The 64472-nt window shown below is 34.5% G+C and overlaps 5 protein-coding genes across 12 annotated transcripts; 4 read left to right on the top strand and 1 right to left on the bottom strand.

Annotated features, from left to right (window-relative positions):
* The first annotated feature begins 728 nt into the window (after nucleotides 1-728).
* Nucleotides 729-2879, top strand: LOC25482229 (putative F-box protein PP2-B12). Its single transcript, XM_013610770.3, has 3 exons — nucleotides 729-1045; nucleotides 1127-1260; nucleotides 2152-2879. Exons 1-3 carry the CDS (start codon nucleotides 776-778, stop codon nucleotides 2651-2653), a joined length of 906 nt encoding a protein of 301 aa, XP_013466224.1. The 5' UTR covers nucleotides 729-775; the 3' UTR covers nucleotides 2654-2879.
* A 6914-nt stretch (nucleotides 2880-9793) lies between these two features.
* On the top strand, nucleotides 9794-24269 carry LOC25482228 (Fanconi anemia group J protein homolog). Of its 3 annotated transcripts, XM_039833468.1 has the most exons (29): nucleotides 9794-10313; nucleotides 10411-10465; nucleotides 10601-10676; nucleotides 11028-11092; nucleotides 11177-11221; nucleotides 11312-11412; nucleotides 11509-11650; nucleotides 11883-11944; nucleotides 12022-12095; nucleotides 12187-12257; nucleotides 13796-13883; nucleotides 13957-14029; nucleotides 14132-14227; nucleotides 14890-14998; nucleotides 16109-16202; nucleotides 16291-16374; nucleotides 16450-16495; nucleotides 16565-16606; nucleotides 16834-17030; nucleotides 18272-18316; nucleotides 18592-18620; nucleotides 18712-18833; nucleotides 18929-18976; nucleotides 19613-19737; nucleotides 19844-20139; nucleotides 22428-23295; nucleotides 23466-23537; nucleotides 23868-23987; nucleotides 24069-24269. In XM_039833468.1, the coding sequence occupies exons 1-29, from the start codon at nucleotides 9989-9991 to the stop codon at nucleotides 24102-24104; spliced, it is 3606 nt and encodes a 1201-aa protein (XP_039689402.1). In that variant the 5' UTR covers nucleotides 9794-9988; the 3' UTR covers nucleotides 24105-24269. The 3 variants fall into 3 exon arrangements, with proteins under 3 accessions (XP_039689402.1, XP_039689401.1, XP_013466223.1); XM_039833467.1 differs by having other exon boundaries at nucleotides 16450-16606; nucleotides 23868-24016; nucleotides 24097-24269; XM_013610769.3 differs by having other exon boundaries at nucleotides 9795-10313; nucleotides 16450-16606.
* Nucleotides 24270-24345: 76 nt separating this feature from the next.
* LOC25482225 (4-coumarate--CoA ligase-like 5) lies at nucleotides 24346-32324 on the bottom strand. Of its 3 annotated transcripts, XM_013610766.3 has the most exons (7): nucleotides 32054-32324; nucleotides 31807-31973; nucleotides 31422-31712; nucleotides 29895-30038; nucleotides 29599-29787; nucleotides 26339-26458; nucleotides 25031-25832 (listed from the first exon to the last, which is right to left on the bottom strand). In XM_013610766.3, the coding sequence occupies exons 1-7, from the start codon at nucleotides 32151-32153 to the stop codon at nucleotides 25407-25409; spliced, it is 1437 nt and encodes a 478-aa protein (XP_013466220.2). In that variant the 5' UTR covers nucleotides 32154-32324; the 3' UTR covers nucleotides 25031-25406. The 3 variants fall into 3 exon arrangements, with proteins under 3 accessions (XP_024631226.2, XP_013466220.2, XP_024631225.2); XM_024775458.2 differs by lacking the exons at nucleotides 25031-25832; nucleotides 29599-29787; nucleotides 29895-30038; ... (1 more) ...; nucleotides 31807-31973; nucleotides 32054-32324 and adding exons at nucleotides 24346-24706; nucleotides 27410-28587; XM_024775457.2 differs by lacking the exons at nucleotides 29599-29787; nucleotides 29895-30038; nucleotides 31422-31712; nucleotides 31807-31973; nucleotides 32054-32324 and adding an exon at nucleotides 27410-28587 and having other exon boundaries at nucleotides 25056-25832.
* Nucleotides 32325-40757: 8433 nt separating this feature from the next.
* LOC25482216 (4-coumarate--CoA ligase-like 5) lies at nucleotides 40758-43958 on the top strand. Its single transcript, XM_013610757.3, has 5 exons — nucleotides 40758-42153; nucleotides 42886-43031; nucleotides 43213-43280; nucleotides 43405-43507; nucleotides 43617-43958. Exons 1-5 carry the CDS (start codon nucleotides 40902-40904, stop codon nucleotides 43728-43730), a joined length of 1683 nt encoding a protein of 560 aa, XP_013466211.1. The 5' UTR covers nucleotides 40758-40901; the 3' UTR covers nucleotides 43731-43958.
* A 6008-nt stretch (nucleotides 43959-49966) lies between these two features.
* LOC25482215 (ubiquitin-like domain-containing protein CIP73) lies at nucleotides 49967-60846 on the top strand. 4 transcript variants are annotated; one of them, XM_024775455.2, is made up of 18 exons: nucleotides 49967-50139; nucleotides 50282-50438; nucleotides 50524-50641; nucleotides 50810-50917; nucleotides 51018-51139; nucleotides 51294-51374; nucleotides 51973-52107; nucleotides 52198-52267; nucleotides 52341-52492; nucleotides 53235-53399; nucleotides 53481-53552; nucleotides 56312-56432; nucleotides 56527-56820; nucleotides 56998-57137; nucleotides 57225-57452; nucleotides 58946-59710; nucleotides 60169-60324; nucleotides 60442-60846. In XM_024775455.2, exons 2-18 carry the CDS (start codon nucleotides 50301-50303, stop codon nucleotides 60511-60513), a joined length of 2937 nt encoding a protein of 978 aa, XP_024631223.1. In that variant the 5' UTR covers nucleotides 49967-50139; nucleotides 50282-50300; the 3' UTR covers nucleotides 60514-60846. The 4 variants fall into 4 exon arrangements, with proteins under 4 accessions (XP_024631223.1, XP_024631221.1, XP_024631222.1 ...); XM_024775453.2 differs by having other exon boundaries at nucleotides 56500-56820; XM_024775454.2 differs by having other exon boundaries at nucleotides 50273-50438; nucleotides 56500-56820.
* The last annotated feature ends 3626 nt before the right edge of the window (nucleotides 60847-64472 follow it).

The raw sequence follows: 64472 nt of genomic DNA, 5'->3' as shown, positions 1-64472 counted from the left end.
GTTGGTGAGGTATATTAATGGAAAAATGGAAGGATGAGGCTAGCAAGAGGGAGGAAGAGGGAAAAAATGATCTAGTGTAGGTGGTGTATGGTAGGATTTACGAGTGTGATGAATCCAATGGCTCTCAACTATTGCTCAAAATGATCCATCGGTGAATCACTTTTTTTTTTTTTTTTGTTAGGGAAGGATTTCATTTCTCAGAGATAAGTTTTTAACTTTAATTTAGTTAATTTAACTTTGGTAAAATTACACTTTTAGTCCCTTAACTTAATTTCAAGTAACAGTTTGGTCCTTTATCTTTTTTTTATTGCAATTTGGTCCTTTTTTTATCCATTATTATATGAATTTTTAAGCTTAAAATTCATGATTTTATTTTCTTATGGTCCTTCAGTCTTCAAATCTATGATCATCGGCTATGTTTTCATAAGAATATTAGATTTGAAGCTTGAAAATGTATATGAAAATGAACAAAAAGAACCAAATTGAAATGAAAAAAGATAAAGACCAAACTGTTATCTGAAATCAAATTAAGGGACTAAAAGTGTAATTTTGCGTTTAACTCTTGGTAAATGATCTTTTTAAGAACTTCCTGGTCAATTTTTTTTGTTTTTGGGGAAGAACTTCCTGGTCAATGTTGATAACTAAATTGTCTTTTTGATTTTTTTACTAAAAATATTCTTTTATAAAACTTTTAACCATGTAAAAAACTAAAAAATAAAAGAGAATCAAATTCCAGCTCTATACTTTTTGTTGATAAGTGAAAAGCAAAAGAAGAATGGGAGCCTTTGAAGAATTGGCGGAAGGATGCATTGCCGCCGTACTCTGTCGTACGACTCCTGTTGACGTCGGCAGGCTCTCTCTTGTCTCCAAGACTTTCCGTTCTGCCGCCGACTCCGATGAAATCTGGGATCGTTTTCTCCGTTCTGATCCCCTACTCATAGCCGATATCATCTCACAGTTTCCTTCCCTTGCCAACGCTCCCACCAAAAGAGCATTCTATCTAGCCCTCTCTAATCATCCTATCCTCACTCGTGATGGTCGAATGGTATATTATTGTATTCTTCTTTCTTCCAATTTCTCTCCATTGAAATGTTTATTATTAATGCTCTTCGATTTATTTATGCAGAGCGTTCAATTGGACAGAAAGAGTGGAAAAAAGTGTTACATGCTTGCTGCTAGATCTCTCTCTTTTGGTTGGGCTGGCGTTGCTTGGGAAGATTTTGAGCAAAATCGTAACTGGACTTCTATGCCGGATTCCAGGTTTCCTCTTAACTTTTCTATTATGTGTAGTAGTATGAAGTTTAAGTAAAAATTTGACATTCAACCATGATTTGAACTCACTAGATGAATCCAGCATCATCATTTGACCAGTTCTTTCATTCAACTTCAAACTGATTGATTTCTTTAAATTCATTGCTATATACTTATACCTATTCCGTTATTTTATCTACCGGATCCATTCATCATTCAGCACAGCAGGTGGCCATGAATTCACAATTTACTAACATTCATTTTTTTTTTAATTTTTTTTACTTACGTTTCAAATAAAGTATCACAATGTACTCAGGAATCCAGAGTTGGGCATTTGGCAATGGAAAAAAGCTTTGAATTTTCATTTTTGTTTGTTTGTTAGTCATCACTCATCACTAACTACCCCCCCTTTTTTTATTCAAGTGCCTACAGCCTAAGGCTACTATGTTTATGCACTTCTTCTACCCCTCTGTGCTTTCTAACAAGTTTTGTTTTGATTCAAAAATTGGGCAAATAGGTTCATTTCATTCCGTTACACAAACCTTTTTGGTCTCTCCTAGAATCTTTGATGAAAAGGACCAGTACTGACCTTTATTGTGTGTGTGTTTGGGGATACAGAAGTGCCTCTTGTTCTTCTTAGACCCACAGTTTATAATATTTGCATCTCACCTGAAGCATTGCATATGTATTGGCAATGTTATTGCCAAAATTAAATGAACCATGTTTAGTTAAATGAGTAAGCACGTGTTCAAGATTAAAAAAAAACTATTTTTTATTGATATTTTAAATTATTTCAAATAATATTTAACATCCTTTACATTTCTGTATTCTTACCAATTGGCTTTAACTGGTTTCCTGTATTCTTATCTTGGGTAATTTTTGTGCACAAATTTTGGACAGGTTCCCTGAAGTTGTTGAGATTCTTAATGTGTGTCGGCTTAAAATTCGTGGAAAGATAAACACCCGTGCCTTGTCCCCGAATACTACATATGCAACTTATCTTGTGTTCAAGATGATTGATGGCTTTGGTTTTGGGGTGAAGAACTATCCTGTGGAATTATCGTTTGGTGTAGCAGGTGGTCACACTAGAACCAAAATTGTCATTTTGGTGGATCCAAACGTGAAATGTAGGCGGATCAACAAAATATTAGGTAGTCAGGACAACAAAGCATTTAGATTGCAACAACCTAGAATGAGAAGTGATGGGTGGTTGGAGACTGAGATGGGAGAGTTCTTCAATTCAGGCTTAGAAGATGAAGAAGTCCAAATGAGTATTACTGGGATAAAGGATGGTTATACTTGGAAGAGAGGTTTCTTTGTTGAAGGAATAGAAGTTAGGCCCAAGGAAGATAATAATCAATATAAACTAAACTATGGAGGGGTCTTGTGTCTTGGATGGTAGAATAGTGCCTAAACTAGAACAAGCAAATGAAGTTTGACAAATCTTTGCCATCAAGATGTTTGATGGCCATATACAAATATGTTGAGAATAAATACCCACATCTCTTGAATTTGACAGCTCTTTATTGTTTTAGTTGTTGCTCTTGGGTACCAATTTTGTTTTGAAATGATTCATTCTCTTATCAACACAGTTCCCTATCCCATTTAAGAACAAATTACCAACGCAACTATAACTGAGTTTTTAGCTCCTTATGTTTTGCCTATGCTTTTCATAGTAGTAGAGTGAGATACGTTCTCTGATAGCAACATATCTGCATTATATTGCCGATCTTAAAAGGTAGATAAGCAATTAAAATTAAATTTTAATGCATATGAATAGCCGATGCATTTTTAATTTTCTTATAACAAATATTTCTATTTAATTTTTTGTAAAATCCAATATTATATTAGAAATCTTGGCTTTTTCGAAAGTTGTCATCACTAAAAAGTCTTTTCTTGAAGAAATCTTGGCTTCTTCGAATGAATTTGAATTACAGCATATGAATTTATTATCAGTGTGAATTTTCTTGAATTGAAACACCATTTCTTCGAATGATTCAATCTTGGTACAATCATCGTACAATCAGTGTGACAAATGCTAATTATTATAATGAATACAAAAAAGAAAATGCTTGTTTGATTATAAGCTAATTATTATAATGAATACAAAAGCTGATCCATTTTTACTTAAAAGATAAATAAAAGTTGTATTAACTATAAGCTTTGGAACTCAAATTAAAGCAATCTTGTTAAGTTCAGAACCAAAAGGACTGATTGCAATGAAGTAGTGCATCTTTATGAGTTCATTGTCGTTCTTGGTTTTTTTTAACAGGTTGTCGTTGTTCTTTGCGTAATCAAATTATATGCCTATATAGCTTGATGAGTCCCAAGAATCAAATCCTCCTCTTCTTTAAGTTGCAAACAAAGTGAACAAAAACTTTAATAGGGAAGCAATCATATTTGATTTTCGAAGTATTAGAGATGAAAGGAACACTAAACCAAGACATGCATAATAAAAGCATGCATCTTACTGAAGGAAATAGACAACACACTATAATTAAATTAGCAGTCCTGAAATACGTGATGTTTGGAAAAGTATGCCATTTTTTTAGCAAATACAATTCTGAAATACATGAGATCTTGTCTTTCTTTAAAGGTTCAAAACAAACATAAAGATAAAATTCACAAAAAAGAGCAAAAAATAAAATGAAAACACTGAAGATAAAGAGAATTTAGGTATTAGCAGAATGTAATCAACTTTGATACCTGCAGTGCACACGAAGCTCAGTGGATACAATCAGCCATCATCCATGAGCATCAAACTATCCTTCAACAAAACTTGCAGTTTATACACAATAACACAAACACATGTTGCTCATGAAGTCCAAAGAAATGTATTGAACCGAAAAGAATTAACACAAATCAGAATAGTTGGTAGTGATATAAAAAAACAAAAGCCTTTTTTTGTGATGCGCATAAGCTCTGCAAGCTTGATTTAACAAAAGTTCACTGTAAATCAAATAAAACACCTTCCTACTTTGCATATTTATTACATCCTCCCAAAATCCATATAACATAACCACAAACACGGATTCATCAATAAGATTCGATCATTTAAACAAAGGACCATATAAAGAACTAAACAATAGTAACTAATATCCAACTATAAAACCTTGAAATTCAATACCACATGTCATATGTAAAATTAATTTCACAGACAAGCCAAAATCAGGGAAGCTCAAAGCCATATAAGTATGCTAAAAAATGGGGATGAGATCTTGAATACTCCAGATTCTATTGAAGCTCATGTTTTGCATTACTTCACTAACATATTTGCTACTACTGACACTTATGAAGAAAATGACCTTCCTGATAAGCTCATCCCTCATTTGGTGACCTTAGAGGACAATAAGATGCTAACTGCTATACCTACATCTGATGAAGTTAAAAGAGCTGTGTTTGATTTGAATGGGGACTCTGCTCCTGGACCAGATGGATTTCCTGGTCATTTTTATCACTGTTTTTGGCATATTATTGGTATGGATGTGGTGAAATCAACACAACATTTTTTTCTTCACAATTACATCATGAACAATCCGAACTCCAATATTCTGATTCTTATTCCAAAGGTTCCAGGTGCTGATAAATTAGACAATTATAGACCTATTGCTCTGGCCAATTTTCAATTTAAGATCATTACTAAAATTCTGAGTGATAGATTGGGAATCATAGCATCAAAAATCATTTCCATTCATCAGAAGGGTTTCATTCCTGGAAGAAGCATTCAAGACTGCATTATGATTGCTTCTGAGGCAGTTAACATGTTGCATAGGAAAACTTTTGGAGGCAACATGGCTATAAAGATTGACATAAGGAAGGCTTTTGATACTATAAATTGGAAGTTTCTGCTTCATGTTTTACAATGTTTTGGCTTTGATAAGATCTTCTGTGATTGGATTCTAACTATTCTTCATTCTGCCAAGATATCTATCAACATCAATGGGAAAGCTGTTGGTTTTTTCAATTGTGCTAGAGGAGTGAGACAGGGAGACCCCCTCTCTCCTCTTCTTTTTTGTTTAGCTGAAGAGGTTCTTAGTAGAGGCATTGAGGACTTGGTGCTCAGGGGAAAGCTGACTCAGATAAAAGCTACTAGATCTCTTAACATCCCTAGCCACTGCCTGTATGCTGATGATGTTCTCATCTTCTGCAAGGGTACTATGGCTAATGTGAAGAACTTAATGCACTTGTTTGAATGTTATGGTAAATATTCAGGCCAAGTTGTTAATGCTCAAAAAAGCAAATTTTATTCTGATTCTATACCTTTGTCCAGAATTGAGACTATATGCTCTTTAACTGGTTTTGGTAAGGGATGCATACCTTTCACTTACTTAGGCATCCCTCTGTTTAAAGGAAAACCTAAATCTATACATCTGAAACATATTGTTGATAAGATTAAGCTTAAGCTTAATGCTTGGAAAGGAAGGTTACTAACTTTCATGGGGAGAGTGCAACTGGTTAATGCAGTTGTATGTAGTATGCTCACATATTCTTTTCATGTGTATAAATGGTCTGCTAGCTTACTCTTTACAGTTGCCAAAGCTATGAGGAATTTCATTTGGAGTGGAAATATTGATCAGAAAAAGATATGCACTGTCTCTTGGTCCCAGCTGTGTAAACCCAAGAATGAGGGAGGGTTAGCTGTCAAGGACCCTATCAAGCTCAATCAGGCTTCACTTCTCTTTTTGACCTGGCAACTTATTACCTCTGATGAACCATGGGCTTCTATTTGCAAAACTAGATTTCTCAAGCTTGGTAGGCCTAAGACACATTACATTACCTCTTCAGTTTGGCCTGGTATGAAAAATAATATCTCTAATTCTTGATCAGTCTCAATGGTCTGTGGGCAATGGTTGTAACATTAATTTCTGGACTGATAATTGGGGTGATAGACCTATTGCTGATCTTTGGAACATTCCTCATTCTATTCTTACTTCCCTTCAAATGAGAGTCTCTGACTGCATTGTTAATAATCAGTGGTGCTTGCCTACATTCCTCTCTTATAGGGATGCTGATTTGGCTACTTCTATTAACACTATTCCTCTTCCTGTGGATAATCTCTCTGATAAACTTGTTCGGAAAGCTGCTCCTGATGATGCCCTCTCTCATAAATTGGCTTTCTCCTTCTTAAATGGTAATAGTCAAAAGGTTTCATGGGCTAAACTTCTTTGGAATGCTTATATCCCTCCTTCTAGAGCTGCTATTTCATGGCGGTTGCTTCATAATAAGCTTCCTACGGATGAAAATCTCCAGAAGAGGGGAAGCTACATTGTCTCTATATGTTGTTTCTGCATGAGCCATATTGAAACCTCTCAACATATTTTCTTCCAATGCCCTATTACATCTTAGTTATGGGACTGGTTATGTAAAGGCACTGACATTAGCTTGAATTGTTCTAGTTGCCTAAATCTTCTGAATGAAAATATTGGTAGGGGTAGCAAGTTGGTGCACCAAATTATGAATTCTGCCATTCTTCATACCATTTGGGTAATTTGGATAGAAAGAAACCAGAGATATTTTCACAGCAAAAATCAGGCTATGACATCTTTGTTTAGCAATGTGCTTGCTGAAGTCAAGCTCAGTTATAGTTTAAGTCTGGTTGCTGGTGATTCTAATATGCAAGACTACAAAATTTCTTCACTCTTTAGCATTCCTTACAAGGTTCAAAGACATAGGCCGGTGACTGAAGTTACTTGGATTCCTCCTACAGGTGGTACTGTCAAGTTCAATTGTGATGGATCTTCTGTTGGGGCACACCCTTGTGGTGCCATTGGCATAGTGCTTAGAGACTACCAGTTTATGTTTTTGGGGGCCTTATCTAGTAACATTGGACATGCTACTTCTATAGAGGCTGAATTTTGTGCCTTAATGCTAGCCATTGAAAAGGCCATGGAAATGGGTTTGAGCAACATCTGCCTGGAAACAGATTCCATTAAAGTTTTTCAAGCCTTTCACAAGATGGTGGGTGTCCCTTGGAAAATGAGAATAAGATGGCACAACTGTCTCAGGTTTTGTCAAAACATTGCTTGTGTTTGTGTGCATATTCTTAGGGAAGGCAACATGGTTGCAGATGCGTTGGCCAAGCATGGACAAGGGCTCTCTTTGTTTTCCTCAAAGTGGTGGCCAGCACCTCCTCCTTTTATTCAATCCCTTCTTGCTAGAGACAAATATGGGCTTTCTCAGTCTAGATTGTTATTGCATTGATGTTGTCCCTAACCTCTTTGTTTTTGGGCAGGTTTTTAGCTTTTTAGTTTGTTTGTTTGTTGTTTCTTTTGAGTTGAGGTTTCAACTTTTTGTATGAGGTTCAGGCTTCACCTGGCAAACTTTTATTGATTTTAGCTTTATCAAAAAAAAAAAAAATTAATTAATTGAGTCTCAAATTTAAGTCTAATTTCTTTATCAGAGAGAATCACAATCAAAAATCATATTTGACACATTTTAAGCTCCAACAAACAAATCAGATAAAGAATCGCACACAAAAGCAATAGTTGTTACAATTAAAAACTGAAAAAAAAATCAAAAAACTCAAATTACAGTCCTCGATTTAAACTCAAATTAGAGTAGAAAAATTGAAGAAATAAATTCTCTCATATTGAAAAAATTAGCAGAAGAGTGGTGCACTGTTTTCATAATAATCACAACAACTTAAATCTTCTTCAACCTGTAGTGAAAAAGAAAAAACAATAATCACGGTCATTGGCTAAGAAATGTACATTTCAACCAAACATAAATTGTCACCAATCCTACAGGGGTTTAAGAAATGATAGATTGAATATATATGCAGAAAACTACAAAACCGAATTTTTGGGGGAATCAGAAAACTACAAAACAGAATGACAATATAATGATCAGAACGCATTTGTAATATGAGAATGATGCTTGATTATATTTTGCTTTCTTTAGTCTTTAGATATACATAGATGAATAATTTGGAGGCTTATTACTTATCATGTTTTTTGGTTCCTGTAGGAATTTTGGAAGTTGTTTTGATGTATTTTACTTTTTCACATGCCCTGAGTTTTTCATGTCTCGATAGAGAGAAAATCTACGATAATAAAGTATGTTGTTTTTACCCTGGCATATCACAACCAAAACCTGGCATAATGTGGTCAACTAAAGATATATTTGATGAGATGCTCTACATGTTTTCTTTAATCTTATTGTTTTTGACATGTTTTCTTATACAAAAAAGGGGAAGTCAAGTCATGATAGTTTGGTCATTTTGCCTTTGATTTAGCCTGTTTTCGAGTTGGAGTTGCTCTGTCTCAGTAGTGTGTTGTAGTTTTTGCAGTGTTGATATATGCATACTGTTTCAGGATTTTGGTTGCTGTATTGTATCTTCAGTGGGGAGTTGATGTATCAATCAAGAGAGATGTGGCTTGCAGGCTATCCATATCACTGTTTTTCAGCTTGCCGAATTCATTTAGACTGTTGCTGTATTTTGTGAGAGGTGCCTTATAACTGTGCAACTCATGCTTCTCTGTGGCAGAAGTTGCCTCTGTATAGTTTGCTGAGTTTAAGTGATCAAGTTTCTTTCAATTGAGGCAAACAATGTGTCTTGATGAATTTTTTAGTGGTTTGCTGTTATAACACTCTTTTTCCCACATTGTAATGGTGTAAGTCCTTGACCAACTTATTGGTGTTGAATACTTATGTAAACTATAGTTATAGTTATGCTGAAATATTCTAATACATTAATTTTACAAACTATATAAAGAACAACCATCAATTCTCCTAAGAAAGTCATATTGTTTTAAGACAAGAGCACTCCCACGTGTTTTTTTATAGTGAAGTGATGTCATCTTGGATTAGTGGCTTTCACACTCTTATATGGGTTCTATTGTTGTGTGATGTATCAAATTATTTATTTTTTAACAGCAAGTGAAGTATCAATTTATTTCCAAGTTTTCAAAAACTACAGGTTTGCATATTAGGTATGTTCCTAATCAATTGGCACACTTTTAGTAAAATTGAAAGAGAATAAAGAGTAAAATACAATTGTATTCCATTGAAGTGTGTTTATGTCACATTACTAATTCAATCTTAAAAATCATAAATCACTGATATTGAACAATGCATTAATAAGCTTCCTAGACACACTTTTGCGACAAGCTATTGTTTTTATTTTTATTTTATGAAACAACAAAATAAGCTATTGGATGTATAGACAATGAATTGAATTGGATCACAATGGAAACAATCAAACATGTGGAGGACAATAATATGATTAAGTTGTGATCAAGTTGTCTAAAAAATATCAAGTAGTGATCAAGTTCTTATTACCCCATCCAGCAAAAACTTATAACTTAGACTACTTTTGTAAGATAAAATCTTATATTAGTGAAAAGTTGTGATAAATTTATTTTGTTTCATGTCATTATATTCGATTGTCTTATTGCGAATATAATATAAATATCATACATGTTAGTCGTAACTAGCAATTTAAAAATAATTTGTTCAAAAACAGTCTTCATCTATATTAGTGAAAAGTCTAGTATCTCCTTATTTTATTGATGAATATCCCCCATCAAGGCATTCCAACTCACTTGAGTGTATTAGTTATCGCAAAAAAGAAAAGAAAAAAAATAAACGACGAAGTGTAAGTGAGAAGCTTCAAGAGTTGGCGCCTTGATAAAATGAAATTAAGAAGGAAAACAGAATTCCCGCCTAAAGAAAGGAAAATACAGAAGAGCACTAATACCACCTGTGATCCGTAGTAGTGAAAACTGTGAAATTAAAAATGTATTCCTCTTCCTCCGCCGAGAAAAAACCTAACCCTAAAAATGTATACCACATCGGAGGTCTTCCCGTCGAATTTCCATACCAACCCTACGGTTCTCAATTCGCGTTTATGGGTCGAGTTATCTCAACCCTTAATCGAGCTCAGAATGAAGGTCACTCTCACGCGTTACTGGAGTCCCCCACCGGTTCCGGTAAATCCCTTTCTCTTCTCTGCTCCTCTCTCGCTTGGCAGCAACACTATAAACCCACCCCTCCGCAAACCGCCGCCGATCCTCTCGCTAACGGTGGTGGATTTCTTCTCGACGAGGTTCTACTTCCTTTAGGTATGTATCGCCCTTCAAATTCCAATTCATTTCATTTTATTTTATTATTATTATTATTTGGATAATCTTTCTTAATCAATCACACTTTCATCATCAGAACCTACCAATAAGAAGCTCAAGAAAAAGACAGTTCCAACTATTTATTATGCCTCGTACGTTTTTTTTCTTCATTTCTTACCATTGCTCAATTTATAAATTGTTACCTTAGATTGTTCCAGAATTTCAATGCCTTTCTCTATATCCTAAAATTTAACTACATTTTTTGTTTTGATTTTCTCATGTACTAGGAGAACACACTCACAAATTACTCAATTGGTTCGTGAATTGCGCAAAACTTCATACAGGGTGCCCATGGCTTTACTGGTAGGTCGAAGGAACCCATTGCATTATGATCCTTTTGAATCTGTCATTTTTTCTCAATGAAATTTATACACATATGTCTTTTTGAACAATGTGAACTTATTTAATATATTAATCTGTCAATTTAATTTGTTTGTCAATCATATTACAACTAAATTATATAGCATTGTTGGCGAGATAGTGAGATACCAACTAATATGATAAGGATTCTAATTTAGTCGAGGTTTTATGTGAAATTTACCATGCCATTTTACCTGTCATATTTGCATATACTGAGAGATATATTACGTTAAGCACCATAATCTTAAAATCATATGGATCTAGCTGAGTATTTCCCCCCTCTTATTTTGTTAGGCATCACGGAAGCATTACTGCACCAATAAAAATATACGTGGCAGAGAGAACATAGACGAAGAATGGTTGCTTTTACCTCACCTTTTTTATTTTATTTATGAGAATTTATTTATATTATGCATACTGATATATTTCATAAATGTTCTCAGCAAACAACTTTTGAAAGATAAAGTAATAGGATGTCCAGAGTTCAAGTAAGTGTATTCTTATCCACACATGCTTTTAATACATATTTATACCAGTCTTCTTGAAGTAACTGGAATCAGAAACTTCCCGCTAAGCAGAAGTGTACAGAAAGTCAAAGCTCACCCTTCCCTTCAGAAAGGAGGATGCAATGAGGTGCATGACATAGAAGATCTCGTTAAAGTTGGACAATCGGTGAAAGGTTAGGTTTTTTACTGCTGTAATTTTTGCCTTTTATTTATTTAAATTTTACACTAATCCATGTTAATTACAAGCATTGTATTATACCCTCTTTCAGGTTGCTCTTATTATGCTGCCCGTTCTATGTCAAATGATGCACAATTAGTATTTTGTCCATATAACTACATCATTAATCCAGTCATTCGGGGAGCAATGGAGGTGGATATTCAAGGAGCCATCGTGATATTCGATGAAGCTCAGTAAGTTGTGCATCTTTTCTACTTGTTTGCAAGTTAACAAGACAGTTAGGATTTGGGTTAAATTGTGCTGGCTTTATTATTTCTTTTACAATTATTTATGGGTTCCAGATGTTTTTTTTTTTTTCTCACATCAGTTTTATGCAAGCCAAGCTAGAGCTGAGTTAAACTTCGGCAGTAGCTTATATCTGTTTCTTCCCTATATAACTGACCTTTACATGTTTGCACTTTGCAGCAATATAGAGGACATTAGTCGTGATGCTGGTAGTGTGGATATTGAAGAGGATACATTGGACAGTATGTTCTGAATCTTTATAGCTTCTGTTTTTATCATTTTAATGACAATGTTAACTAATTGGTCATACTTTCAAAAGAACTACAAATGGAGCTCGAGCAACTCTGTCATTCAGATATTGCAATTTACCTACCCCTGTATGAAATGACACAGGTAATTAGTTTAGATATTGGGTTTGAAATGCTTGACTGTATGAGTTTATCCTCAGTGAATGTATATTTTACTGAGTACTGCATCTGTTCAGGGCCTTACTAGCTGGATGGAACACAAGAAAACTACTCTGGAAAAACGTGACTTTCAGCACTATGTGTCATGGTAAGTTTATCAGTCTGTATGCCTCTAATTATATTTTGTAAAGATTATTATTCATTTGGTAACTTTAAATATGACACTCTAAAGATCCCAAGTATTATAGAAGTTGGTGTGCTATGACTTGATATAAACACAATGTAAAGTGCGATTTTGGAGAAGAGATAATAAGTTTTTCCTCTTATCAAAATGGCATCATACAGTGCTGGAATATAAAGGCAGTCTATCATGATGTGATTAGGGATTACAACCAATCAGATACAGCTTGGTGTGAGTTCGGGCGAGCGTTTAATAAATATGCTTTTAGTGAACATGATATTATGTAGTTGGTTTTATTGAAATTGAAGTGAATTGGTTTATGTTTGAATATTTCTACGCTAAAAGAAAGTTTGATATTTGATATAAAACATAAACTTAACACAAATGCTACCTTTTTATCATTTACACTCAAACCATGGCATAGACTATAGAGAAAATCAATTTTCATTCAAAGTAATTAAACATTTAGTCTTTTACCAAAATCGCAAATGATAGGAGAGAAAGTCACACCACACCATGAATCCAAACTCACTAAAAAACAGAGGATAATAAATAGTGACAATAAATTAGAAGCTGATTCAGATTTAAATCGCATAAACTATTGTCCGAATTCAAACTATTCTTCTTAACTATCTGAACAAACTTTGACATGGATGGGATAACATTATGATATAACTATAAGTTTTTTTAAACTTTAAATAATCAGATCCAGCTGAGGTATTGGGAAAAGGAGATTACGCTGTCATGTTCTTCCACGATACAATTTTATTAGAAACATTGTTGCTCCTTCTATCCTGGCATGGTACTGTTTTCTTTCTGATTAGCTTGGGTTGTTACCGTTAATTGTAATTATAATATCTTACATTTTATACCAGTTTCACTCCTAATAAGGAACAAGAAGTTAAATATGCTTGGGAAATTACATTATTTTTTTGGTCACTATTTTGACGTCCCTTTATGTTCTATCGTAAACTATATTTTGATCAAATTCATTAACCTCTAAATCTTTCCTAATAGTTTCTGTTATAGTTTTTCTAGGTCTTCCTCTACCTCTTTTGAATTATGATTTACTGAAAATTTCGACAGAGTATCCCTCTGTTTTCAATACTCCCAATATCAGAATCATGTTTACAAACTAAAGCTTACTAAAAGTGTGATAATGCTCTAACTTTGGATCTGCTAGCAGCCTGCTACTTAGTTGAATGTAAGATGGAAAATAGAAAGGGGGTGTTGTTGAAACAGAGAAGAAGAAAATGAAAATGGAAAAGTGAAGAAATGAGGGAGAAGGGTCATGGGTTTTGTTTGCTTTAGTTTAGTTTTTTTTTTTTTGAAATGGTGCATTTCATTAACTATGTGAGAACTAAAGGATTGCTTATAACTAAGTTAATCTTTTTGCCTTATTTGAATTGGTATTTGAAAAAATATATAACCTATGTATCATCTAGAGCCTCGTAATGTAAAAGCTATATCCGTGATTTATTAACATAAGCCGTTTTTATCTACAGTTGGACTGGTGATAAAGCTTTACAAGAGCTTGAAGAAGCAAATATTTCAAAGCAGTGCTTCCCTATCTTGCTAGAATGTGCTACTAAGGTATCTCATTTGTTTTACATGTTGGATTATTCTTATTTTTGCATGCTGTTTGACAACTTGATCATTTATCAAGGCAATCAAAGTTTATACTGACTTGGAAGAAGATGAACCACATTTAAGTGGCATGTCAGTGATAACATTGGAAGGTTCGGGATTATGTTTTTTTAACACACACATTTCGTTTTTCAGCTATTTACCTACCTCAGAGTATCTGCTATTACCAATGATCTTTATCAATCTCATTTCAGGCTTATTCTCATCACTATCTTATTTCTTCTCAAAAAATGGATCTCATATGTTGGATTACCAGCTTGCTCTTCAGCGAACTGTTAGAAAACATGATAGTAAGTAGTTGCAGTCCAACAATCAATAATGTCAAGCAAAACCCCAAATGTCAATGTTGTTATCCACATGTAGCTAAATGGGAAATGGTTTGAAAGCCTTTTGATTCTATGAATGGAAATTTTGGATGTAAAATTCAAATATGAGAATATAAATGATCAAATATTAAACATTTATGTAGAGAAATTTGAAAGTTTTTTTTTTTTTTAATATTAAATATAAAGAATCAAATTATTTCCAATGTATTTATATTCTACATCAACTAGTGATATCGGTCATTTGGCAAAAGTAACTTATAAGGTTGGGGTAATTCTCACCAGTTGAGCTAGGGTTGAGTTAAACCTAACAGGCTAAGAAGTTCTAGAATGCTATATGGGTTCTTGTATTGATATTGAAGCTGTTGTTCATAATGTACTTACTCTTTATTCCGTCATCAGAACTTAATCTGTTAATAAAGGAAAAAGTAGACTTGAACTTAGATATATAAAATGGTGTAGTTAGTTTGTGAAGACAAATGATGGCTTCTATTTGCATGATTGGGAAACTAGTAGCAGGATAAATTGATTAATGACATTGTAAAAGTTTCAAATGGTAGTAAATCTCTGCTGTCTCTGCCTGAAAATTTCTGCATCAATATGAGTACTGTTCTTTGATTCTATGTCAGGAAGAGCTTCTGGGAACTGGACACACACTTTAAGTCTGTGGTGCTTGAATCCAGCTGCTGTATTTAGAGAGGTTGCCGATCTTTCGTTATCAGTCATATTGACTTCTGGGTAAGCGTCGTGAATCTGCATTCAGGGGCCAAGTGTCTGCACGTCGAGGACATTAATTATAATTTTTTTGCTTTTGTTCCAACCATGTATTCTTGAGAGGCACATACATGCCTGTTAAACAGCCTGATTTTATAAAATAGCCTGATGGGTCAGATTGATAACGGGCCAATTATGTTCAGGCCAAATAAGTCCAGTTTCATGTAAGCATGTAATTATATTCATATAGCCTGCCCTGGGTTTATGTGGACCTGGCTTGCTGGGAAATGGCCCAAACCTTTTTTTATATAGATATCAATGGAGTTAACCTTCTCAAATGTTATGTTAAAATCCCCCAAACTAACATGATACTGCATTGGTTTAAACATCTCTTTAATCCATGCCATGTGCACATTTTCTGGTTTAGTCCTTAAAAAATTACGGTCTGTTTTAATTCATGAAATATAGGAAATCTGCTTTTAGTCCTTGTTTTTAGACCCTGTAATACTTGTCCATGCTGGAGCCAGTCCCTATACTGTGTTTTTAGTCCCTGTAATACTTGTCCATGCTGGAGCCAGTCCCTATACGGTCTCTATTAATAAATACGGTACACGTGTAACAAGGATGCAATTATGTTGTGGATAAATATTACATGGACTAAAAATAACTTTTCCATAGGGATTCGAACCAGTAAGATATTTTTTTACAGGCAGTAAGGCACCAAAGCTGGAATTGAGGCGTATTACATAGACTAACAAGTTATTTAAACCTATCTTTCCTTATAACCCCAGGGGTTCTGAGCATGCATAATAAAGTTGGTGCTTTTGCCCAAATGCTATGTCTGAGTAGCAGAAATAACCCGATTTCTAATGGCATGTTCTGTGTAAAACATTTGTTGAAATTCGGTTCCAGTGAGGCAACGCTGCATTAAGCATTTGTGGTTAAAGTTTCACCAAATAAGTGATCAATATGATATATCAATATCATATATTGCTGATTGTTATTTGTTTTCTTAACTGCTGCAACACTTGGCATGAGGGTCAAAACTTGTATAGAAGTGAGTTCAGTTAATAGCATCTCTGTTTCGTAGCAATATTCTAGTATCATCGACTTATCGATTTGGGGTATTTTTAGGACACTGTCACCAATGATGTCGTTTTCTTCTGAACTTGGAGTTAAGTTTGAAACTAATCTTGAAGCTCCACATGTGATTGATACTGATTCACAGGTCTGTGCTACTTCTCTCTTATCCTTAAAGTTGATTATCTGCTGTCATGTAAGTGCCTGTTTTCTAAATAATAACCTTTTGAGTACAGGTGTGGCCTGCTATAATCTCCACTGGTCCTGGTAATTATCCTTTGAATGCAAGTTACAAAACTGCTGATGTATATGCATTCCAGGTATCCATCCTCAGTAACTATTTTTCACTATTCTATCCTCTTTGAATACATCTGTGATTATAAGTTTTGGTATAGGATGCAGTTGGAAGATCTTTAGAGGAAATCTTCAAGATTGTTTCAGGTGGTTGTCTTGTGTTCTTTCCAAGTTATAAATTGATGGAAAAATTATGCACCCGATGGTCTGAAACAGGTCAATGGTCTCGACTCAAGGCAGAAAAGCCCCTTTTTGTTGGTGAGTAATCCTTATCTTCTTCCTAATACTCAATGAAAATAGATTGAAGATTGTAGTTTCTGTTTATTTATTTGCCTTTTCTTTTGGCGATCCTTTTTTTCTTAAAAATGCAAACCTTAAATTAAGAAGATTTAATTTGTTTTGTTGTTAATATCTAAAAGGTTCTTGTCGTCACATTGTTTTGGGTTGAATTAAGAAACTGTATTATGTTTGTACTTGGTATGCAGAATCAAAGGGGGGAAGCCAAGATGATTTTGAACTTACATTGAAGGGTTATTATGACTCAATTCATCATGACAAAAAACCTGCTTCTGGAAGGAAAAGAAGGATTAAGAAAACTGATCTAAATCACTTCCATGCAGTTGATTCCATACAGGATACTAAGAAAGGAGGAGCAGCTTTACTTGGTGTTTGTCGAGGAAAGGTGCATCACAATTTTACCCATCCCTTAGATGTTGCTTAAAAATTATGTACTTGCAATTTGATTTTTGCTACATTTTAGAAAGTTAGAAGTGCTGCAGTAGTACACGAGGGAAACAGTATTTTCATTTTGATCTACTCCATTCCAAAAAATGGAGCATGAAACTATTCCATTATATTCTTATCTAAGATTAATTTCAAAACATAACACTATTTTATCTTATAGCTTTTTATATTATCTCTTAGGATTGGGTTTTATACTTTTAATTACTATCATGTTTTGTTTTCCTTTTTTGATAAGAATTAGAAGTCTAGTATTATTCTAAATTGAATTCAAGGCTTAATCTTGTGCATCATAAAATCAAATAATAAACATAATCATATTTCAATCAAAACTTTATTTTTTCTCTTTTCTCCTTTATCTAAAACCCTATAAAGTAAACAAAAATCAACTGCAAAAGTCTTAACCAGCAAGTCTATCCAGCTCCTTCTTTGTGCTTCATTTAATTAAAATAAACTACGATTAAAACACAGTTATTGAAAAAAAGAACATACTGATGTGAATATTTTAAATGGTATAAGATAAATAAATATCTGCTTACCCAGCTTGTAAGATAAAAAGTTGACATATATTGGTCTGTTTAAGTTTATTATTTTACAATTTTAATTTTATATAATTTTCTATTTTTAGTTTTATTATAAATATTTAAATTTTATTAGATTTTTTTTATTGTTTTTTTTTTGTATCGTATATAATAGTAAATTAAGCGTGTTTAAAGATTACATATCGTTTTTAAAATTATGTTTATTATTATTTTTAATTTAAATATTTTTTATTATATTTTAAATTGATATTTTTATTAGGGTTAATGTTGAAACAAGCTCCTAGCCGATCCTATTGGTTTCTAATCCAACCCTCCTATCAAGATAGAAATTTGTCTAGTTTATCTAGGTGGACAAGATATGATAAAGAGACAGGATCGAGTTATTCTTGTATGCTAATGACTCAACAATTGCTAGATTAAAGCAAAATATGACTTATAATATCTTGTCTCTTTTATCATGACTATTAAATTGACCCTATATTTTCTATATTGCCTCAAGCGTTTACGAAACTGACTCCACTGTGTAGTTGAGACACAGTTTCAGCATTTTATACCATGTTTTCTCTTATTCAACATATACCTTCACCACAAATGTGCAAATGAGCTCATTATATGATTGTATTTTATATAATGCTTGCAGGTTTCTGAAGGAATTGATTTCTCTGATGATAATGCCAGAGCAGTTGTATCCTTCTTTCTACTTATAAATTTACTTATTGTTCACTTTAAGGAGGGGGAGATATCCTGGTCTTATTTGGCCACGGTGTATCTTGAGTTGATTAAAATAATGTATATTTTCAGATTATTAAAAGAAAAATAAAGGTTTACTATTACGATTATTAAAATGGTAAAATTGTAGCTAGCCTACAATGGCTTTGGTTACAGATTATGCACACTAGTTTTAATAATCAATGTAATTTTTAACTAAAAATAAAAGTTGTACGTTCTTGACAATCCTAGATCATTGTTGGTATCCCATTTCCAAACATGTAAGAATACTTTCTTTTCTATTGTAAATATTCTTGATAAGGCACCTACAGGGGGAATACATTTCTCTGACTGCCTGATTTATTGTAACAGGTATGATATTCAAGTTGCACTAAAGAAGAAGTATAACGACACATTCAAATCATCTAAACAACTGTTAGGAGGAAATGAGTGGTACTGCCACCAAGCATTCCGAGCTTTAAATCAAGCAGCAGGTAAAACTTGGTTCTGATTTATTTATCATATTCTAACCAAAGCAGATTTTTTTTCTTCTTTCTTAGCTATGTTGGTTACCTTCTACATTTTGCAGGGCGGTGTATACGACATAGACTTGATTATGGAGCAATCATCCTATTGGGTAATCATGCTGAACTGCCAATTATTTCAGTTCTTTTCCACCTTTTATCTTGGAGAAAGTCTTGGTTGGGCACATACCCAACACTTCAATTTTAGGCACACACACAAAACCAAAATAAAAATTAAAGAAAAATAAAATTATAATATATCAATTGATTTGACTAAATACTTTTTATTTAATTTTGTTAGTTTTATGTGAGTATGTGCCCAAAATTGAAGTGTTGGGTATGTGCCCCAACCAAGACTTTCTCTTTATCTTGTTTCTGTCTTTTTTAGATTTAGAATTTAGAAACTTGTTTTAAATTTGGAAAGGAAGGAAGGTTGAATTAGCCAAGTTTTCTAGAGTAAGGAATACTACCTTGGTGATTTTTAAATTTTGATCTTTGTATTATCTTGTTCAAAACTGATTCTTCTAAGTTATTTTGGATATTTGTAGACACCATAACTTGGTGAATAACTAGAGAGCAGGCAGTTCTGTCTCAAACCATCTTTTTGGTTTAGAAATTAGAATCAAGATGTTCTGTTTCCTTGTCTTTTCCCCTTTTTGCTGTGTGGTCTATTGTTGAACTATGGTTTATTTGATATTGTTTTTGGACCATTTTTACCATAATAAGTGTAAATGTTATTGTTGAATTAGATGAACGCTTTCGTGAAGAAAGGAATAAAGCATTTATTTCGAAGTGGTTAAGAAAACCCTTGAGAGTGTATGACAGTTTTGAATTGTCACTGGAGAAACTAAAATCATTCTTTGAGAATGCCAAGGTACATGACATGACGTGTTGGCTTAGTTTTACCTTTGATATAGTCATCCATGTTACTTTTTTGGGCTTGGTGCGAAAGAATTATTGATGCGTTTAACTTGATGTAGGAGCGGTATGGCTTGGATACAGTGCATGCAACAACGAATTTGAACTTAAATGACGATGATGGTGTTCAAAACAAGGATGGAAATATGTGGTTTCCAAAGAAGAAAAATCAGAAACTGAACAAGTCTAGAAATGGAGCTGAGAAAGAGACGTCGGTTATTGAGGATAAAATCTCTATTCCCACACCGAGTCTGAGCTCTCACAATCTTGGCGAAAGTCAGCCATCAGCTCCAAGGAATAGTAACACATACAGTTTCAAAGACCATATTAACCTCCAATGTTGTAATCTGACGGAAAGGTATTCTTGTTTTCCCCCTTGTTTTTGAACATTTTATTTTTAATTGGATGGTGTTTTTTTGGCAACTAAACTTAATGTTGAACATATCTAGCTTGCGGAGTCAGTGTTGACCAGAATCTTTATTTAGTTATACCACCAAGTTTGTGCTCTTTGGCCATCATATATAAAAAATTACAGGCATGTCATAGGTCTACTGTGAATAGGAGGCCCATTAACAATGGGTGCAACAAAAGAAATAGAAAGAAGGAAGAGACAAATGGGCCCAAGGTTCCAGGTCTCCGGGTGTGATAGAGACCCGAATGAGGGCTGATAAAGAAAAAGTATAAGGTAATAAAGGTTGGGTAGGCTGCTTAGTCGGCAAGTTTGTTATGCGTGAGTAGTATAAATAGTGAGGTGAGTGAATTCTGTTGGTTATGCAAGAATATTAGAGTGACCATTATGGTTAGGTAGAGTTTTCTCTATCTCTGAGGAGCATGGCTCTGGGGTTGATTGGGATCATTTCCTTCTACAATTTATCTTTTATTTTGCTATTGTAAGAGCTTTTGCTCAGCTTCCATTCAATAAACATACAATTGGGCATTCTGAGTTTTGGGTGGGATTGAGAGTGAGGAAGAGGTTTTTAAAGGGGATTTTATGACCAGCACAAGTGCTATTTGGATTGGCTTATTTGATCTTATCTACTGTTATAATCAATTGTGACTCTTTGGAAGAAATTATGAAAACAACTTATGACCTGTTCGTAAGCTTTTTACACTTTATGATTCTTGGAAAGGATAGGAAAGAATTGGTAGTAGGAGAACGAAGGGGTAGATGAGATCATGAGACTGAAGGTTGAGAAGGGAAACCACTATAATTGTACATGGGTAGTGTGGCAAGGATGACCTCACGAAAATCCTTAAGTTATGGGGTTCCGATTTTGGGGAAGGGTGATTGAATTGGTTGACTTATGCATCCCATGATTTTATATCTGAACATTTGGTGAAGTCATTCTGTTTCAGTTAGTTAGGTGGCTCGGTATTTATATATAGAGATCCAATACCTTCTCTTGTAAGATAAGGGTTAATAGATCTTTACCCCCCTGTAATATAGGTCATTTCCGGTTTTCCCCCTGTAAATTTTTTTTTTTTTATTTACCCCCCCTGTAATTACAGGGGGTAAAGACCTATTAACCCGTAAGATAATAAACAGATATTCAACATTCATGATTCATTCATCTTCTGTCTAAATCAAACAAGTTGGAATATTGGAGCTTATTATGTGAAATTGAGGATGTTAACATTGTGTCCTCTAAAAGAGGTGGATCTGGTGGAAGGATTAGAGGAGTTGCTCAGGATTTGCTTAGTACAAATACAGAGCTGCCACCTAAGAGGTGTTACCATTGACTCAATTGTTGAAGAATAATATTATGTGGGGAGAGGAGGCCATGACAACATTGCAGCTTTGAAGGAATCAGTGGTGGAATTACTCCCGTTGGAAATACCAATTTTCAAGGTACCCTTTGAAATTGAAACCAATGCTTCAGGGTTAGGCTAAAATCTGTGTATGAAAGGGAACTTATTCCACAGTCTTGCATTGCAAAATTGGAGGTTATTCTTAAAGGGGAATCATTTCATTTTTCGTGCAAACCAAAGAAAGTTGAAATAACTTGTAGAACAGAGTGCTGAAGAGGAACCGCCAAAGTGGGTGTCCAAGCTCTTGTGGTATGATTTTGAGGTACAATTTAAGAAAGGGAACGATAACCATGTTGCTGATTTGTTGTCAAGGGTGATGGACGTCTAGACAATTTTGATTATTTCCAATTAGCAATTTAGGTTGATAAGTCCCTTAGAAAAGTAATACTTTATATAACTGTGTCTCCCAATACCCATCTGGGCCATTCCTTATCAATGTGTAATGTGTTGATTATGGAACGAGAGGAGGTTGGTATGCATTAGTTGTACAATCCTGAATTAGTTGCTAATCAGGGTTGTAATTAACACTCACATTAACTTGTATTTATTGTAAATACAGCCTTGTGCAGTCTGGTTAGATACACAGAAATTACAGAAACTACAATACCAATTGATCTTGCTTGGATTAACTATTTTGTTAAAATGTAATCTTAAAAGTAGAAATTTAAGTAGGATTTTACCTTATGCTTGTATGTCTTTCTCTCATGTTCTGGGTGGGAGATATTTGCGGTTTTCAATTAGGGGATGAACAACCGACCTTAGTATCTTAATTCTCAGCTGCATTTGGACAAAAGGTTGTTATTTTTTATCTACTAAAATGCTTTAGATCTCTTTTAGGTTCACTGAGGCATCATCTGTGACATTTACACATGATGAAACCCCCACCGTCAAGGAAAGCCCATCTTCACATATTGCCAGTGGTGCTGGCAGCGCATATTACTCTAAGGATGACAATTCTGATTGCACCATAATTGAGGATCACTCGTCAAGTTTTCCAGTGTCTTCAACTACTGGAAGTAAAATATCAAACACAGTCACTCCCGAAAAGAGTGTAACTGCAAATAATATTCCAGAATCATCTTTGAATTCGAGTGTTAATTCTCACAATCAGAAAAGGAGAAAGCCCACGGTCGTACCATATATAGACCTCATTGAAGAAGAAAACCATGAAGCATCTTCTGTCAGCACTCCGAAATGGTACACAAAAAGCTCAGTGGAAGTTAGAGAGGCAACCCATGAAACTGAATGTAGTTTGGGAAGAATTTCAAACTTGCAATCTCCTCAGTTACCAACAAGCAATTTACCTGGTTCATGTTCATTAACCATCCCTCTACTAGACAAAAGGTTACTGCTATTTTGTTCACTCTGCAAAAACCCATTGGGACGACATGAGAACCATCTATCTCTTACATGCTCTTTGATTTCATCATCAATTGTTCACTTGAGATTCCTTTTGAAAAAAAGACTTGCAACATACACCGCTGATGCAGAAAAGAGTGTACCAGTTATTGTTACTGATTCTTCATTTGTTGATCAACGTGTTTGCAATAGAGTACCTAAAAGTACACAGGAAGAAGGTATATGGTGTCCAGAAGATGGGTGTGTTTTCAGCACAATTTTTTGTCCCTTCTGCAGTAATACCAACAATTTGCTCGGAGTTCAGATCATGGCAACCAATTCTTCAAATGCTAAGTTACTTGACAAGGTGAATTTTACAACTAATATCAGACAACCTTATTTCACTAGTGCTTAAATCTAAAGTCTGATTGTACTTTTTTTATCCTTATCTGCTGTTTCAACTGGTCCAGTTCCAACTATCAATTCTTCTATTTGCTGTTTTTTTAATTGTTGCATTCACTAACATATTCACCACAGATATTGTTTTTCTTTGATTCTTTGGAAGTGAAATACCAAGAAGAAGCAGGAAAAAGTGCTTCAGAGGAAGTGGTAAGATTAAATCATACTGTTAGCTACTCTTTTGCATGAAGCTAATATTTAACTGCTGTTGAGTGACAATAGAATAACCAATACTTTTTCTAGTGTAATGCCAAAAGCAATAATTTTATGGCTATAATTTGAATTGAAGATATGGAACACTAAAACTACACCAAATGGTCTTTTGCTTTCGTTTTATTTCCTATTTGGTATATTGACCTTGAATTATTTTATTGAATTAAGAAAGTGATTATTGCTATATTCAATACATAAGTTTCATCTTTACTTTTGAAATTATTGTGAAATATAAATAGTTAGATAATCGCTTTTTAATTGCTTTAGGATTTTTCACCAATTACCGACTCTGGCATGGATGGAGTTGCAGCCTTAAATTCCTTTGAGAAATATTCTTATGTTCCCCAACCAGGGAAATCAGAAGTCTGGAAGTCTAGAAAATCAAAGGTCAAAATTTAAACAATTTTCTGTTAATGGTTGGTTATTCCTTTCTCTTATACTATTTGTTTTATTTTTCAAATGATGCAGCCAAAACTAAGAGGGTCGCCTTATGCAGAATGTTGAAACTGGTATGATTGGAAATTCTATAGTGCAGTTTGGCAATAATTGAGGTAGGGATGGCGTTCTCTCGAAAATTGAATCAAAGAATGACTTTGTCGTCAGTGCATCTGGTGTAAATATTTTTGTTATCATTACAAGATCTTAATTTATTTTCATTTTGTTAATTTACTTACAGAATTATTTTTATTTTTATTTTTTCAAGCTAAATTTATTGAGAACGAAGGAAAAAAAAACCGGGGAAATCTAACCCAGGGAAAGAAAAAACAATCAAATAAAAAAAGGCTTCTCAAACTGATCAAATTTTCTAACCTGGTATTATATAAGTAAGGTTTTATTTTTTTCAGCAATGATAACTACACAGAAATGTAGACACAATACAGACATCATGGGTAATTAAAACATTTCAGATTTAAAATCAGGGATATTTTTGTAAAAACAACACACTTCATCTTCTTCCACTCTTCATTTTCTTCCACTATCCTTTGCTTCATCACCACAACCGCCCTCTCCCGATCTGGAGACGTCACGCCGTCGACGATCTCCTCTCTTCTCCCTTACACCGTCGCAGATCTGTTTCTTATGAAGAGGATAAACGATCATGTAATCTGTAATTTCAAAAAGAAAAAGTAAACACTCTTCCCCTCCTAAACTCTCAATTCAAACACACCATAAAAGAAATTAGTGAAAGTGCTGAAATATTATCATAAATTATTTAATAAGAGACATTAATCGCAATGTACTTGAGCTAGAAAGTAAATATCAAAATTACAACTTTAGGTCAAAACTAATCAATTGTAAAATTGGATCAGTTCGAGTTAGGTATTATAGATCTAAATCAATTAAATTTGGTTGGCTATAGTTTGTTTGTTAATATTTGAGTTGGTATTATTTAGGTTATAATATTTCATTTTAAAATTATTAAAAAATAATTTAAAGATTAAAGCTTAGGAAACATAAAATTGATCGAAAACACATTAATTGGAATCAAACATGCTGTTGAAAAAAATAAAATTGGAACCAAACATTGAATTTAGTAAACTACAAACTAAACTCATTGATTATTTTCTCAGCTAATGACTTGTAGTTGGTCGATTATCCGGTTGACCCAAACTTCTGCAATTGGATCAAACTTGGAGCTCCAAAAACTTCCAAAATGATCAAAACTTGTCCTGGGATTATTTTTGTAAAGTATACCTCTTGCGCAGAGCTGGAGAAATGAAGAACCCCCAACCATTTTGTGGAGGCTTCCTTGAGAGAAAAAAACTAACTGTTAACGGCAATGGCATAGGACTCACGGCTCGCAGGTCATAATTGCTCTCCTATTATGGAACCAGACGCTAGCCTCTTTTGGAATCGCGACTCGAGTCTTTTAGCCCATAGGCTCTGGTCAGCTGACTCACATATTGGAAACCCAATCATGGCACACCATCTTAAATTCCACAACCCTATTGCAACTTTATCTTCAGAATCTTCAAATAATTTAAATATGTGTGACTCAGAAGCTAAATCTTCATCAAGGATGAATTCATCCACAAAATTTTTCCTCTCTTGAAGTATGTTGCCATCTACAGACATCATACGCAAACTTAAAACCTGCAATGCTTCTACTGCTGTATTGTGAAAACTGGAATTTACATATGCAGAGAAGACGTAGCCACATGTTGTTGGATCAGGCTGAACTTTTTCTTGGTGCATAAACTCCACAATAAACTCAATTACATCAATTCTTCCCTAAGTCATGGAAGAAATTAATTGAAAAACTTGTTAGGATACACATTCTAAATTTCCTTTATAAATAGAAGAAAGTAAGCGCAGGTAGGCTTTATAACATGGTAGGATCTCCCCACCCCCCACCACCCCCCCCCCCCCCCCCCCCCCCCCCCCCGCCGCCAAAAATAAATAAATAAACAAACAAGCCAAACATGAAATAGTTAATTTAGCATATCAATTGCAATTTCTTACGAAAAAATACCAGATTAGACATGATTTTTGTATAAAATGGCCAGGCATTGTTAGTTAACTCTTGGATGGATGAGTAGAGCATGCCACTTTGAGTTATCCAACAACCACCCTTTAAACACAATAGATTTAGGCCAACCTATATCAAACTTTAATGGATGTATTGCAGAATTACACAGTTTTTAACTATATACACAAATTTGAAAGAGTTTCCTTTCTTTCACCTTTTATCCCCCTCCTAAGCACAAAAGTGCAAGTATGAAAAAAAGATGAAATACCTTGTAACATGCTTGTCGAAGAAACGTGTTAAACAGCAGTACATCAAGTTGGATGCCATCCAACTTGATTCTCTCCAGAACATTCAGTGCTTCATTAAAATTCTCATCTTCCAACAAAATCTGATGTAAACAACTTCAGTATCAAATTGGATACAAAAAAGCTCAAACAAATAATTTTAGTAACAGTAACATTGATTTTGTGGCACACACACACACATAATGCACAATGGACATTTTGCAACATTCAGAACATGAATTAGTTATGACCCAACTTTCAGGATGGCCCGAAGTCAGCAGCAAGAACACAGCTTTTAAAGCCAATGCTTTATAGTTTAGGAACCAATTTACTTGAGAAAATAGCAAGCTAATGAGTACACTCTTCCTTTGCCTAACCATAATGGTTCTCACAATATTCTTGCATGCCCATTACAATTTACCCACCTCACTACTTGTACTACTAAGCATAACAAACTTGCCAACTAAGCCTCCTAACCCACTCTTTATTTACCATATAACCTCAGCATACTCTATTACATAATAGCCCCTTTTTCCCTTACCCCTCATACTTAGGTCTCTATCAAGTTAATTACAAGCAGTTATGTCAGGATGACAGGTAGTCAAATAAGGCAAAGACATCAAAGAGAGAAAAGTTAGAACTGAGGTCTTAGTTAGAAAGAGGAAGCTCCACGGAAGAGGATTCTTGTTGTCTCTCTGTTCTCCTGAATAACACAAACCATTTTTTTTCTCACATTTGTTCTTTCCCTTTTCTGTCTTCCTCGCTGTTTTATTCCGCTGGTCTGGGTAACTAACTACGTATATAAGCAAAGTGATATGGGATGTAGCATGAAGGAAAGAAGACAATTAATTTTTAGATTATTAATCAGAATCATTTTATCTTTTTAAATTTTGATTGACGGGCAACGGCTGAGCAGTCTCAGTGTCAACAATCATAGCCTCCGTGGAAGCAGACACAAGCCCCGCCGTACCATACTTACGACTCTCTTCCAAAGACTCAGTAGAAGCTCCAATTCCAGAGGATTCAGTTAAACCATAACCTTGAAAGATACTTACATTAGGGTACTTTTCAATAAACCCTTCCGTTACTTCTTTACTCAAAGGAGCACCACCAGAAACCACCGTATGAAGCGAACTCAAATCATACTTTCTCTTAATAGCATCTGCGTTGTTCAGTATAGCAACCAATATCGGGGGCACAAGAGGTAAGAAGGTTGCTCTGAATTTTTCAATCCATGAAAGCATGTCGTGCATCTCGAATTTAGAGAGAACAACTATGGTTGAACCCATAGCAAGAAGCCCCATAGCAAACACCGCAAGACCGTATATATGAAACATCGGAACAGTACATATGAAAGTTTCTCTTGTCTCTTGTTCTTTACCGAACCTAGCCATTACAACTTGAACCATCGCTATTAGATTCTTGTGGGAAGATACTACTCCTTTGCTTGGTCCTGTTGTTCCTGATGAGTAGAGTAATGTGGCTGTGTCATTCTGGTTGACGCGCTCAGTCACTCTACTCAACTCAGGTTCTTTCTTCATCATTTCATCCAGTGTTGTTGTTGTTGTTGAAGATGATGATGAGTTGTTGTTGTTGTTGTTGGTGTCCATGAGAATGATTGGAAGTGAAGGTGATGCTTGGGTGATTTTGGAAAGGAGTTGTTGAGTAGTGAAAGCAAGAACAGGTTTGGAATCAGCAATCTGTTTAGCAATTTCACCAGATGTATTGAGAGGATTGGTGGTGGTGATGATAGCGCCGAGGGACATGACGGAGAGACAGACAACAGGGAAATAGATGGAGTTGGGAGAGAGGAGAAGGATGACGTCACCTTTACGGATACCCATGTTGGAGAGTGAGGAGGTGACGGAGTCGACGGATCGCCAGAGTTGTTGGTAAGTGAATTGGTGGCCGGTGGAGGCGTCAATGAAGGCGATATGGCCGTGATGAGCGCGGGAGGAGATGAAAGTGGTGGCATCTAAAGAGTGGTTAGGTGGAAGTGGAAGGGGCTTTCTCTTGCTGTAGAAGATTGAATTGCTGCTGCAAAACCCACTTCTTGGATCGATCACTCTTCTGCTATCCCTATTCTCACCGTTTACCTCCATCTTAATCTTAATCTTGTTTTGTGTAGTATCAAACTGATATGCTAGTGTAGCTAAATGTGTTATTTGTACCGTCCAATATCATCATTTATTCACTCACATGTGAACTTTTTCTCTTTTGACTCCAATCCCTATTCTCACCTTTTTAAATTTTGATTGTCGGGATTGGTTTCTCTTTTTAATTTGAAGTTATTCTTTCTTTTTCTTGATAAGATTATATAAAATAAGGGTCATGCTAGCTTGTGTCCTAAAGGCACGTGTTAAGGAACCCAAAAGTAGAAATTTTCACTTAAGTTTTGTGCATTCAATTTATTACAAATTTAAAAATTAAATTCAATGTACGGATTCCAATAAAATATTACTATATTTGATTCATTAGTAGTAGTAGTAGTTTTGATAAGATTTGGTCTAAATATTACTCAAGTTTTGGGCACAAGTTAACATTTCCCATAAAATAATCCTTATCAGTTATCAGTGGTAGTTTTGATTTATTTATCTTGATAAGATTTGGTATGATATAATACTTATCTGTAGTAGTTTTGATTTTAATCAATCAGGATTCATTTCTATCTGTAAGCTGTTTAAAAAGCCTACCTTGGATTGGATGGAACAATCAAGATTTATTTCTCAGAAAAAGTTGAGAGTTTGAAAAGAGACTGTCAAGGACACGCATCTGCTTCTTGCCTTCACCATTGGTCAAAAGATAGATTCTACCGTGCCTGGACCTATGACTCGATCCAAGGGTTCATAACACAAAGATTTAGTGGATTTTATATGTTCAAACTCCCTTCAGCTTAGATGTCTGAAGTAACAAGATAAAATGCTTTAAATATCGGATGCTATGAGCATGAAGAGGGAACATGTCATCATATTTTATCTATTATTATTAAAACCTCTAACTCTGCACAAATTGAGTAAATAATATGCAAGTAATGTACCATCAGAAATATGAAATACTAAATGCATGCATTTGTCACTTCAGGTAGGCTACTAGATTAGTGGAAGGGGATTAAGAAGTTCAAAAGCTACTATAGAATCTTAAACCTGCACAATAGACTCTCTTAATATAAATCAAGTGAACTGCAAAAACTTTGACAAAAAGATAATAATTTTGAGTGCACTATAAGTGCTTAAACAGGAAGAACCTTAATGAGAGCAGTATATGTACAAACCACCGGACAAAACCCTTCCCGTATCATCATTGCAATCAACAAAGAAGCAGATCTATAACTTCTTATAACACTACAACAGTCAATCATTGTATTGTATGTAGTGGAATCAGGGTGGCAGCCACACAACTTCATCTTCTTGAAAACTTCAATTGCCATGTTGCTCTGCATATTAAGTGGAAAACATCATATTCCAGAAACATGCATAGTAACATACCCATTTCACAAAGTTGGTGTCAAAAAAGAGAAGTAATGATGTATGAGCCACTTACTTCTTGGGCTTCAACAAGATAATGCAACACGATGTTGTACATATCTGTTCCCAATGAAGGGTTGCTATATATGAAAAGATTCTCTGCGACATGTAAATATTGGATCATCTCTCTTATCATCCCTTCTTCTCCAAGGGATTTCAACTGAAAAGAACCAACACAGCCCAGTGAGCTTTGCGAGCACTCAAACATTATATAATAGCATTTTAGTTGGTTCTCATTAATAAACACCAACAATGATGACAACAACAACATTCTTTTCATACAAGGTAAGGTTAGAAACCTTGATCAATTCATTCACGTGATTGTGCTCTACCAAAAAAACAAGTTTCCAAAACGGACATTTGAATTGATCTCTTTTTTCATGGTTTCTCATCTAAGTGTTTTCTTTTCCTCTATTTATGTTTATAAAGCCATCCTCCATCTGATGAACTCTTCTTATCCAGGCCCTCTATCGGTCTTCTCCTCAACATCCATACCATCTTTGGCAAGACTCATTTTCCTTGTCAGGTATTAGTCCAACTTTCTCTCAAACACATCCATTCCATTATGTTATTTTGCTTTTATATCACTCATCCACGGCAAATTCTACTTTCTATAGCAGTTAGTGTATGTTCTTGCTAGCTATTTTCTGTCCACCATCAAGTACTACAAAGCACTGCTGGTCTTGTAGCTATTCAGTAAAACTTTCCTTTGACCTTGAGAGACACGGTTAGTACTCGAGACCCAACTTAGAGGGTGTACACCGTGCACACAAGAAAAAATTATGGACCCACAACCTACGCAGGCCAAACTGTATTAATTAGGCCAGGGGAGTTTGTCTGTTAATTGTTGATTTGAAGAACTGGCGCAGAGCAATGGTACTCATACTGTAAAGTTTGATATACTCATGCCAAATTATATGGACTGCAGGCAAGTTTTTCTGCAAAACTGCAAGCTGAGAAACAGGGTAAGACATATGATACTAGTTGCATAAAAAGCATTAAAAATAAAAAGACAACACATTCAAACATAGAAACACGTTATCACAAAATAGCTAACGCAATAAATCACGGTGTTGTTAGTTGATTCCAGGGCATTTAAGAACCATAAAAGTTGGCAATACAAAGTTTCATTTTCTGATTCCTTGTCTTAAATCCACTATCAGTGGACAAATGGATTGTTGGCATAAGAACAAAAACAAGAAAGTAACAATAACGAACCAACAAGATCCTTTTTTCTGGATTTCTTTCTTTCTCTCTATTTAAGACCAAGGAGAAAGGCAGAAAAACTGATAGACGGTTCGGTCAAATAATATAACAAAGTGATGATTTCCCATCCTATGAATAACAATAATAATAAGAACATGCATCTTGGTCCAAGTGATTAGCAATTTTCACATTGAATCACAAATTCGATAAACATGAAAGTTCTTTCAGACATAATAAGGACCCATTGGTTTTAGAAAACCTTTTGTTGTTTTCAAAATTTAGCTACGAAATTTGTGTTGTTGAGAGTAATATATGTTTTAATATGCACATTGCACACCTGGAGAAGCGCAGTATAGGTTACTTCATTCTTCCCTATCATCTTCTTTTCCATCAAGTCCAAACATTTTGTTGCTTGAATTAAATTGTGGGTTTTAGTGCAGGACCTTAAAATACCATTGTAGATAGGGAGAAGTGGATAGAATTGCGGAGTTTCGGAAAGAAAATCCATGATGCTGAAAGCCTCTTTCTTGTAAACCCCTTTACTCAGAGCTCGCATGATAAGAGAGGAGCATTTGTTATTTATGGTAATTTGTTTAAACTCCATTAATCTGAAAACGTCCATAACAAACTGCAGCAGGAATTGAAATGTTGAAATAAATAAAATAGAGAGAGCAGGAGGTAGATAATGAATGAGTGAGCATTAGATTAGAATAGATACATACCAGTGGATCAGGAGATTGTAAACAGTAATTAAAGATAGGAAGAAAATGATTGGCGGATAATGAGTGGGGGGTTGTATTAGCAAAATGGAGCAGTAAGTGGGAAGCCTTTATTCTGTCACCGGAGCGGAGTGCCTTCACAATTTGCATTTGCATTTGCATAGAAGATCCTGGCGCAGAAGCAATAAACATAAGTTGAAGTGAATGAATGAATGATAAATAGTGAAGGAATGAAGGAGTATTAAATTACCTTCTGTGGTTGTGGTTGTGATTGTGAGATTTCTTTGACATTTGCAAGTTGAAATTGAATAGCGGAGAGCAAGAGTAGCTCTGTGTCCGTGTCTATGCATATTTCCACAGTACAGTGACGACAACAACAACAACAACAACAACGCTCTATTGCAAAACTTAACTTACTCAATAAATCGTTAATTGTTTTCTGCAAACCTGCTCACCCCGTCCGTCGTCAGGGCAGACCGGCATTCTTCCTCTACCGGTGTACTTTATTCCGTCGCACTCATACCGTTCGATTAATCCAACCGATCGAAATACGCATTGCATTAGATATTAGAGATAATAATAAGGCAATTATTTAAGGCATTATTTAATCTTTTATATTATAAATTTTTTTAATGAAATCTGAGTTTTTTAGTTTGCATGATAAAAATTTAGATTTGTTTATGAGTTTGATGATTTTTAATTTTAGTTTTTGATTACTTTTTTCATAAAAATAGGAGAATTTTGTTGACATTTTTATAACATAAATTCAGACAAAAAAATATAAATGAAGAAATTGTTGTCTAAAATTAAATTAAGAGAAGAATTGTGTAATTTTGCCTAATAAAAATCCAACTAGTTTTCGTCTTCAAAAAGATAATCCAACTAGTTTTTTTTAGATAACGGCAAACTACAATTGAAACTCATTTCACACATACAAGTGCGCAAGAGTCAGGTTCTTTAACAGATGTTCTAAGTACACTCTTTAAAATTTTCTAAGAAATAAATAAGTTTACAAAAACAAATGGAATATGATAGAATAAATAATCAACGACTTGACCCAAAAAAATAAATAACAGTTAGTCAACAAGTTGTAACATCCCAATATTTTATATCCTTTAGTAAGTTCTTGATTTATTTTATTCTATATTAATTATTTGATATTTTTTTATGCATCATAATATTTGTCTAACGAACTGTATCGTCCCATTTGTTTGACTCTAAATAAATAACGATTGACCATATTTAATCCCTCATTGATGTGCCATATGTTTTGGGTCTTGGAACAATGTTATGTCGATTTAATTTTTATTAAATTATATGTTATACAATTATATCTCCTCTTTTACATCACCTTCCTTCTATATACATACATCCTTGCCTTCTCAAAATTGTGCCCACGTCAACTCCTATTTAGAGGGTATTAGGACTAATACTAAAATTGATTTGGTTCACATTTATGTCTATTATTCTTTCCTAATCACAAATTAAACTAGTCAAAGAACCAAATCAATCCGTTTTAATTTGTCATGCGTTTTGTCTCTTGATACAACAAGCACTAATTTAATTTACATTGATTCTCCTTACTCTCATTTCCCAAGGAGATATCTTGCTACCATAAATTTACTGCCGAGAACAAGTCTTAGATGCCTCACCTTTGTCTACCATAAAGCCACATATTTTTTTGTACACATAATCATCTGCCTCACGCCCTCATCATTAACATATCCTTGTTATGTTAAATTTCTCTTACAATTTCATTCACGCCACCAACGTCCCTAGCAACTCTTAAGGCTATGATAGTTTATCCTTACGAAAGAAAGCATCTAAGGTAAGGGTTTTTTCCCCCACACCATCATTTTAGGCCGGATAAATGTTGTGAAATAGTAGTAGAATTCTTATCCATTAAAAAGACTTAGTTTTTCTATGTTTTATTCTATTCAATGATTTTATATAATTTTGATTGAATATTGTGTTGATGGTTATGAGAATTTGTTTATTAGATTTGACATGTTGATAACTATATATGATTCTAAAAATGATTTGTGGTTCATAAAATATTAGAGGTTGGTTGGTTGCATTTCATGGTTTTATTTTTGGATATTTTGTTGGTGACAATGAGTCGCATAACATTTCATGAAGTCTTTGGGCTACGGTCTTGCAGAGACCATTCAATGGTCTAGTTTTATTGGGCTACGGCCTTGCAGAGACCATTTAGTGGTCTAGTTTTATTGGGCTAATGTCATTGGGTGGCGGGCCTTGCAGGAACCATTGAGTGTTTCATTTTTAGTCGTGACTGTGTGCGTTAACACGACAATATCCGGATCATTTGAGTCCTGCATATCATGCACTTCATGCATAAACATTTACAAAAGAGTTTTGGTACTTTATTCTTTTGATACTTTCTAATCCTTTTTAGTGATGATTACTTTTATTATTATTTTATGACATTTTTCTGTGTTTAGGTGATCCCATGTGGAATCGAAAATTGACCCTTACATTAATAAAATGGTGTAGGTATCAAAGATTGAAATATGAAGTTGATGTGTGATTGAAGCGTTGCGCGGGGACCAAAATGGGTTTTATATTGGTATTTATTATTCAAAATATTTTTAGGTGTATTATAAAGTTGATTTGTATTCCATAAAGAAATAAATGAATATCCGTACCTTTAAATTTTATTTTATTTTCAAGAACATTGTTTAAGTTGTTTTATTAAAAAGCAATTTAGTAAATGCATACTTTTTTTTTTTTGAAAATAATTTTCTTTTTAAAAGAGTAATATTTTTTTTTTAGTAATGTCATGGATTAAAATCCGGGACGTTACACAAGTCATAACTCAACTTAAACAAATGTCAAAAAATAAATATCGCGTCTGGCGTTCACAACCTGACTAAACCATTAGTGAATGTGAGTTTTCGATAATTACGATCCATTCGTTTATTTACAAACAAAAAAAATATCGAAATCAACGAATGGATCGTAATTATCGAATCATGTCAACATGATATGCACCTAGTTCGACACATATATGCATGTGGTACCTGAAGTAGATAAAATAGTCACAAGGAATGGGGATTTGAATTGTGACCCTTTAAAAATTATCATGAAACTTAAAAGTGATTCTCAAGTAGTTTACTTGGAATTGTTAAGTTAATATTCTGACTTCAGAATGTTCTGAAGTTCATACACAAAAACAGTTTAATAAACACACAGAGATTTATAGAGGTTCCCCCAATGTGGGTTAGTCCACTCCTCACAAGATTGTGAGAGTTTCCACTACGATGCTTGAGATAACATCTCAAATCCTGCACCTTACAATCTTTGTTCACCTGAACAATTACAACTCTGTATTCTCTAAGCATCAGCAGACTTGCACCTTGTTGCTAAGTTAACTACTTAGACGTTTACAACCTTTTCTCAAACTAACACTTTAGTACCCCTAAAGCTAGATGAGATTTTGTTTACAATTTGTAAGAGGTTTGAATGTTTGAAAATCAAACAGAAGAGGAGGAAGAAGAAGTTATCTTTAAGAGAGATAACAAGAAGAGAATTGATTTACACTACAAAGAAGGTAAAAAGAGCCTTCAATGATGATCAATTCAAATTGCAAGAGCTTCAAACAATTTCAGTTGTTTTCTTGTATGCTTTGTAATGGTCCAAGTTTTGCTAAGGCCATGATCTCTATTTACATAGTCTTTGGGCTCATATAGTTGTTGTAGGGTGTCCAATAGTGTTATGTCATGTGTCCTGGGTCCCACAAGCTTTTACTTGAAATTTTGGGCAAACATTATGATCACTGATGAACTTCAGAATGTTGTTGTGTTCATGATGATCTTCATTTGGGTTCATCATGATCTTCATCTGGGTTCATCATGTATGAATGAACACATGAATTTCTGGGCGTGTCATATGCTTTTCATATGAGTTTCTGGGCAATAACCAAAATATGGGTTTTTCCACATACATCATAAAGTTACTTTCCCAGATCTGCCTTGGGACCGGTGCAAGAAAGATATATTGGGATTCTGCATCTTCATGCCCATGCTTTGAGGGATTGTGTGGTCCTTGTACTGTAGCAACTCACATGCGTGTCTATCTCTTGTTGAACAAGACATATTTGTTTTGCTTTTGCTTTTTGCCTTTCACCTACTGTACTGTTCATAAAGTAAGCATGTGTTGAGCTGAACATTCTGACCATCAGAATGTTCCATCTGTTTCACTTAGGATGATTTGTAAGACTACCATTTGATGTAATCAAATCCTAATACTTAAACAACAATGAAGAGCAGTGATATTAACATCTAGGATGATATTCCCTTGTGGAATATTCCTAGTACATCAATGTTCATGGTCTTAAATTAACATTGAATATCCTTTTTTTACATAATCCTTATATATGCCTTTATTGCTTGATTGATCCATGCAAATGTACTTTCCTGGACATATATCCATGTCACATATGCCTTGCATGACCTTGATCAAAGTTCTTGAGATTATTGGCTTGTATAAGAACAACCTTCTGATCTCTGCTTGAACATTCTAATCTTCGAGCAACATTTTGATCTAACTTTCTGACCTCAGTGTTAGATCATGAATTCAAATGTCCTTTGATTTCTTGATTCCTGATATGATTTAAACCTTGCTCCTGTCTTAGTGAAACACTCAAGAGCACAAGTTAAATACCAAGGAATTAATCAAAGTCCATTAATTCTTTAATCATATTCGTTTATTATCCTTAAAATTAATTAGGGATTTTGCCTCAACAGTACCAAATCACCTCAAGGTCGTCACCTTCGATGCAACAAAAACATCGTATGTAAGATTTCACATCCGTCTTACATAATCACCGAAGTAAAAGAGCACCTCTCTTTTACAGCTGCAATACTCAACAATCAACACGACTATGATGCATGGACATACAAGCAAAGACTCAGCAATGCAAAATCACCTCATAATTTTCACGACAATATAAATGATAACTTCCAAATATATTGATCATCTCCACAACAATTGCATTATCAAATATTTACGTCCACACAACATTCAAGTCATAATTCAAATAAGAGTCATCATCACATTATCACCATAATCATCAATAACATTCAACATCAACTACATCATATAGTTTCACAGCTCCAAATATTTCTCATATTCCAAGTAAAGAGAAAATACAACACGTTATGATAAATATCATATCCAACATATAACAATTCATTCACACATCTTCATTTAGTCATATAAGGCTAGTCACGAAAGATCATAAGATAATTGGCTTAAAAGAACCATTCCCGATAAAATCCATATCAAGTGGCAAACGGCCAACATTGATAATTCCCCAAAACAAGGTAACATATTCAAGTTTGAAAACTCGCAAAATAATCTTAAACAATCATGTAATCAAAAGCTTAAGCCATTTACAAACTATTAGACATTAGTTCAAAGTATAGCTTAAGTTCGTATGAGAAAACTCAAGTTCACATTTCCACATTTCCACCAGAAATATCAAGTTTAACATGATTAAGATGTTTGACCAACTTTACAAGTCTTACCTAAGTCTATATGAACTGTAGGTTAAATTTGTAATCTCATGTAGTTCACAAAAGTTCATTTCGACAAAAATCCAAAATTCCCAAAAATATTCAAGTTTCAACCCAAAATGAAAAATCTCAAGTTTGAATGAGTAAAACATGTTCCAGTAAGTTTAGGAGTTCAAACATAGGTTAAACAAGTTGAAATAAGTATTATACAAAGCTCGGATTGGCCCTCTAAGACCCAGAACGAAAATCAAAGGTTGCTGAAACTGGCACGTTCGCTTAAGCGACCACCTTGTTCACTTAAGCGAACAAGTTCCAGAAGCTACAACAAAAGTTCGCTTAGCTATTCGCTTCTGGTTCGCTCAAGCGAGCCAGTCATAGAACCTACTGTGATTGTTCGCTTACTCGTACGCTTATTGTTCGCTTAAGCGAACAGTCATAATTCTGCAGAAAAAATATTACGGGTTTCAACCCATTTTCACAAAAAATTCTCAATTTTGATCTCCCAATGCCCAAATATGTTTCCAAAGTTTGTTTACAGGTCGAAACAACTAAAAGGGTTCCCAAGAACACATCAAACATGAAAACAATTGTCAATTGAACATAATTCACCAAATCAACCCATTTTTACAAACCAACAACAACAACTTATTTCACATCATCAAATCATTATTTATGAACACCCAAGCCATGAATCATCAACAACAATATTCCTTAACAACAACAACATCAATTAAACATGATTCTCATCATAATTCAACAACAACATAAGACATTTCAACAATTTAAGCACAATTCACAATATAACATTTTCACATACTATGAACATGCAATTTCACCAACAACAATTCAATTATCACTAATTTCATGCATTCAAACATATCATCATAATCAAAGCACGAATTTCAACAACCATGAACGAATAATCAATTATTCAACTAAGCACTTAATCATGCAATTAATGAAAAATTACAACTAATTGATTATGATTGAATTCTAACTCCCTTACCTTAGTTAGCACAAATCCTAGCCCAAGCTTCACTTTAACTCCTAGAATCTTCACCACCTCTTAGGTCTTCTCTTCTAACCCTTCTCCTCTTCTCTTGCACTTTCTCTCTCTACCTCTCTCTAAAAATCTTGTGAAATGAAAAATGAATGCTATTTTCTCTTAAGACAAGGTTTATATATGCTATTCTCAAATGGGCTCAACCCTAATGCCTTAGTGGGCTTAACCCACCAAATCACAATTCTAAAATGTTTCTACACTTAACGGTAAAATACTAACAACGGTCACTTACCGGTTCACAACTATTTATCACACCAGTAACTTAGTAAAAAAATAATGGTTCTCACTAAAACACTAAAAATAATCCCCACTATAAATTACTAATTTACCCCTCTAGCACGGAAACCCATGAAAATGCACCTGATGATAAAATTCACACACAAGCACATATAAACACATTAAAACAATTAAAAATAAATCTAACGAAAATCAGGCTGTTACACCCAACACCAAAATCAATGAGAACAGATTGAATTCCATGACTTTTTTTGCAGGAAAGTCACATGACTTTGGTTTATTATTGCCCATCGGATCAATCTTACGCTTTAGATCATAATATGTGTCTATTTATTATTGCCCGAATCATGGCTCGTCTCTTGACCACAACCCAATGCTCCACCAACTGCTTCCCTCCATCGTCGTCCTGCTGGTCTCCATTGTCGCCCATGTCAGCGTCCTGAGCGCCGCCTTCGACATTCATATTGAACGGCGTAAGACACGAATATTATGGGAAAACACAAAAATCCATAAAACAAAATATAAACTATGCAAACTATATCAAAATTACAAATGTAAAACAAAGAATCAAATGAAAATCAAACATGAATTGCTTCTTGTTGTGTATGTGTATTAAGGCTTAAGCACATGGTCAAATTGATTGCTTTATGCGAGTTATTAGAAGAACAAGAAGAGTATAATAACATATGAATTGTGGGTCGACGTTGGTTGAACGAGGGACAACAGTGAATGAGAGTAGCCATCATCAACGATTTATCGTCTTAATCCTGCAAAAATAAAAATTGATTGAGAATGTTGCAGAGGAGCGATCAAACTTTAACCACCCAATTATTACTTGTACTTCCTTGCGAGATCAACTGTAAAAAAATTCCACGTAGAATAAGAATAAAACAAGTAATTATATACGAAAAATAAGAAGATATAACACACAAAACCAATGGAGTCGTCTGACCAAGGAGACATCTGGTTTCTACACCATAAAAGTTCACCTGTATATATGACTCTTAGCTTAAGGGTCAACTTTCCATTTTTAACCAAATATTTTTCTGGCTAAAACACTCACATTGAAACGAAGCTTCTCAACTTTGGAATATCGTCTCCCCTAAACAACAATACTTCCTTTAATATATTGTTTTCTATCTTCGACTAGACAATAAAATTTCTCTAGAGATATGTTGTTAAAGAAAATGTTAAATATGTTTTAGATCTGTATAAATATACCAACTTTTCGTTTTAATCCATATACAATTTTTCTTCGACTTCTAGTCCCCATCAAAATTTTCTTCGACTTTTAATACCTTAAATGTTTTCCATCTTCACTTATGATACCTCCTTTTAAGCAAACTCATGTAAAATTCATATTTTCGAATAAAATTTTGCATAAATGTTTATAATATTATAAAAATATCTCAAAAAAATTTAGTTTTTTTTAACAAAATAAGAATTAAATATTAATTTTTAACCGCTAAAATATAAAAATTCATGTTTTGTTAAAAAATTCTATGTTTTTAGAAGACATTTTTAAAATATTTTACACATAATTTCATTGAAAAATACAAAGTATACACATGTGTTGACTTAAAAATAAAGACATAGGGGATTGAAAATTTGATAGGAGTAAATATCGAAGGATAATTTAAAAAGATTAAAAGGAGAAGTTAATATATTTATAGAAATAAAAAAGGTTTAATTGCACTTTTGGACCCCTATCTTTCTAAAAGTTGCGGTTATGGACCCCTAACTAATTTAAATACAAAACAGCCCCATATGTTTTGATTCTTTGGCAGTTTTGGACCCTCAGTCCATTGTTGACTCGGTCAACGCTGACGTGGATACCACGTGTCAATTTTTTATTTTTTTTTTTGCCTTGGAGGTCCAAAACTGTCAAAGAATCAAAACATAGGGGGCTGTTTTGTATTTAAATTAGTTAGAGGTCCATAACCACAACTTTTAGAAAAATAGGGGTCCAAAAGTGCAGTTAAGCCAATAAAAAATGGTGAAGACTCCTACCGTCCACTGCATGCATGTCATTGGACCAGTTCTGCAACAGTCAAAGTGCACGTTTATGTTCTGTATTTTTTTGTTTTCTCTGCCTTTTTAAAAGTGAATCATTATTATTTGTTTGGACGAATGAGGTTGGAGTCAAAAGAGAAAAAGTTCACATGTGAGTGAATAAATGATGATATTGGACGGTACAAATAACACATTTAGCTACACTAGCATATCAGTTTGATACTACACAAAACAAGATTAAGATTAAGATGGAGGTAAACGGTGAGAATAGGGATAGCAGAAGAGTGATCGATCCAAGAAGTGGGTTTTGCAGCAGCAATTCAATCTTCTACAGCAAGAGAAAGCCCCTTCCACTTCCACCTAACCACTCTTTAGATGCCACCACTTTCATCTCCTCCCGCGCTCATCACGGCCATATCGCCTTCATTGACGCCTCCACCGGCCACCAATTCACTTACCAACAACTCTGGCGATCCGTCGACTCCGTCACCTCCTCACTCTCCAACATGGGTATCCGTAAAGGTGACGTCATCCTTCTCCTCTCTCCCAACTCCATCTATTTCCCTGTTGTCTGTCTCTCCGTCATGTCCCTCGGCGCTATCATCACCACCACCAATCCTCTCAATACATCTGGTGAAATTGCTAAACAGATTGCTGATTCCAAACCTGTTCTTGCTTTCACTACTCAACAACTCCTTTCCAAAATCACCCAAGCATCACCTTCACTTCCAATCATTCTCATGGACACCAACAACAACAACAACAACTCATCATCATCTTCAACAACAACAACAACACTGGATGAAATGATGAAGAAAGAACCTGAGTTGAGTAGAGTGACTGAGCGCGTCAACCAGAATGACACAGCCACATTACTCTACTCATCAGGAACAACAGGACCAAGCAAAGGAGTAGTATCTTCCCACAAGAATCTAATAGCGATGGTTCAAGTTGTAATGGCTAGGTTCGGTAAAGAACAAGAGACAAGAGAAACTTTCATATGTACTGTTCCGATGTTTCATATATACGGTCTTGCGGTGTTTGCTATGGGGCTTCTTGCTATGGGTTCAACCATAGTTGTTCTCTCTAAATTCGAGATGCACGACATGCTTTCATCGATTGAAAAATTCAGAGCAACCTTCTTACCTCTTGTGCCCCCGATATTGGTTGCTATGCTGAACAACGCAGATGCTATTAAGAGAAAGTATGATTTGAGTTCGCTTCATACGGTGGTTTCTGGTGGTGCTCCTTTGAGTAAAGAAGTAACGGAAGGGTTTATTGAAAAGTACCCTAATGTAAGTATCTTTCAAGGTTATGGTTTAACTGAATCCTCTGGAATTGGAGCTTCTACCGAGTCTTTGGAAGAGAGTCGTAAGTATGGTACGGCGGGGCTTGTGTCTGCTTCCACGGAGGCTATGATTGTTGACACTGAGACTGCTCAGCCGTTGCCCGTTAATCGGACGGGTGAGCTTTGGCTTCGTGGTCCCACCACTATGAAAGGTTCGTTTCTTTCCAAATTTGATTTCTTTATTTTTCAAATGTCGTCGTTTTGTTTCTAATTGTCATGTTTTTGATCCTGAAGATCGCTCTTTGAATAAACAATTACTAGTAGATTAGATTGGAAAGACAAAAATCCAGATGGATCCACGAGTTTATATGCTATAATATTTTGTTTTTTTAATTAATTAATTAAAATATTGATCACGAGGTAGACCCGGAAACTTGTTTAGCAATCCAGAGTTTTATATATTTGTTAGTTGATGAGAATGGGAATTAGAACATGTGGAATTTAATAATATTGGTTATATACACATTTTTTAGAATACTTATGTGTATAGTTCTTTTTTGGTAGATAAGATAAATGACAAAACGGTAATTACAAACTCACAAATAGATGCTACCCCAATGTCCTCCCTCACAATTATGACATTTTGCCATTTGATTTCGGACTTGTGGACTTTCCGTCTTTAAATTAAAAAATTAAAAAAAATGTTTACTGAAAAAAAGAAGAAGTAACCATTCATTAAACGTGCATGACTCTCCAAGGTGTTTATAACACTAACTAAAATAATAGATGAAAAGGAAAAAGCTTGGTGACAATGGTGAGCCTTAATTAGTTGCTGGTATTAGATATAAGCTCACATAATTTTTGGTTCTATTATGTACGCTAATAATCATGATTGTTGTTGTTTCAATTTTAATTAAATTGTAAGACATGGTTGGTGATGGCAGGTTATTTCAGTAACGAGGAGGCAACCAGATCGACCATTACTCCAGAGGGTTGGTTAAAAACAGGGGATGTTTGCTATATTGATAGCGATGGATTCTTATTTGTCGTCGATCGTTTGAAAGAGCTCATTAAGTACAAGGGATATCAGGTTATTATCAACAATTCTATTTAATCTAATGTAGTATTCACAACCACGTTTCGATCATTTCAACTAAATAACCTGAAGATATATTATTGTTTACTGACACACAATTAGTGAAGATTAAGAAGATAAATATTGTCAATCTCATGGAAGTTCTCTTGGCTTTGTTTTTTGGTTGATGTTACAGGTCCCTCCAGCAGAACTAGAGGCTTTGTTGCTTACTCATCCTGCTATTTTAGATGCTGCTGTCATACCGTAAGCCTTTCATTTACCAATTCTGATTCCTTATTGTTTTTTTGGTTGATGAGGAAAACCAGTTCTGATTCCTTGTTATCAAGACCATTGAATGTTTTTGTATGTATATGTGATATATTATCAGGTATCCAGATAAGGAGGCTGGGCAGGTTCCAATGGCATATGTGGTAAGGAATGTGGGAAGTAACTTGTCCGGAAGCCAAGTTATGGATTTTGTTGCAGAGCAGGTTTGTTTGTTTGAAACATTTCTCAACAATGACACTCTTTATTAGATGCTTGGGTTTTGATTTCAACTATGAGATTGAAAACTAAATTATTATTTTTTTCAATATATAGGTGGCTCCATACAAAAGAATTCGAAAAGTGGCATTTATATCTTCCATACCCAAAAATCCATCTGGTAAAATTCTTCGGAAGGATCTTATCAAGCTAGCTACGTCTAAACTCTGAACTCAGTTGAACTTTTTAAATGATAGTTTTCCATTGAATTTGGTTAAATGGCGAATACTTTCAACCATCTATTTGTTTTGTCACAAAATTGTCTATTTGTAAATATTGCTGAGTGCTTCCTGCTTCCCTTATTGAGAATAAAAATGTTGTGGTCTTGGTTTCTTTGAAAAATATACTCATAATAAGTATGAACAATGATATCTTGAATATACTTGAAGTTCAAACAAATATCATTTTTTGGGTCTCACATTTTTAAATTGTTTGGAATCGGTCTCTATTGTTAACCACAAGTGAAAGAGAAAGCACTTAAGTTGCACACAAGAGAGGAAGCCGTTTAATATTGTTAAAATTGATGCTCTTCTTTTGGCTTAAGAAGCGCGTCTCGATAAGCATAAGTAGAATTCCTCCAATGGCATCTAGCACTTAATTTGAGTCAAGTACTAGAATGCTAAGGTTTAATTAACTAAAGTTTAGGCATGAAGCTAATATATCATGTGACAATGCCATTTGCAATTCCCAATGTCTCAACTCTGTTGGAACAGAGTGTGATTTTGTGTTGATTTTGAGAGAATGAAAAGGTAGAGAAGAAGAGATTGATATTAAGAGATTAAAAGTTTGAGAATAATGAGAGCAGTATTATTGCTTTCTCAATTTCTGTTATAAAATGCATACAACATATAAACCACTTATAGACATGGTTTTGTTACAATAGATTGCTTAACACGCAAGCAATGCATATAACAAACCCTAACTGTTTTATTGGCAAGCTAAACTAACTTCTTACAAACTTAACTGAATTAACACAATTCAACACTCTTCCTTAATTCATGTTTGTTGAATCAACCATGCCCATCATTCTTCTAAGCCTCTCAAATGTCTCTGTCTTCAATGGCTTAGTTATTGCATCTGCATCTCAGAAAACCACAGGTGTAAAGTTAAATCAAAACTACGAGTGGCATCTTTAAAATCATTTGTAATGCTAAGTTCCACTGTTATGAGCAGATATATAAAGGATTCAGAAAACTACAATTCAGGCTACTTGAAGAATCTCTTGTGCAGTAGTTTGGTAGCTATGCAAATTGATTGACGAATGTAATTTAAATATTACTGTAGAGAGTACTAAATTTTTGTTCTACATTTGTTTCTAGTTCATCACAAGACTCAGACTGTTCTTGCACTAATGCAACAAATTAAAAAAAAAATATTCATATATTAATCGACTAATGCAAACAAATGGAATATCGATTAATTGGAAAAATCATTTCTTCTACTTCTGATATAGAAAAACAATAAATAACCAAATACTTACTTGTAACTATGAATCGGTGCCAACTGTGATGGTAAGCAGAAACAGAGGTAGTGCAAGTGTAATGAAATGTGAGATCAAACTCTAATGGTCTGTTTGTTTCCGGGGAAAGAGAGAGGATGGAAGGTAAAGAGGATAGAAAGTTTCTTGAAATCTGGGCTTTCATTGTTTGGTTCCATGTCAGAGTGAAAAGAATGCATGGTTTTTGTGGGACCCACGCCTAGAAAACTTTCTACTCATTTATGCAAGGAAAACACTACTGAAATGCCTAAAGCATCCATGCTTTGGGTGTTCTGATTTGTACCTCCATAACATTTCTTTATTTGTTTTGCATTTAATATAATATTGTATTTTTATTATATTATTAAGGTAAATATATACAATATAAAAATATAAATAGAAACATATATTTGGGTTCAAAAAAATAATATATATATTTAATATTGCATTGTAAACATATTTTTATATTTATTTTTAAATAAATTAGTTTACAGAAGGGTAGTTAAGTCATTCACTAGTCAATCAAGGCTTTCTTTTCTCCCACTATCTCTCAAACCAAACAATAAAGAATCATCACCCTTTCTACACACTTTCTACCCACTTTCAATCCTTTATTAACAACCTTTCCTTTTACTTTCTTTCCTTTCAGCGGCGGAACCAGAAAAAAATGTCAGGGTGGGCCACTAAAATTAACTTTTGAAAAATTGTATAAAGTTTCGCAAATTAGATCTATAATTGAATTATTTAAATTTTTCGGGTGGACCACTGCACCAATTTGCGGGAATTGGGATCAACCGAAACCTAAAACCGACAGAAAATTGTATAAAATTAAAATCTCGCAAAATAGACCTATAATTGAATTATTTAAATTTTCAGGTGGGCCACTACACCACTTTGCAAGAATTTGGATCAACCAGAACATAAAATCGACACAAAATTGCATAAAATCTCGCAAAATAGACCTATAATCGTTGATTTTTTAATTTTTTCGGGTGGGCCGTGGCCCACCCCAGCCCATGAAGGGCTCCGCCACTGTTTCCTTTCACCTTCTCTTCTTGTCCAAACGTGGCCTAAGGATGTGTTTGGATGAAGAGTTTAGGAGGGGAAGGGAGGTGAAAGTTTACTTTTCATTTTTAAATTACGGACACTATGAAATATTTTTTAAAAAGTTAACATATTAACATGGTAAACGATCATATAATACTTCAATCACACTTAATTTATTTAAAAAAAACATGTTATATAGTTTGTAATTTAAAAAAGAAAAGTAAACCCTCCCCTCCTAAACCCTCAATCCAAACGCACCCTAATAGATCTGATAAGGGAAAATAGAAACCGTAAGCAGCGGGAGTGGTGTGCGTGATAGTGGGTCTTATTAGAGTTGTGTTATTTTATACTAGCGGAAAGACGGGCACTATCGTACCCGTGTTGTATCGGGTGTCGGTGTTTGCATCCAAACTTCTTAGAGGTCCTCTCTTTTTATGGCCTATTAGATGGTGGTTAAATATAACCATAAACAAAAGATGGTAGTTTGAAGCTTTCTAGTGTTTCTGTTTTTAGTTGTTGGTAACATGAGTATGATTATCGTTTAACAATTTTGAATTGTTTAAATGGTTTTAACACTTTGATTTCATTATATTTTGTTGGATATTCGATGGAGGCCACGAGAGCAATTTATCAATTGTATACATGTCGAACATTTGGAATCACAAAGAAAAAAAAACAATGCTTTTATTCCTTTAAACGACAGTGGAAGGAGCTTAACGGCAGGGGATGTTATTTCTTATTTTACCTTTATTTAATAATTAAAAAAACCACGGTTCTCTTTATATAAAAAAAAATCACGCTATCATAGTTTGTATAAGAAATTATAAACCAGTAAAGTCAAATAATTTTTTAAATTAATCGTAAACAATTTGAATCATAATCACTTATAAACCAACAAAGTTAAATATATAATCCATAAAATTAATCGACTTTGATTAGTTGTAACATGAAAGAAAAAGAAAAAAATTAAACAGGTTAATTCTGAATTCTGATGCAGAGGGTTGAGAGAGGTTAAGAAAAACAAAACAATGCGGGAACGAACTATTAACTGTGAGAACCCTACTTATTAATATTTAATATAGTGCTAAAAAAATTTTTTCTAAAATATTTTGAATCCTAATATTTTTTTTAGAGGATTTAAAGTCCAATCTTTCACATTATTTTTTGTTCACGTTTGTTACTAATCTTGTTTTTGGAGGATTTAAACTTTAATCTTTAACATTATATTTTGCTCACATTTGTTACAAATCTTTTTATAAGAAGATTTAAAGTCAAATCTTTAACATTATTTTTTGCTCACGTTTGTTACTAATATTTTTGTAGAGTATTTAAACTCTAATCTTTAACATTATTATTTTTTCTGAGGTTTGTTACTAATATTTTATTTTTAGAGGATTTAAAGTCCAATCTTTAACATTATTTTTTGGTCACGTTTTTTTACTAATCTTTTTTTAGAGGATTTAAAGTCAAATCTTTAACAATATTTTTCGCTCACGTTTGTTACTAATCTTTTTTTTAGAGGATTTAAAGTTCAATCTTTAACATTATTTTTTGCTCAAGTTTGTTACTAATATTTTTTTAGAGGATTTAAAGTCCAATCTTCACAATTATTTTTTGTTTACGTTTGTTACAATTGATCAAAGGCTATGGAAGAGTAACTTATATTAATAAAATAATATGAAAATACTTTTTTTTTTTTGTGGAAGGGATATGAAAATACTTGACAATCTTTGTCGGTTGTATTGAGGGGAACAACATAGATGTACAAAATAAAATCGCCGATAAAAGAGGGTTAACAGGGACGATCATTGACATGGATTAGTAATCCACGTGTTATTTTATAATTGGCTAGTAGTAAGAACAATTCATAAGGAATTGTGCGCATGTTTTCTCCTTAAATTAAATTTTGGCAAATTTATTCTTATCTATATGTTACATGTGTTATTTGTATTTAAAATTAAAATAAAAAATTAAGGGTATTTTTGGAAAGAAAATTCTAACCCAAAAATGTGCCGAAAGGGGTAGTTTTCTTGATATATAGTATAGATATATAATATAGATTTAATTTAGTGTTTTTAAAATAATAAAATAAAATTTAAAAACTGGTGCGCGTGTGGAAAGCAGAATTTCATGCATCCATGAATTTTCGTATGACAATATATCGTACTATTTAGTATTTAGCAGTTCTGTAAACTTATTTCTTAAAGTCACTAATTCAAATTGTGCAGTGACGTTATTCTTTTTTTTTTTTTTTTTAACAAAGTGACGTTATTCTTGATAACATATAAGTTCAAACAAAATATGACAATGGTTGCATAATGTACGAAAACAACTAGATTGAATTAAGGGATAAAAATTTAAAGGTTTTTTGTCAATTTTTTTTTTAAAGGTTTTAGATTCAAACTCAAAGGAAGGATAAAAAACTAATCTAACAATTAATTACTTACATTAAAAAAAATTAATTACTTACATTTACCATTAAAAAAACATGCAAAATGGACTAATACGATTTTTGACCCATCTAAACAAAAATTGAAGTACGAGAAAAATCTTAAAAATACCAACATGCAGCTGATAAAATGATTTGCTGATTAGAAGTACAATAACATTATTTTCTAACATAATATATTATGCAAGCCACAATTCTTCAAATAAAAATTATTAATAAAAGGTCTCTTATGTGTATTGTGATATATTATGTTTATCTCTTTAGACCAATGGATTAATTTGCTCAAAAAAAAAAGATCAATAGATTAATCACTTAATAATTTTTTTTTGAAGAGGCTAAAATAAAATTGTATTACCACATCAAAAAGGCCTTCCTGACATAAGATGTGCTAAGGAAGAAACACCAAAATTCAAAGAGTGTCAAGACTATATTTACAAGGCAAAGCCAAACCGCAAAAGCGGACAAAAACGAAAGAAACTAACAAAACCAATGTCTGAAAAGGTAAATGGACTAAGTCACCAACCATGATAATTGAAGGGAAGATTGACGTATTTCCCCTTCAGCCACATGAAAGTTAACGACTTAATCATCTTAATGGTCATTACTATTAGAGCTTATTCTTTCTTTTAGCAAATTTTTAATATTGTTTTTTCAGGAAACAAGCTCTCGCAACTCTCATAGGGCATTCATTGGATAAATGGGGTCCACCGCATAAGCATAATCTCAATGATAATTGTGACATACCTCGTTTTCTATCTGCATCAAGATGATGTCCATGTCTACCATAATGGATCCTCCATCGTACCACAAATTATCCTTTATCATCTCTTCAAATCTTATAGTGCAGTCATCAACAAATATGCCACTGTGTCACAAGCAGTTAAACTCTCGTTCCTTCCAGCCTAACACAAAATTTGTGAAGAAAACAACTTCTAAACATGTAACCCCCAAGTTCAAAATTGAGGAATCACTAAATTTTTTTAAAATAGCTAATAACTTCATATAGGAATTACAATCATCAAATTCTGAAAAAGTTTTATTTTAATTTTTTAGTTATGAAATGTTTGTGAATGTTCTATATTAAAAAATTATACTACAAAATAGAGAGGGAGGATACATATATATATATATATATATATATATATATATATATATATATATATATATATATATATATATATATATTTGAGTCAAAAGGGTAAAAGAAAATATTAGAATTGAATAATAAATAAAAGTATGGAATATTTAATTTCATAGTATGATGGTAGGAAGGAGAGTGTGGGTAGAAATTGTGGTGGACTTAAGTGAATTGGGCCTGACACACACACACACCCACGGCAGTGAGCCTGGTTCGACAATGACTTGTTGACGACTCTAAAAAAAAAAAAAAAAAAGAAAAAAAAGACATGTTGTCTCTTACCCTCTTTAATGATATTTTTTAAAGTGTTTGGAAATGATCATCATCGACTCTTGTTATTGTTGATTGATTCATCTTTTGTGAAAGGTTAGCGAACACTCTAGAATCTTCCCAGAACAGAACAGATCGATCTTAGTTATTATAACACAACACACTGTGTTTTCTTCCTCTTCGAAATCTCTATCGATAGGTATTTCAGAATCTCTTTACCCCCGACGACGAATTATTTTTGTAGAATAGGTTTTTTTTCCCAATACAATACAATACAATACAATCATGCTGTTAGGTTTGTTTGTGTTTTTTATTACTGCATAAACAAATAGACTTTGCAGCTGAACAGCACAACACACCATGGCGAGCCAATCTTCAAATGAAGGCGAAGGCAGCTCCAGCACCGGCACCATTGTTTCTGAACAACAAGATTCAACTCTTCATCTCAATATCAAGACTCTTGATTCTCGAATCTACACTTTTCAAGTCGACAAAAATGTCAGCACCTTTAATCTCAAATCAATTTCTTTTTTTTTCTTTTTTACTGATTGATTACTCTTTTCAATCAATTATTTCATTTCAGATGCCCGTTTCCCTCTTCAAAGACAAAATTGCAACTGAAGTAGGTTTACCTGTTAATCAGCAACGACTCATTTTTAGAGGAAAAGTCTTAAAGGATGAACACCTTCTTTCTCACTATCGTATCCTTTTATTAACACCATCTCTCTATTTATTTATTTATTTATTACTTTAGCTTTTAAATTTGTGTATTCCTAGGTTCAAGAATATGATATGCCATCTAGTAGAATTTCATGTATCATAAAATGGCTCATTATTTTAAATCACACCGCCATCCTTATCCACTAAAGATGTTGAGAATGGCCATACATTGCATTTGGTTGAAAGACAGCCAAATCAGACACAGACGTCTGCTACCGGGTCCGGCAGTGAGACAACTAATGCAAATAGTAACCGAGGTATAACCTAGTCATTTGCACTCCCCCGTTTGATCGAGGCTTTTTCATAGATCAAGTTGTATTGTGCTAAATGCTGATGATAAATTTTATCATTTGAAAGGAAACAATGTTGGTTCAGGAGCTCCACGTAGCCGTGTTGGGCAAATTTCACACAGTGTGGTTCTTGGGACTATTAATGTGGGGGATCAGGGTGGTGAAGGCATTTCTCAAGACATTACTCGGGTTCGTTACTGTATTCTTTGCTTCTCCCTACAGTATCTACAACTTATACTAATAAAGTTTTTTCTTTCTTTCTTTCTTTCATATATGCGTTAGTGATGATGTTTTGCTTTGGTATTGCCTGAAAACATTATTTATTGATGTAATATGATTTCAGGTTATCGGGGCAGTTTTGAATTCTTTTGCAAATGGTGGCCAGGGTACAATGAATGCTCCTAATTCCGCACAAACTTCTTCGGTCAGTTTTACTTTTTGCTTGAGAAAATACGACTTTTTGCCATTTGTGTAATTTACTAGATTATTATTTTCTTATACACGAATCACTCATCACTCTGAATTAAATTCACAGCCATCTATGATTTTAGTCTGCGTTTAGATTATCCTTGAAAGTGCATGGTAATTGTTGTTTAGGTTCCTTATACTCGTCCTTTCAATTTTATCTTCTTAGATCATGATTAATGAAGTAATCACATCACATGTTGCTGTAACTATTCCAGCTGGTTTGTGTTTCGTAGTGGTAAACAGTTTCATCTATTGTCCTACTAGTGAGAAATGTCAAATATCCTATAAATGATTATTTATCTTCAAAAGTAGATAATTTATTTACTTTTGGCATATCTTTTCCCCCTTTTTTGTAAAATGAATAATTTTTTTTTTCCCGTATGATTTTTATAATGACACGGTTAATTCCTTTTATTCTCCACAATTATTTTAATTTTGAAAAAGATTCAGTGCAGCACAAAGAGTTGTCCTCTTGAGTCGGTACATCTTGTTTTGCTACATCCATACTGCAATATATGTGCGCACCTTAACCAGAGCTGAATCCATTTTTTTAGGCTCCACCGGGGAACGGAACTGAAGGAAATCAAGCTGGAAATCAGGCACCGTCTGGACAGGCATTCCAACCGTTTCCTCATGTTGTTCAAATTCCTATGGCTGCTGGAGCCATACCTGTTCCTTCTTTCAATGCTGTAGGAATAGAGTCTCTCTTCTGCACTTCCTCTTAATTTTTACTCCTTTAAATTTTGTATTTGAATATCATTTAACTCACATCATTTCAGCCAATTCCCCATTCACTCAACACACTGTCTGTGTTCATAAATCGCATGGAACATGCACTCTCTCAAAATGGTAATGGTGCTGAAACTGTAATCTTCTATCTAGAATTGAAAGGGCACATAAGTATTTATATTTGCTTTTGCAGGTTATGGGCCAAATATATCTTCAACTAACCTTGGAGATCAAAGAGCAGAATTGCCTTCCAATACACAAGGGTTGCCAACACTTGAAGCACTAACCACTGTATTGCATCGTACAGAACAGTTGCTTAGTGGTCAAGCTGTTTCTGCGCTATCTGTAATTACCACATCCCATTTATATACATACATTTTTCACTATCTGCACTTATTAGACGTTTGTTGTTGTATAAACTTTACTGGAAACTGGCCAGAATTCTTGCCTAGGATAATCCTAAATATGTCCAAATTTCGGACACAACTAAATTGTCTTGTCTCAATATTGTAACCGTTGTAAATCTTTAATTTGTTATGTGTGTGTGTATATATGTGTGTGTGAGAGAAAGAGAGAAAGAAAGAGAGGACATTAAATGTCTTCATAATAATTGGTATTTTGAGCATGCTTTGATGGTAAAAGTAAAACTGTATGAACTGAAAATAATTGAGTTTTCCTTCTCTTTGCTTTTTTAGCAATGTTGGACTTTGTTGTACTAAGATAACGCCTGCAATTTTAACACCTATCAGTTGATTAATCAAGGGACCACCCATATACATCACATTCTGTTGTGCCAGTTAAAGATCACATAGGATATGAAGGATGTATTTTTCTGAATACCCTCTTGTTGGTTAAAATTTCTAATCTAATGTATCCTGCTTTCCATCACTGATATATGTGTTGGTGCAATGATACATGAATCTGATAGAATCCAAGTCTCAAACAGAAGTGCTTCTGTTTATTTAACACAAAAATGTTGTCATGATGAAGTGCATTTTAATTGTATGGATTTGTTAATGTCAACTAGTCTCAATATTTTCATCCTTTATATTTATCTGATTCTGTTTTACTTGTAATTTGTGACTAGCATATTGCAGGACGCATGGAGCGAGAGGGAACTTCTGCTGATCTAGGTGTAAGAGGTCAAATACAGTCAGAGTCAGTACAAATAGGAATTGCTATGCAGCATTTGGGTGCACTTCTACTTGAACTAGGCCGAACTATGTTAACACTGCGAATGGGACAGTCTTCGGTATGTTTTCATTATTTTCATTTGTGATTTGGATTGCTTTCTTTTGACAAAATACTTTTCATGATCATATTCAATTTTCAGGCAGAATCTGTTGTTAATGCTGGACCAGCAGTTTATATTTCTCCATCAGGGCCAAATCCTATAATGGTGCAGGTTTGTCATTTTTGATATATTCACATTATTTGATATATCAATTAAGTTGATGAAGACATGCAATAAACTGTGCTGAGTTGATATGTCAAAACTTGACTCTAGACATTATAAATCATTAAGCTGGTTCAACATAATAGATTATTGATAAAGGATTGAAGATTGGAAAAAAGTCAGTTGATAACCATTTTCATTTCAATACCTTGTCCTAGTCAAGCTGTTTGATGAAAGTTCAATTGTGCAACACGAGTCTTCAAATTTTATGACCTGAACTTGACTCTTAACTGTTCACGTGTTATACTGCATACTTGGGATTTCGTGGCTTAGGAACAATACAAGCTACATTTCTGCCAATATGCAAGGAAAAATAGTTGATATTCATTAAATTATGTTTAAGATAACATGTGATCTCTATTAGGCATTAGTTGAATAGATTGTTCATGAAAGAAGAGGTTTTAAGAATGATAAAAAATTCTTATGAATCTGATTGTATTCAAATGTTTTTGTATAAGGCTAATTTACTCCTGTATGGTACATCAAAGAAGGAAAAAACAGATATCTTTTTGAGACGAAAATAAAGCAAGCTAGACAAGAGACTAGTGAGGGAAATCGAAAAAAAATCAATAATGCAGTAAGACTGCAGTCTTTCTGTGTCGAGAAGATTCGTTTTATTAAAGGAATTATTGAGTTCTGATATGGTGTACATGGAGTGTACTTCAATATTGTATTCTAAACATGTTAAGGTGTAGGGGACTGGGCTTAGTTCAGTTCACTATCGAGTACCACAAGTTGCTCATCAAATGGTGTCCACATATAATTATGAAGAGTAAACACTCATTTAACCTATCACTATCAAAGATATTGGTGACACATCTTTGGTCCTCTAAACATAATCACAACCAATCTAGTCCATCAACTACTGATAGTGGCGTCAGTTTATCCTTGCAGTCTTAGAAGATAAAATTTATTCAATCTTTAAATTAGAATCCCCATTATTTGTGTTGTCATGGTGTGCATGTAGAAGGATGTTTTTTGGGGTTCTACTTGATATTTGTACCTTTGGAAACTAAAATGATTGTTTGCTCATATATATTTGTACATTTGGAGAGTCAATTATTATTCCTATGTCATCTATGTTCATGCTAGGAAACCAACGTAAATGGGAAATTGATAGAAATAATCGAAAGAGTATTTTTTTTTTTTTTTAATATTACTGAGAATAGCGGAGAAGACTCTCCTCCACTAGTTTTGTCTTCTTATGCATCAGAAACCTCCCTGTTTTTCTTGTTTGTCCAATTTTTATGATACGCCTTTTACCAACTTAACCTCCCTAATGTTCTCTAATTTTTCCTTTTCCTTGCATCCTAACATTACCTTGCCACCTCTTCAAGTGCAGCCTTGTCCTCAAGGTACCCGTGGCATGCTTCCCAAAATCTGCTTGCATGGTGCCTGCCTCTATGCATCCATTCTGAACTTCTGTCAAAATACTTTTCATGTTTTTAGATTCGGTTCTATTGAAGGACTATTATAGCTAGATTCAGAGCAAGCTCACGAGAGCTTGCCATAGGTCCTCCCTGACCCTATCTCTCCACTGTGTAACTAACTGCTATGACCGTTAGTGGAGTTGTAACTAACTGACACTAGTCAGTCAGCTTAGAGTAGTAACCTGCTACTGCAGATCTACTGCAAAGTCTATAAATAGACAATTAGGGATTGCAATCATTTGATCAGTCATTCAATACAATTCAGTTAAGATTCCTAACCGATTCAAAGAGAACCTATGACTAGTATACATAATCCTAAGAGGTTCATTGAGTGTTCAAGAGTTCTACTTGAGAAAACCTGTGATTCCTAACCGATTCAAAGGGAACCTATGACTAGTTTAGTTTACCTAATCCTAGCAGGTTCATTGAGTTTTCAAGAGTTCTACCTGATAAAACCTGTGTTGATCCTAGACACCGAACCCACACACTAATATCATATTTTCCTGGTTTGGTTGTCTAGAATTAGGTTTATCTCTTCCTAATACAACCATCGGGGTGAGAACAAGTTTAAATTGTTAACCAATCTAATATGACGATGGAGACTACTATGTTTTGTGTCTCTGTAGCTGGATGTCGGTGTAGCAATTTTCAATGATCTTAATTTCAAACTGTTGGAAATTCCGCTTTAATTGCGGTCCGCCCCTAGTCGCCTAAATTGCGACCTTTGGTTAGCCTTCATTGCAGCCTCCAACACCTTCATTGTGTTGGCTTTGAGGCAGGCCCATTGGGCTGGGCTGAAGCGTGAGGGGGTGTGTTGGAATTCTGCCTTAATTGCGGTTTGCCCCTAGTCACCTAAATTGCGACCTTTGGTTAGCCTTCATTGCAGCCTCCAACCCCTTCATTGTGTTGGCTTTGAGGGGGTGGATTTAGTCCCACATCGGATAGATAGCACTCTTGAGAAGAGTTTATAAAGAAGAGGCACTCCTCACCTTACAAGCCGGTTTTGTAAAGATGAGTTAGACCCCAAATTTCAACACAAACACATCATTTTTGTTGTACAATCTAGATCATGGTACTCTGGGCCTTGATAATTGCGTATGCTCAAGCTCAATCTACGTAAGTTCATCGTTGAAGACTGTAGCATTTTTGATGACCAATCTACTGAAATTTGTCTTTATCTGTGTGGTTTTGTTGATACTTTATATATTCACTGTTTTTTTTTTTTTTGAGCAAATATATTCACTGTTTTTGTTTACACTGATGATGTGCTATTTTCAGCCATTTCCACTTCAAACAAGCTCCCTGTTTGGCGGTCCACTTTCTTCTTCAACTCCTGCAACTTTAGGCCCTGTTGGTGTTGGAAGTGCTCCTAGGAACGTAAACATTCACATACATGCTGGTAAGTAAAACTAATTGTACTTCTCCTGGTGAGATCTACAACATTTTTTAATTTTGATTACTGCCAGGTGCCTCTCTTGCACCAATTGTTTCAGCAATTGGCTCTAGACCAAACAATGGAGAAGGGACAAGGACTGAACACCGTAGCGAGCCCGGTTCTGGTGATTCAGGTTCGACACGGGGTTTACCTGTTAGAAATGTCATATCGGCAACTCTCCCATCTAACCCTTCTGGCATCGGAGCTGCTGGCAGCACACCAACTGGATTCAGTATCTCCACTTCACAGCTACCACCCGATTCAGCTCCATTGTCATCTGTTTTAGCTGAAATCCAGTCACACTTTAGAAATTCTGTTGGTAATATGCAAGGAGACAACACAATTTTGTCAGGTGGTTAGCAATTCATTGTTTTAATAATATGTATGGGTCTCAATTCAACAGCATTGATTCTACTCCTTCATCATTTCCTTCTGACAGATAGTTTGCCTATATCTATTGTTTCATTGTATGTGTAGTTAGTCTCAATACAATCATATTTAACTTCTAAACTGTTCTGCATCCAATTAGGCCAAATGCAATCAACTAGCAGGGACTTGTCTTCTGGATCTGAACAGGTAAATGAACAGAGAGATACCGCGGAGATGAGCGGACATGGGGCTTCCGGTGTATCCTCAGTTGGTTGCACTTCTGAAAGTGGAGTAGAGAAGGTATTACTTTTGTTCATACATGGTGATATATCTATCCCCTACAAGCATAGTTTTTATTTGACTAATAGTTAGTCCGATCACAACCAGACCCAAACTGAGGCAATCAAAACCTGTAGTAATGACGAGAGAGATGTTTTGGTCGACAAATTTGTTTCAAGTTCTTCCAATCAAGATTTACAAAATTGTTCTAGTGGAGAAGCAACGGTAAAATCAGAAAAAGTACAGGATGCTCCATCTTCAAGTGAAAAACAAGATGTAACTGAACCTGCCAAAACTGCTCCTCTTGGACTGGGTATGAGTGGTTTAGAGCGTAAGGTAAGCTTATTGTATATGTTTTTGTGAAATGAGAAGCTTGAATTTCATAATTGATGCTTGCCAATGGATTTGTTTGGTGGGAGGTTATTTGCATGGTGTTTGAAAATTTTCTGGATGAGTCTTCTCTTTGAATTTATTATATATTTGTTTTTTTTTTTGCACGTTATATTTTATGATAAACTTGCTGCAGTAGTTCCCTTCAACGCTTCATATTTTGTCCTCAAGGATGCATCATATTTGTTGTAATTATGACGGGAAGAAAATGGAACACTGAATTATTACTAGGTTTAACTTTTAAGTACTTTCGGTCCATCATACAAATTCGCGGGGAGGAGAGATATCTAGATGTCTATCATACGATTCAAATGGGGTGGATGAAATGGTTGAATGATTGGGGTGGGATATGTGATAGGAGAAAAATACCTCACAAGGTTAAAGGACAATTTTATCACATGCATATAAGACCAACGATGTTGTATTAAACTAAATGTTGGGTGGTAAAAAGTCAACAAGAAAGTAAATTTAGTTTCACAAAGATGAGTGTTATGATAGATATGCAAAATAGGACTATAATACAATTGTTAGAGAGAAAATTGGGACAACATCCATAGTAGAGAAAAGTATATGTCAAACCATTTAGAGAGATTTATAGGTGAATGGTTTGTATTTGGACCTGATACATGGCAAGAATTTATGAAATCAATTGATGCATGGATTAAACTGCACCTAGTGTAAAAGGGTTTGGCGTTGGTTGTGGGGATGACATGGTTGATCAGACCTTATATGCCATTCAGCTGTTTAACCTGGAAGTCTTGTATTTATGTTTTTATGTTTTGCCAGTTAGCATGATTTGGTAATTTTAACATTCTTTTGAAGGTAATTTTAGTGCACATCAATCGTTATGTTAAGCTTAATATTTGGGGATTATCATTAAAAAGAATAGATCTCTAGCTGACATGGTAGGAATATTTACTATGTTTCTGTACCTATGAAAATAAATCATCCCTTTTGCTGCATGATCTGCTCTGCATGATTAGGGTGAAACTCCCCCTATTCCACTCTTTCTCAACAGTGATTTGTGGGGCTTCTTTCTTTTTTGGAGACATTTATATATATTTAATTTTCTAAACTTTTTACTCTAGGGATGGCCAATGGGAGACATTTATTGATTGGTTTTTTTATATGGGAACATGTAATGTAATATAAATTATAAAGGATAAAAAAAGTGAAAAAAAGAATTGATTTGGAGGCAGAAGCATGATGTAAGGAGGATAGGAACCTTATTGAACTGCATGGAGTGTGTGTTGCTTGGTTTTTATCACATTAACAGTATATAATTGTAAACTTGACACATTTGTTCATTAGCAAAGCCTTGGTGAACATGTTTTGAAACTTCTTCTCTTCTCTTGTTTTTTTGTTTTTGTTTTTGTTTTTATCAAATTTGCACGTCCTCGTTCATGACTCATCCTCCATAAATGTGTGCACCACAACAGAGACGAACTAGACTTCAACCTCCTAAAGGTGCTGATGACGGATCCTCCAGTTCTTTCATCAATCAAAGTCAGGAAACCAGGACAGATGGTCAAAATATATTGCAAACACTCGGGGGTCAAGGTTCTGCTGTTAATTTGATAAATGCTGATAGGCCTCAGCGACCCTTGCCCACCAGCGGTAGTCAGATTGATGTGGCGGGTTTAATGTCTCAGGCTCTAAATAGTCCTGCTTTGAATGGTTTGTTGGAAGGGTTTTCACAGCAAACGGGAGTTGACTCACCTGATGGCTTAAGGAGCATGTTGCAACAGTTCACACAAAGCCCGCAGATGATGAACACTGTCAGTCAGATTGCCCAGCAGGTTGGCAGTCAGGATATGGGGAATATGTTAACCGGAACGGAAAGAGGGCAGAGGGGCGGTGTTGACCTCTCAAGGATGCTTCAACAGATGATGCCCATTGTATCACAAGCCCTTGGTGGGGGAAATCCTCCACCACTATTCTCTGCTACAGAACCAGAAAGCCCACAGATTAGCCCGATTGCCCAGCAGGTTGGCAGTCAGGATATGAGGAATATGCTAACTGGAACAGAAACAGGGCAGGGTGGTGGTCTCGACTTCTCAAGGATGTTTCAACAGATGATGCCCATGATACAAGCCCTTGGAGGGGGAAATCCTCCACCACTATTCTCTGCTGCAGAGCCAGAAACCCGTGCACCCTACGGGAATGAAAATTCTGATAATCGAAGTTTGCAGGTTTTTATGCATGTACTTACAAAAAGGCATAGTTTATTACTGCATTTGCATGTTTTATTTATTTATTTATTTTTGTGAGCTGTTAAGATGAATAAAATTTATTTTGGCATTAGATGAAACTGAAAGTCCTTTTCAGCTCATACTGTTCTACTTGAAGCTTTAAGTGTATTATGAAGATAAATATATCGTTTCATTCATAGGGTGAGCATTAGCTGCAAGTTGGCTGGCCTGTTTGTCCTGTAAACCAACCCCTCTGGAGCTGTAAACTTTCAGGCCTTTCTGACATAGTTGGCTGGCCTGTTTGGCCTGTAAACTGCCCCTTCTACGTCTCTTAATTTTTCTCTTTCGTTAGATGATTCAAAAATATTTTGGACTAAGATCATTAATAAGATCTGCCTCACTAGTTGTAAGTAAACATAAACTTCTGCTATTATAGTTGTTCTATTGTGACTGTTTCCTTCTTTCTCCAGGTTGACCTTCAACCAGTGACTGATAGGATTGATCGCCTGAGTCCACCTACGGATATCTTCCGTGCTGTAGCTGAAAATGCAGTCCAGCTGTCTAGCAGTGAAAGGGCTTCTGATGATCTTTTGGATGAGTTATGTTGCAACGAGAGTCTTGCCGGCGTAAGTATATGTTTGTATACTTTGGTGTTTGAATTGCTGATACGTAGTCTACATTTATTCTCTTGCTTGATTGTTTGTGCACAATCACATCAAAAATTTAATTTCTTTCTTGTACAGGAATATTTGGAGATGTTGCGATCTGATGTAAGTAAGCTGCTCGAAGGACGTTCTGGGAGGGACAAGTCCTAATTTAAGTTTATGTGCATATGAATTTGCTGCTTCATTGTTTCGTGTCGATCTCCTAACGCTCCAGAAAAGTGCTAGAAAGTTTTGGCGTCTTGTGCCCTAGATGGTTTATTGGTTTGGATCATTACCTCCAATTCATGCGCAAAAATTTAGTATACACGACATGCTTAACAGTTGTATCCAATGTTGGATTGAGGTGATTAATCGCCTCCACTGTCATACTTTGATGTAATTGTGACTAGCTGACAGTGGATGCTTTGATTAAATATTCCTGTACATCTTGTGCTTTCATTTTTCAGTTATGAATGACTAAATCATGCGAATGTCTTTTGTTTATTGTTTTATTAACGAGAACCTTCGGTTGCAAGTGAGCGGAATGAGATCTTCCTAAAATAGAAAATAGTAGGAGGAAATTTGAGCAGTGAGAAGTGTGAGTATAGGGAGGAAAAAGTTAAGGTGGTTCATATTTAAAAGTTTCTCTCAAATAGAGAGGGAACACATATTTATAAGGTGACAATTTACTCTTTTTAATCGTATACAATTATCTTTATACGTAAAATGTCGATAGATGCTGGAGCAGAGGGGGTCATTTACGCTATGTTCCTTATCAGATTTCACTTGGGTGTCATTGATCTTGGTGTCTTTGTTCCTAATTCCCTTTTAACCAATCAATTATTTTAAGCATTCATTTGTCATTATCTCTCATCTAAATGCACTATAGACAAATGACATCAAAACAAAATTTGTTCCTTGACACTTATTAAAATCTGTCTCAAGACTATTCAACTAGATAGGTGGAGGAAAAAACATATGCTTTCTGATTTTGTTTGTCCTCTTTGCAATTTTTGCTTGGTTCTTATGACAAGATGGTAAGAGGATCTATGATGGAGACATTTAATTTGGAGTTCTTAAATGAGTCGTACGTGTAAACGTCATTCTTTTGTAATTTTTTTAATAAATATCTAATAAGCACTTGGTCACTCCAACGAAGACTCTTTGACAAAAGGTTTAAATGAGTCCGACTAATAACTCTTTATCATTTACATTCTAACAATACAATGATTATTTTAATAAAAAGTAGTGTGAGGCCCACTTAAAAATGAAAGTCTTAAGTGAGACGTTGGATCTGAGAAGATCCCATAATAGGTATCGAGTCATAAATAGTTAAGACCTCTCCGTTGGGAATGATTTAATAAGAGTCATGTACTACAATTTTCTCATAGATTTCGGGTAATCTGGTCAGGCTCACCTAATTTCAAATGAAGTAGAAAGGGCGCTGCCTTTTCTGCGGTGGAAAGCAGGAACTCAGCAGGAACTGACATTTGTAGCTCCATTTCGATTAAATTTTAGGGTCTTTATTTGGGAATGATATTGTCAAGGAGCTTATCTAATGAATATGTGATTCGGGTTTAATTTTAGATATTTCTTTTTTCCTTTTATTTAAAATATCATATTCCAACTATTGAGTCGGAGGACTTGTGTGTAATGTTTATCATGTTCATCAAAAGCAAATAGGAGTGGAATTTGCTTGCTAATTGTGCTCCCCGATTTTCGGATATCAAACCATTGATTGATTTGAATCGTCAATCTTTGAACTCTCAATTTTTATTCGTGGGAAGGGAAAAAATGAGTAAAAACCCTTATCGAGACTTTGGATTCGGGGGTTGGTTTCGAATAGGGAAGGTGTTAAGCACCCTAAACGACTTCGGTATTCCGAAGGAACCGCTTACCTAAATTATCTTGTGCTAAATTCAATTGGCTTACTTGAAAAATTATTACCTAAAATCTAAGTGAAAGAATGGAGGGAGAAGAAGTATGTTTTTGGTTATTTTTATTTGATTTGGAAGGACAAGTCCTCTGCCTACGTACCCTTTTGGGAAAGGGATCAAAACCGACGTAGTTCCACTCAAAAATTTCTTTGGTGGGTTAGGTTGATTTTAAGATTTTTTTGAAAATGGTTTTAAGAAGAGAAAGAGGCCTCAAGGCTTGAGATAAAAGAAATGAGTGAGGTTGATTGATTTTAAATTTTGAAAATGATTGAAGTTGAATTAAAATTGATTGAGAATTTGATTAAGAAAATAAAGGGAAAATGTTATTAAGAAAATGATTTTTGAAGTTTCGCATATTCGATTTTTTTTTGAGAAAATGATTTTTCTAAACTAACGGTGAAAACTAACGTAACGTTGTAAAAACTAACGGAAAGCGGTAAATAAAATGTGGTAGTGTCGGTGCATGTGTCGGTGCTTGTGTTACCTAGATTATTACATCAATTCCTAAATACAACCCTAAGGCCTTTATGCCAAAATAAAAATGCAAGAAATAAAATTACATCAATTCCCTATTTATACACACTAAATCAATGACAAAATAAGATGATGAGAAAATTAAATGTGCATGCTATGATTCAAGACAAAAATTAAATCGTTAGTAAGCATATCATGGTGAATGAGACATAAGAAATAAAAAGCAAGGAATAAAGACAAGCAACAATTAAGATCATCATATAAGAAATAAATAGAAAATTTTAAAAGAAAACAAATAGGATGGGTTTTAAAAATTAGAGAAAATTAAGATAATAAGAACAATATTTTTGGAATTTTTAAAAGCATTAAAATGTCAAAAAAAAGTGTAAAAAGTATTAAAAAATGATAAAGAACAATTAATTAAAAAAAAAACAAAATTGGCTCAGCAGGATCTAATCTGGACCGTTGGATGAATCCAGAGGTCCAGATCTGAATCCCAAGATCTCATCACAGCCATAGGATCTAAGATCCAACGGTTTTAAAAATAAACAGAAAAAAAGGAAGGATATACTGGAAGCACAGTGGCCGTCAGATCAACGATCTGACGGTTCAAACAGAAAACACACCACAGTCCATACAGCAGAACACACACAGGATTTAAAGACAGATCATACGGTAGCCGTCAGATCAAGGAATGACCCAGATCTGATGGCTACTAACGCGATGGAGCATCGTATGGTTATGAGTACGCGCGCGTGTGATCCGGCAAAAAAGAAATTACTATAAAAGCAAGTTTAACAAAAAAACAACACAACTCTAAAACACTTCTCTCTCTAAGTTAAACTTAGAGAGAGAAGCTCTCCCCTCCCTCAAGAACAACACGGCCGGAGAAGATGAAGAGGGGCGGCCGGAGCTGCTCCGGCGTGGTGGTCGGCCGGAGCGCCGCCGCGCCGAAGTTTTTTTTTTTGCTTTTTTTCGAATTTTTTTTACATCAAACCACTCCTCTTCCCTTCCTCTACTCGAATCCGGTGTTAGTTTTAAAAAGGGTAGAGAAATTTGAGCTAGATCTACAAATTTAGTTTCAAAAAAACTTCATACAAAACACAACATAAAGTTGAAAGAAAACCATTACCTCTTTTTCCGATCTCCCTCTCTTTGTTTGAATCCGGTCCGGTTCTCCTCCTCTTTTTCCGGTTCGGTTTGCTCCTCTCCTTCCGATCCGGTTTGCTTTTTGCTCCAATCTGGTTCCGGTTCGGTTTGCTTCCTCTTCTTTTCGTTCTTTGTTTCAGATCTGTTTGTACAGTTTAGATGATGATGATTTGTGTGGTTGTATGGATTGATTTGAGGTTTTGCTTAAGTTTTGTGTTGCTGGATTTTGATGAATCTATGAATATTCTTCATGAGTTCATGTTATTTTCTTTGTAATTTTAGTGTTTGATCTGAAAACTGGTTGGGAAAGTAGAAATTAGGGTTTTGTGAATTAATGGCTACTGCTGAAAATTCTCTGACTCATGAACAGTAATTTCGGACCCATTTCTCAATGATTGACAGTGTATTTATAGTGACAAAATAGGGTTGGCTCTGGTACAGATCAAAGACCAAAATACCCCTGTTGGAGACTTGGGGACAAAGACTTAACAAATAACAAATAAAAAATAAAAAGAAAAAGAAAAGAAAGAAGAAAAAGAAGAAAAAAAGGAAAGAAGAAAGAAAGTCACG

This window comes from Medicago truncatula, chromosome 1 (assembly GCF_003473485.1).
Source record: "Medicago truncatula cultivar Jemalong A17 chromosome 1, MtrunA17r5.0-ANR, whole genome shotgun sequence".
In the NCBI taxonomy this organism is placed as follows: Eukaryota; Viridiplantae; Streptophyta; class Magnoliopsida; order Fabales; family Fabaceae; genus Medicago; species Medicago truncatula.
Note: the sequence above shows the minus strand (reverse complement) of the source record. Positions and strands in the feature narration are given on the sequence as shown.

Excerpts from the sequence above, each read along its gene's own strand:
- LOC25482229 (XM_013610770.3), top strand. The coding sequence starts at position 776 with ATGGGAGCCTTTGAAGAATTGGCGGAAGGATGCATTGCCGCCGTACTC. Across the intron at positions 1,046-1,126 it reads TCACTCGTGATGGTCGAATG|AGCGTTCAATTGGACAGAAA; the intron begins GTATATTATTGT and ends TTATTTATGCAG. Across the intron at positions 1,261-2,151 it reads ACTTCTATGCCGGATTCCAG|GTTCCCTGAAGTTGTTGAGA; the intron begins GTTTCCTCTTAA and ends AATTTTGGACAG.
- LOC25482228 (XM_013610769.3), top strand. The coding sequence starts at position 9,989 with ATGTATTCCTCTTCCTCCGCCGAGAAAAAACCTAACCCTAAAAATGTA. Across the intron at positions 11,651-11,882 it reads GTGATATTCGATGAAGCTCA|CAATATAGAGGACATTAGTC; the intron begins GTAAGTTGTGCA and ends TGCACTTTGCAG. Across the intron at positions 16,203-16,290 it reads TGATTGATACTGATTCACAG|GTGTGGCCTGCTATAATCTC; the intron begins GTCTGTGCTACT and ends TTTTGAGTACAG.
- LOC25482225 (XM_024775457.2), bottom strand. The coding sequence starts at position 28,456 with ATGGAGGTAAACGGTGAGAATAGGGATAGCAGAAGAGTGATCGATCCA. Across the intron at positions 26,459-27,409 it reads TTATTGAAAAGTACCCTAAT|ATTTTGTTGGAAGATGAGAA; the intron begins GTAAGTATCTTT and ends TGTTTACATCAG. Across the intron at positions 25,833-26,338 it reads TTCGACAAGCATGTTACAAG|GGAAGAATTGATGTAATTGA; the intron begins GTATTTCATCTT and ends TCCATGACTTAG.
- LOC25482216 (XM_013610757.3), top strand. The coding sequence starts at position 40,902 with ATGGAGGTAAACGGTGAGAATAGGGATAGCAGAAGAGTGATCGATCCA. Across the intron at positions 43,032-43,212 it reads TTAAGTACAAGGGATATCAG|GTCCCTCCAGCAGAACTAGA; the intron begins GTTATTATCAAC and ends TTGATGTTACAG. Across the intron at positions 43,281-43,404 it reads TTAGATGCTGCTGTCATACC|GTATCCAGATAAGGAGGCTG; the intron begins GTAAGCCTTTCA and ends ATATATTATCAG.
- LOC25482215 (XM_024775453.2), top strand. The coding sequence starts at position 50,301 with ATGGCGAGCCAATCTTCAAATGAAGGCGAAGGCAGCTCCAGCACCGGC. Across the intron at positions 56,433-56,499 it reads AAACATTCACATACATGCTG|GTGCCTCTCTTGCACCAATT; the intron begins GTAAGTAAAACT and ends GATTACTGCCAG. Across the intron at positions 59,711-60,168 it reads GTTTGCAGGTTTTTATGCAT|GTTGACCTTCAACCAGTGAC; the intron begins GTACTTACAAAA and ends TTCTTTCTCCAG.